The sequence below is a fragment of the Dendrobates tinctorius genome, unplaced genomic scaffold, assembly GCF_039654945.1.
Source record: "Dendrobates tinctorius isolate UK_male_01 unplaced genomic scaffold, ASM3965494v1 ptg000065l, whole genome shotgun sequence".
Taxonomy (NCBI): domain Eukaryota; kingdom Metazoa; phylum Chordata; class Amphibia; order Anura; family Dendrobatidae; genus Dendrobates; species Dendrobates tinctorius.
Window position 1 is genome coordinate 28123438 of NW_027361733.1, and position 72089 is coordinate 28195526.

At 45.5% G+C, this 72089-nt stretch overlaps 1 long non-coding RNA gene across 2 annotated transcripts; it reads left to right on the plus strand.

Moving 5' to 3' along the window:
• Positions 1 to 4933: 4933 nt before the first annotated feature.
• LOC141094860 (uncharacterized) lies at positions 4934 to 23823 on the plus strand. Of its 2 annotated transcripts, XR_012233182.1 has the most exons (4): positions 4934 to 5131; positions 7111 to 7200; positions 11394 to 11574; positions 23610 to 23823. It is a non-coding gene; the product is annotated as an uncharacterized lncRNA (long non-coding RNA). The 2 variants fall into 2 exon arrangements; XR_012233181.1 differs by lacking the exon at positions 11394 to 11574 and having other exon boundaries at positions 4950 to 5131.
• The last annotated feature ends 48266 nt before the right edge of the window (positions 23824 to 72089 follow it).

Consider the following 72089-nt stretch of genomic DNA (forward strand, 5'->3'; position numbering starts at 1 on the left):
TTGGACATTCCTTTAAGGTTCAGCTTTGCAATCATACTGCTCCCGGAAACCAAAAACTTTGCCTTCATGAACGCTGTTTGGAGGTTTGTGGGAATAACGCCGCCCGATCAGCAGTCGGCATATGGGTCGCCCTCCCAGGGCTGTGGGGTACTCGGTAGCGGGCCGATGTCAGTGGGATGTGTCACAGCAGCGGTGACCCGGACGGTGGCCCTGGGCGCCCATGTAAATGGCGTGGTATAATGGTAAAGAGTTTATATAGATAGTTTGACGCCACCTGTGGTGTTCGGCAACATAGATGTTAGGCCGACGCTGCATGCAGATCCTCTGGGACTGATGGTGTTGTGCAGCAAAGATGGTGAAGCTCCCCACAGGTGGAGCTGGAGTCCCAGGGAAGTGTAGATGTAGTGATGGGGGAAAGGCACAGGTGGTGTAGGTGCTGGTACCCAGATGTAGCGGTGCTGGAATAACTGTAGGACACCAGAGCGTGCAGTTCCAAAGCTTTACTCACAGTCTGCAGGTTACACAGATGCCTGCCTCCGTGCTGTGTCCTCCGGGTCAGGACCTCAGCCAACCTCCGGGACCAAAATGGAAAGCTCCCTTCCAACACTCCGTCAGCATGTACCTTCCTGAACGTCTCCTTTCTAGCGCTTGTGGGGGAAGCACTCACAGGATCGTGGTTCACTGAAGCGCCTCCTGTCTAACAGATGTTCCTCAGACTTTACTTGTATGGCAGACAGCTGTAGCCTTTTCCTTCTGGCTCCCACACGTCGATGCTGGGGCCTCCGAGCCTTAGTTGGGTACAGAGCATTTATAGCTGCTACTTCCCCCGGTTTCTGCTGCAGGAACGTCAGTGTCCCTACAAACTCGGAGACCGGAATCGGGACCATGCGCTCCAACTAGGAGTGAGCCTTAACTCTGCTCATCCTCCAGCTCCCCTTCTCACGTCCACACACTTCTCCTTCCCTGCACAGAGTGCCCTAACTTACCTCCTCCCGACCACAGAGAGCAGTTCCTCAGCAGTCAGGTTCAGAGGTCTCCCTGCTAGCCTGGAGTGGGAAATGTGTTGTGTGTTGGTTTCACTGCTAGAGAGATCCTTCGTTGCTCCCAAGCTTGACAACACACTCCCTGGGAGGAAGGTAATGCCACAGTGGCGACCGTACTCTTGGGGATGCCACAAGTGCACTGAGGCCCAGCCACTGCTGGATGATGCTGCTGGTACATTGACCCAGACCACTACATTCCCCTCGCACTCTACACTGCCAGAATCTGACCCAGAGGAAACTCAGGTTCCCCTTCCCACATACTATACCACCTTACACGGTGACAAAGAGGAAGGTTCAGATGAAAGTGCAGGTTCCTTGAGCAGGTGGGGGGGCATACTCATGGGCGATGGCCCTGGCACAGGGCACCGCATAGTACACAAAAGTGTCTCTGCCGGTGGGAGGGCCTAAACAACCAAGTGCAGTAAGATGGAAGATGGGGACGACAAGGAGTTCAGAGTAGTGCAGGGATTCCCTAGCAAGGAGACTTATGTAATTGTTTTCAATGTTGGGACAGCAATTGTTGGGGAGCACTATACTCTGGTGAATGATATATGGGTCCCACCATACACTGGAGCATTCCAAAGGTGGACATCAGACACTGGAGCAGCATTTACAGGGCCCAGTATACACTAGAGCAGTAGAAATGGGGCCCATTATATATGGAGCATTCTTTGGGCCCATAAGACAGTGGAGCTTCATCCATTGGGACCAACATATACTATAGCATTATGTGGAGCTCATCATATACGGTTTGAAACATTATATGGGATCAATGATTCCATATGGAGAAATATATGGGCCTCATTACTCTGTATACCGACTAAGCGCTGGCCATAATACTGTATGGAGTTATATACTGTCCGTTTTTGGAGGTATTGGAGAATTTAAAATGGATATCAGTCATGAGATGTAAGAAGTGAAGTATTTTTCATTGTACTATACCGCTATTTCTCTGCCGTATCGGAGCATCATGAGTTGTGGTATGTGTTAAAGGGGCGCTCTTTGGCCCTGGGCCCACGAAAACCTGGAGCCAGCCCTACCCCCCCACAACTGTAGCCAAATAACCTCCATTTTTCAGTGCGTAACTAGTATTATAAAGTAAATTAAGGTTGACAAGCTTAAGTAATAATAATTGATGCTTTTGGCATTCAAATGGGCACTGTAGGTGTGTTTCCTGTCCTCCTCTCACTGCCGACTTTAATTCCCCATTGACTTACATTGGGTTTCGTGTTTCGGTCGGACCCCCGACTTCTCCCTATAGTCGGCCGATTTTGCTCGACCTGACTTTTGGAAAAGTCGGGTTTCATGAAACGAAACTCGACCCTAAAAAACCAAAAGTCGCTCAACTCTACTCCCGACATCACTTCCTTCTGCTGCGTTTTTTCACCCAATTCCGCAGCAAAAACCGCAGATATTTTTATCACTGCGGTTTTGCTGCGGAATTGCATGACTCAATGGAAGTCAATGGGTGCAGAAACGCAGCAGAACCGCACAAAGAATTGACATGCTGCGGATTGTAAACCACAGCAAAACCGGGTGGAAAAATCTGCAGCATGTGCACAGGTTTTTTTTTCATAGTAAATAAAGGTACTGTACAATGCAGCAGAATCTGCTGCGCAACCGCAGAGCCAAAACCGCTGCGGATCCGCAGAAGAATCCACAACGTGTGCACATAGCCTTAGACTTGAACACACAGCACAGGAGCGCCTAGAACAGAGTTGATTTTTTGAGGGAATGATGTCGCCAGGAGGGGCGGGGCCTCCTGTCTAGTGAAGACCTGACAGCAGGAAGCAGTGTTGTGCTGAGGCTGCTGGAGAGGAGGGAAACGTGGAGCCATGTGAGGAGAGGACTGAGGGGCTGCACCATGGAGCCGTGTGATGAGAGGACTGAGGGGCTGTACCATGGATCCATGTACAGATGGGAATGAGGACACAGAACTCTGTGTGAGTACTCTGAGGATGTATTTTGGAAAGGGTTGATGTAACTTGAGTGGGCTGCATAGGGAAGCTGATGGTGAGGAGCTGTGTGGAGAAGGGAGATGATGATGAAGAGCTGTGTGGGGAATGGGGGTTGATGATGAGGGGTTGTGTGGAGAATGGGGATTGATGAGGGACTGTGTGGAGAATGGGGGTTGATGAGGGGCTGTGTGGAGAATGGTGGGGGATGATGAGGGGCTGTGGGGAGTGAGAAAAAGTCTCACAGTGCAGCGCTGAGCTCAGAGAGTTCACCAGGAGAAATTTTGCAAAGTGAACTGCTGTGAACTCTCTGAGCTTAGCGCTGCTCCATGAGACTTTTTTTCTCAGGATGCTAGTGGGGATCTCACCGAGGTCACTAGAGTTCATTGGCCTGACTGGGAACACAGCCTCACTGACCTTTGGTAACCTCAATGATGTCACTTCTGCTCACTGACGTTGCACTCGCAGCAGCTCATTCTCCCTGTTGTTCTCAGCCTGGACGATCGTATCTTGGCACAGTTCAGGTTGAAAACTGTATATCCCCAGACATGGGACAGAACGATGGACTGGTATGGTATATTGTTGTTTCTTTTTTTTTTTTTTTATTACAGGAGAACGAGGGCTTCGGTGGAATTAGGCGGTGGACAGCGTTGAAACTGCGGCCGATGGTAATGATTTTACCGCCAATCAGAAGCAGTATTTGCCGCGCTGTCATACATGTGACAGCACAGCAAACACTGGATGTTCAGGCCCTCCATTCAAATGAATTGGTTCTGGGTACTGTTCTGCTACGTGTACACGAACTTTCAGGGGTCTGCCCACCTCTAATCTTGTGTCTAGTGTGTGACTGGTTTGTATGCATCCTGCGTTTAGTGCATGACTGGTGTGTATGTGCCATGTACATAGTGAATGTATGTGGCAGATGTATAATACAATTTTTCTGTGCTAATAGAAAATCATTGTTCTCGGCAGCATTTGTCTTGTTTACACAAAATTATCTTCTTCCGATAAGGATGATTTTAAATCAAGTGTAAAAATCATTGTACCCAACAAATGAGCGTTTTGCTTGTTTGTCAGGTGATTGTTTGGACAGGTACAGTATATAGTTAGAAAAAATTCCCTGATTATCAGCTTGACTAGATGGAAGCTAAGGGAAGACCCTGCAGCTAGTACCCCTTAAGCATGGTGGGCCCCAAGAATGATTTTATCTGGTGGGCCGAAACTATTCCAGTCCGACGCTGACTATCACCATACTTTCGCTGGGCAATAAGGTTTTTTAGACCTATTCTGTGACTGCAGTGTTTATAAGTATCTATCACAATAACTGTAATAACTGCGGTTCATTTTTGGTGTTGGGTTACAACCGTTGTGTTTCACTCTCCGTTTCTGCTGCATAACTTGTTTACCACATTCATACATTCACATTTATTCATTCATTTCTGAATTTTGCCATTATAGACATACTGTATATCAAACACTCACTACGGTGATTTATCTTTGCAGATTTCTTTAGATATTTATATTTCTTTTGATCTTTCAGATCATTTCTATATCTAGCCTGGTTTGTGCCTGGGACTTTGATCTTTGGGCTTCTGTACCCACCCTGGGACCTTTTCTTTGTTATTCTCCATTGTGCTGTCTGGATGGACGTAACGGAAAAAGGGAAATAGACCTACAGGCAGGGCTGCCATCAAGGCATTTCTGCCCTTACTACTGTATGGGGCCCGGTGATTAGGAGCAAAAAGGGGGGCCCGAGCACACTAGCAGCCCGGTCTGTGCTCCGCTTGGGCCCCCTGACATTTTGTTCAGGCTTCCGATTCTGAACGCCTGATGCATAAAAACATTGTGGTGTTTTAAAGAGACACCTACAGTGTTGTAAATGCAGCCGGCGAACGGAAATGGGCACTGTAGCTTTAAGCTGTGGCCCGGTGCATCATGGTCCTGCCTGACGTGACGTCACACACTGCTCTGCTCCACTTCCTCATTCTGGAGCAGAGCAGCGTGCAGTGACGGTGTGCCACGTGGGGGCAGACGGTTAGGCAAACCAGAAGAGAAGAGGCGGCGGGCGGACCGGACGAGGCGATGGGCAGGCCACAGACCGGATGAGCAGGTGCAAGGAGGCTGGCGAGCAGGGTGAGTAGTCTATCTCCTGTGGTGCGGTGGCAGTGAGAAGAGGCTTGACAGGCTGAGGCTCAGTGTAGTGACTGACTGGGGGGCAGGGGGGGCCCGTGACAGCATCCAACAGGTCCCAGGCAGGGTTCCAGCATCCAACAGGGCCAGGGCCCGCATTCCAACAGGGCCCAGGGCAGGCAGGGGGCCCGCATTCCAACATTGCCCAGGGCAGGAATGGAGACAAGGGGGCAGAATGGAGATACGGACGGCAGAATGGAGACAGATGGGGTAAGAATATGGAGCGGGATGGAGGTGGATGGTGCAGGATCATGGGGCAGGATGGATACGATGGAGACAGATGGGGCAGGATCATAGGACAAATGGGGCAGGATGGGACATCACATGGGGGCAGGATAGGAGAACATATGGCTGGAGCCAGGAATGAGACACACGGGAGCAAGAACGGGGGTTATTATTACCATAGGGACTAATTAAGTGATATTACTGCAGTGATGTATTTATTTTATTTTTTGAGGATATTGTTTTAAAGGGGTGGGTGGTCCTGTTACTGTGCAGAGCAACACTATGTCGCCTTTTTTCTTCATCTGGTGTAGTTTAGAATTTCGGAAAAATATGTACCCTATATACTCGTGTATAAACCGAACTGAGTATAAGCTGACCCCCTAATTTTGCCATTAAAAACTGGGAAAAGTTATTGACTCGTGTATAAGCCTAGGGTGGAAAATGCAGCAACTACTGGTAAATTTCAAAAATAAAAATAGATACCAATAAAAGAAAAATTAATTGAGACATTAGTAGGTTAAATGTTTTTGAATATCCATATTAAATCAGGAGCCCCATATAATGCTCCATACAGTTCATGATGGGCCCCATAAGATGCTCTGTACAAAATACACCCCATATAATGCTGCACAAAGGTTAATAATGCCCCCATAAGATGCTCCATAGAATAATATGCCCCATATAATGCTCCATAAAGGTTATGGCCCCATAAGATGCTCCATAGATTATTCCGCCATAAGATGCTCCATAGATTATGCCTGATAAGATGCTCCATAGATTATTCCCCATAAAATGCTCCATAGATTATGCCCCCATAAGATGCTTCATAGATTATGCCCCAATAAGATGCTCCATAGATTATGCCCTCATATGCTGCTCCATAGACTATGCCCTCATATGCTGCTCCATAGATTATGCCCTCATATGCTGCTCCATAAATTATGCCCCCATATGCTGCCCCATAGACTATGCCCCATATGCTGCTCCATATAATATGCCCCCATATTCTGCCTCCATAAGATGCTCCATATATTATGCCCCCATATGCTGCTGCAAAAAATGCCATAATCACCTCTCCTGCTCAGGAGCTGGCACCTGAGATATTCACCTGTCCGGGGTCCATCACTGCTCACCGCTGTCTGCTGCTTCCTGTGTCAGTGACTGTTCAGCCAGCAGAGGGCGTGGTGCGCACTAACCACATCACTGCGCCACCTGCTGCCTAAACATCACTGACACAGGATGCAGCAGACAGCGGTGAGGAGCGATGGACCCCGGACAGGTGAATATTGAATATACTTGCCCCCTCCTGGCGCGGTCTCAGCAGCCCCACTTCTCCAATTCCCACGTTCTCCGGCAACTCTTCCTTTCTTCAGCGATTACGTGGTACCGCTCATTAAACTCATAAATATGCGCATATTTATGAGTTTAATGAGCGGTACCACGTGACCGCTGAAGGCAGGAAGGGAGACTGTGGGAGAAGCGGGGGGCTGCAGAGACCAAGCCAGGGGTGGTCAGTATGATTTCTGACACCCCCCACTCCCCCTCCCCTGCCAACCCCCAGTTATATGACTCATGTATAAGCCAAGAGGGGGACTTTCAGCCCAAAAAAATGGGCTGAAAATCTCGGCTTATACACAAGTATATACGGTAATGTGTTCTGCAAGCCGTGCTCTAGATAACTGTGTTATTTCCTGCAGAGACGAGCCCTGGCTGGAAGAAGTGACGGTGGTCTGGGCTGGATGAAGATTAAAAGCGAAGATGAAGGACTTTACCTAGAAATGTCACTGGTGAGTCAGTGTGTTACCTGTACAATGACACTATACACTGTATACTATTTACAGCGGTCCTGTATACAATGTCACCAGTGATCACTGTATTGCCTTTACATTATACAATATATACAGAGCTGCTGTGTATAATGTCACCGTGATCACTGTATTACCTGTACACAGACACTGCATACTAAGTACAGATCTCCTGTGTACAATGGCACTTATGGTGACATTAGTATTGTGTTGTTTTTTTTGTTACTGATCAGTATTGTAGTTGTCACGGCCCCCGTCGCACCCTCCACCGCACACTCACATACTTACCGGCCCGCTCCAGCGCTGCAGCCTCTCTCCTCCTCCCATCGACCGCGGCGTCCTCCTCTGACCGGCCCGCGGCCGGTGACGTCACTACAGGCCCTGCGCATGCACCATAGGCTGCGGCCGCGTCTCCTTATGCTCCGGCGGTGCCCTGACCCGGAAGCACCGCCAGACCAATGGGGGACGTTCCCTGGGTATTTCAGGCTGCCCTCCCATTAGTGAGGCACCTGACCGTCGTGTTAACTTCCGCATGCTAGTCTCCCTGTCTGTCTGCTTCTATCACCTTCCTGACCCTGTTGTCCGTACCTGCTTCCAGTTGTCCTACTCCGGTCCTGTGTCCTTGCTCCGTCCTGCTGTCCGTACCTGCTAGCAGTTTTCCTACTCTGGTCCTGTGTCCTTGCTCCGTCCAGATGTCTGTACCTGCTTCCAGTTGTCCTAGTCCAGTCCTGTGTCCTTGCTCTGTCCTGCTGTCCGTACCTGCTTCCAGTTGTCCTACTCCGGTCCTGTGCTCCTGCTCAGTCCTGCTGTCTGTACCGGCTTCTGGACGTCCTACTCTGGTCCTGTGCCTTACTTTGTCTTGTGCTCTTAGTACCATCACCAGTCCTTCTCCAGTCTCTCCGAGTCGCCCCTCTTGGTACTGGCTACCGTGGCATCCGAACCCCTGAGCCTGCTCCTAACGGTCCCTGTATAGGGGTCGGGTTCACCTGGCTGCTCACCCGGGGACCCCTTGGTGCCACGGTCCAGAGGGTCCACTCCTGGAGTTTTGCCTCGCCTATAGGACACGCTAACAGTAGCATGGTCAGTATGTGGTGGTAATATGTGGTCTGGTCATGGTGTGGTGGTATTTGTTCCTTGTATGTGGTATTATTCGGTCACTGTGGTGATAAAATGTGGTCTGGACATGGTGTGGCGGTATTTGTTCTTTGTATGTGGTATTATAGGTCACTATGTGGTGGTAATATGGTTTCTTGTCATGGTGTGCTGGTATTTGTCCCCTGTATGTGATATTATTGGTCCCAGCAAAGAGCAAACAGATGAACGGCAAACTAGGGCACACAAATCACCACATTAACAGACGGAGCTATTTATCTGAAGTATTGCGGTATATATTTCAGTCAAAAAACGGAGGTGCTTGCATGAAAAAACATGAATATTTCAATGTGAAATGAAAAAAGAAGAAATATGTAGAACTCACCAATAAAGCTGAAAAACTGTGCGTCTTTATTTCACATGAATTCCATCAACAGATCCTGGACTCGTAGAAGCGAGTAATCGCGAAACAGCCTTGTCTGGCACCTCCTTCCCCTAGCATTCCTCTAACGTCCTGCATGTCTACATATCTGTTGATGGAATTCATGTGAAATAAAGACGCGCAGTTTTTCAGCTTTATTTCTTGAGTGCTGCATATTTCTTCTTTTTTCATTTCACATGTGATATTATTGGTCATTTTAAAAATTGAAAAATAAATAAAAATTTACCTAAATTGTATTGGATATTTTAACAAATGTTTAATAGGTTAGAGTAGAGTAGGGCCCGGCCAAAAGAGTCTATCTTGTCATGGTGGCGGCTTAAAAAAATCTTTTGACTGTGGACAGTTCGAGAGGTGGAGCCTGGGCCAAGTCTCAAGGGGGAACCGAAAATTTTGCCAGTATGGAGCCCTGAAATTCCTAGTGGCAGCCCTGCATTCTGCCCTGGGCCCCCGGATTGCCGCTTTCAATAAAAAAGCAAAAAAAAAAAACACGTTCTTCTTACCTGGCTGCGTTCCTGCAGAGAAGCTCCCTCCACGCAGCTGAAGCGCGCACTCGCCGGCAACTGACAATGATGTCAGATGCCGGCGACGTGCACGCTGCAGCTGACGTCAGCAGCCTCCGATTGGCTGGCGGTTGTTAACTATTGACATCAATAGAGTTGAACTGCAGCAGCGCTGCTAGCCAGGGCCCAGTTTAGCCTGCCGGTAGGGCCTGGTAAGCAGATGAGACGGGGCCCAATGCGGGCCCCCTCTGCCCACTGGGCCCCATATGCCAGTAAGGGCAGTAATGCCCTGGTGACGGCCCTGGCAGAATGGACATGGGGCAGAATGAGACATGGCGCAGAATGGACATGGTGGCAGAATGTGAGACATGGAGCAGAATGGACATGGCAAAATGTGAGACATGGGGGCAGAATGGACATGAGGCAGAATGTGAGACACGGGGACAGAATGGACATGGGACAGAATGTGACACACGAGGGCAGAATGGACATGGGGCAGAATGGACACAGGGGCAGAATTTGAGACACGGGGGCGGGGGCAGAATGTGAGACATGGGAGCAGAATGTGAGACATGAGGACAGAATGTGACAGTGTGACACAGGAGGAGCAGAATGGACACGGGGGCAGAATGTGAGATATGGGGGCAGAATGTGACAGTGAGACACAGGAGGGGACAGAATAGATGTGGGGCAGAATGTGACAGTAAGACACAAGAGGGGGCAGAATGGACATGGAGCAGAATATGACCATAAGACACAGGAGGGGGCAGGATGCGAGACACAGGGGGCAGGATGGGAGACACATGGTGCAGGATGGATACGATGGAGATAGATGGGGAGATCATTTGGGGTAGAATGGATACTCATGAGGGCAGGATGAGAGAAAATATGGCTGAAGCCAGGAATGAGACACACGGGGGCCAGGATGGGGGATATTATTACCATAGGGGCTAATTAAGGGATATTATTACTGCAGTGATGTATTTATTTTATTTTTTTAGGATACTTTTTAAATGGGGGGAGGTCCTGTTACTGTGCAGAGTGACACTATGTCGCCTTTTTTTCTTCATCTGGTTTAGTGTAGAAGTTGGGAAAAAATTAAGTAATGTGTTCTGCAAGTGGAGCTCTAGATAACTGTTATTTCCTGCAGAGATGAGCCCTGGCTGGAAGACGTGATGGCGGTCTGTGCTGGATGAAAGATGAAAAGCAAGGATGAAGGACTTCACCTAGAGACGTCACTGGTGAGTTAGTGTGTTACCTGTACACTGACACCATACACTATATACAGAGTTCCTGTGTACAATGTCACCAGTGATCACTGTATTACCTGTACACTGGCACTATATACAGAGGTCCTGTGCATAATGTCACTGGTGATCACTGTATTACCTGTACACAGACACTGCATACTAAATACAGATCTCCTGTGTATAATGGCACTTATGGTGATAGTATTATGTTTTTTTATTAATGATCAGTATTTTAGTATTCAGCCATCATGTGGTGGTAATATATGGTATGGGCATGGTGCGGTGGTATTTGTCCCTTGTATGTGCTATTATTCTGTCACTGGTGGTAATATGTTGTCTGGTCATAGTGTGGCTGTTGTCATGCGTACCCCCCATTCCACGGCTCCTGCTCTCCCCACGGCCTCTGCTCTGGCCGCCTCTGCTGTGGCTCCCGCTGTCCCTGCTCCTGCGGCCGCTGCTCTGGCCGCTTCTGCCGCAGCTTCCCCTGTCTCCTGCAGCCTCCCGTGTCTCCGCCGCCCAGGGCTTCCCAACACTCTCGGCTCTCTCAGCCCGCCCACACTGCAGGCGCCTGTCAATCAGCCTCCTCCCTTCCTGTCTTGCGGCCGGTCTCTGCCCCCTGTCAGGTACGCAGGCGCACATCTAGGCACGCCTCTCCCAGACCGAGCCGTCCTATCCCTTGGCCTCCATGATGCTGGTGCACCCTGACCCGGAAGTCCTGCAGCGTGCCCTATATCAGGCAGTCTCACCCCATGCTCTGAGCCTGATTATCAATTGTGGTTCACGCTTGATCTCGGGTCCAAATTCTCCTGCGTTTCCTCTGTTCCTGCGCTTTATACCCCTTCCTGGCCTCCACTGATCCTGCACCTGTGACCTCTCTGTGTTCCCTTCTAGGTCCAGACCGTTCCAGCTTGTGTCCGTCTGTTCCAACGTCTTCCCCAGAGCCCATTCCTGCCTCCTCCCTTGCCGTCAACCTCCGTCCCCGCGGCTACAGCAGTCTCCCCTGTGGTCGTCGTCTTCTCCCTTCTGCCCGGCAGCACGTTCCCCGCCTGTGTTTACCTCCGGCTGTTCCCAGGTATCAGCTTCCGCGGCGATAGTCTCCCCTGGGCCTGCCCCTAACGCTCCCTGTATAGGGGGTGGTACACCTGGCCAGCTCGCCCGAGGGAGGTTCGTCATCACGGTCCTGAGGGTTCAACTCCTGGAGCACTCCAGTCTCACAGCTGTATTTCTTCCTTGTATGTGGTAATATGGTGTCTGGTCATGGTGCGGTGGTATTTGTCCCTTGTATGTGATATTATTGGTCATTTTAAAAATTGAAAAATTGAAAAATAAATAAATATACCTAAATTGTATTGGATATTTTAACAAATGTTTAATAGGTTAGAGTAGAGTAGGGCCTGGCCAAAAGAGTCTACCTTGTCATGGTGGCAGATTTAAAAAATCTTTTGGCCAAAACAAGAGCTGCTGGCTATGTGTGTGATCTGGAGATGGGAACTGTTAATATGTGTGCGCAGTTTAAATAGCCAGTCAAAAGATATGTAACACATTGTGTTGTCACAATGTATGAAATGCACATGTGCACCATGTTCCCAATCACAAAGCATGTGTCATAATGCAGCGAAAGAGCAACCATACTGCGCCTGTGCATCTACATATGACCAATGAGAAGATATGCAATGCGCATGTGCAGACATATAACCAATCACAAAGCTTGTATCATAAGACGAAATAATAAGTGTACTGCAAACGTGCACCTACAAATGACTAATCAAAATGTTTGAAACATAGACTGACATCAGATGATATATACTGCACATACACACCAATGTATCACAAGTTAAAAGACATAATATGACCAGCCAGAAAGGTCACCAGTAGTGTTGAGCATTCCGATACCGCAAGTATCGGGTATCGGCCGATACTTGCTGTATCGGAATTCCGATACCGACTTCCGATATTTTTTCAATATCGGAATTCGGCATCGGAATCGGAAGTTCAGTTGATTGACGGCCTGACGTCATCATGATGCGCGGTGTGTGCGCATCATGATGCGCCGTCATTTCGGGCCTTCCGGGGGTCTCTGCCGGCCTGCCGGGGGGCTGTGCCGGCCTGCCGGGGGGCTGTGTGGACTGCCCGGGGTCTGTACCGGCCTGCCGGGGGGCTGTGCCGGCCTGCCGGTGGTCTGTGCACCCTGTGGGGGTCTGTACCGGCCTGCCGGGGGGCTGTGCCGGCCTGCCGGGGGGCTGTGCTGATGTCCGGGGGTCTGTGCAAGCATCGTCCGATGGGACTACAAGTCCCATCGGGCGATGCCTGCTACCATGACAGTGATTGACACATTAGCCAATGATGGGACAGTAGTAGTCCCATCATCCGGCTAATGTGTTAAATGTTAAAAAAAAAAAAATACTACATACATACTACATGCATGCTACATACATACTACATGCTACATATATACTACATACATACTACATACATGCTACATACATACTACATGCATGCTACATACATACTACATGCTACATACATACTACATGCATGCTACATACATACTACATACATACTACATACATGCTACATACATACTGCATGCTACATACATACTACATACATACTACATACATATGTGTGGGAATTTCCCACACAGCAATGGCATAAAGTGAGACTAGGGACTTTTTTTTTTTTTTAAGTGGCGGAGGAATACAGTGCGGAAGGATACCTACCTTCCGTCATTGGATTCCTGCAGCCCGTAGAGAACGGCAGCAACAGCTGATGCTGCAGTTCTCTACCCAAGATCGTCGTGGGACACACTCGTGGACTGCTTCGGATCGTGGGTGAGTATTTTTGTGGTTTGTTATGTTAATATTTATTCCGGAAAAGACAATGGCTTCGGGGAACAATGTGACAAGTATTGGTAAGTATGTTACTCTATGTTATATGTACTGTATGTCTATGTATGTATTGTATGAATGTATTGTATGTATGTAGTATATATGTGGTATGTATGTAGCATGTAGTATGTATGTAGTATGTATGTAGCATGCATGTAGTATGTATGTAGCATGCATGTAGTATATATGTAGTATGTATGTAGCATGCATGTAGTATATATGTAGCATGTATGTAGTATGTATGTGGTATGTATGTAGCATGTAGTATGTATGTAGCATGTATGTAGTATATATGTAGTATGTATGTAGCATGTAGTATGTATGTAGTATGTATGTAGTATGTATGTGGTATGTATGTAGCATGTAGTATGTATGTAGCATGCATGTAGTATATATGTAGTATGTATGTAGCATGTAGTATGTATGTAGTATGTATGTAGTATGTATGTGGTATGTATGTAGCATGTAGTATGTATGTAGCATGCATGTAGTATATATGTAGTATGTAGTATGTATGTAGTATGTATGTGGTATGTATGTAGCATGTAGTATGTATGTAGCATGCATGTAGCATGCATGTAGTATGTATGTAGCATGCATGTAGTATGTATGTAGCATGCATGTAGTATGTATGTAGTATGTATGTAGTATGTATGTAGCATGCAGTATGTATGTAGCATGTATGTAGTATGTATGTAGTATATATGTAGTATGTATGTAGCATGTAGTATGTATGTAGCATGCATGTAGTATATATGTAGTATGTATGTAGCATGCATGTAGTATGTATGTAGTATGTATGTAGTATGTATGTAGCATGCAGTATGTATGTAGCATGTATGTAGTATATATGTAGTATGTATGTAGCATGTAGTATGTATGTAGCATGCATGTAGTATGTATGTAGTATTTTTTTTTTTTTTTTTTTTTTTTTTAACATTTAACACATTAGCCGGATGATGGGACTACTACTGTCCCATCATTGGCTAATGTGTCAATCACTGTCATGGTAGCAGGCATCGCCCGATGGGACTTGTAGGCCCATCGGACGATGCCTGCACAGACCCCCGGAGCCTGCACAGCCCCCCGGCAGGCCGGCACAGCCCCCCGGCAGGCCGGCACAGCCCCCCGGAGCCTGCACAGCCCCCCGGCAGGCCGGCACAGCCCCCCGGCAGGCCGGCACAGCCCCCCGGCAGGCCGGCACAGCCCCCCGGAGCCTGCACAGACCACCGGCAGGCCGGCACAGACCACCGGAGCCTGCACAGACCCCCTGGCAGGCCGGCACAGCCCCCCGAAAGGCCCGTACAGACCCCAGAGAGGCTGTACAAGGGCAGGAAAGGGTTTTTCTTATTCCGATACCGGAAGTCCCATAGACTTGAATGGGACTTCCGGTATCGGAATCGGCGATACCGATACTTTTTTTAAAGATCGGCCGATACCATCCGATACGATACTTTGAAGTATCGGACGGTATCGCTCAACTCTAGTCACCAGTGTCCGTGCACATTAACAAGCAAAGTCCAATTCCGTACTTATCTGATGCTAGTAAGTAAATTAGGGAAGGTTCGATTGCACATGCGTATAAAGCAATAAATAGAAAAGATTCAAATATAGTAAGTATGCATGCTGACGCTCAAAAACAACAAGCAATTGTATGGCTGGACGTACAACTGCAATAGTGCATGATGTTAATCAGTAAAAGAACATGAGTGAATATGAAAATCGGGTATAATTGACACAAAGTGTAAGTACTCGCCTGCTCGTATCAAAGATAAGTACCTAGGTTTGCAGGTACAAAATGTGAGTGTAACACACATATAGAATAACAACGACCAGTAAAATATATTTGGCTCTAACAGTAGAGACATGCAAATTGTAAAATATGTAAGAATATTAATCGGATGTGAAATTTAGCAGCAAATCAAATGTAAGATGTAAAATTTTGTTAATTGACTCATAAAAAATGAGATATAGGTCATATACACTAAAAAGATGAGAGAGTGATAACCGAAATGTAAAAATGTGCTACTTAATAGTCAATACCTAATTTTTACTTATAGTCAATAAAAATGGATACACTTAAACACTGTAGTCCTATAAGTTATATAAAAAAATATATATATATAAAACTGAGTGTATATCTGTGTGTATCAAGCCACGCCCACTCCACATAGCCCTGCCCACTCCGCATAGCCACACTCACTCCACATGCAAAGCCCCGTAAAATAAATATCTAATACATAATATATATAAATATATTATAATAAATACAGTGTATATATTATATATGGGAAATAGTATGGTTTCTCCAGCGATCAGTCCAATGGTAGGGTAAAATAGAACTTTTATTTTTCCATTAAAAAGTTCTATGTTTCTTCAGTAACATTCTGGCAAATAGTCAATCCCTTTTGGACGACATGTTTTGACACTACATGTGTCTTCGTCCAGGGATTCCGCAGACGAAAAATCCGCAGCATTAGCACAGCATTGCGGAATCCCATAGGATTGCATGGGATGCTTTTTTTTGCAGCAATTTCATGCATAAAAAAACGCCGTGAAAACGCGACATGTGAACGCAGCCTAACAGTGCCAACCTGACAATGTTGGCTCTGATGGGATGATGTGGGATATTAGGGGTAGTAGTCCAGTGGCTCTGGCTGGATGATGTTGGATATTAGGGGAGGTTGGCCGGTGGCTCTGGCTGACTGGATGACGTGAAATATTAGTGTGGCTATGCGGAGTGGGCGAGGCTATGTACTCAGCTTTATATTTGTGTGTGTGTATGTATGTGTGTAAACAACAGAATATAACTCCAAGTAAATCAAACTGTCCACTTAGGAAGCAACACTGACAATCAAATTTGCCTGCTGTTGTGCAAATGGAATAGACAACAGATGGAAATTATTGGCAATTATCAAGACACACTCAATTAAGGAGTGGTTCTGCCGGTGGGGACAACAGACCACATCTCAGTACCAATGCTTTCTGGCTGATGTTTTGATCACTCTTGAATGTTGGTTGTGCTTTCACACTCGTGGTAGCATGAGACGGACTCTACAACCCGCACAAGTGGCTCACGTAGTGCAGCTCATCCAGGATGGCGCATCAATGCGAGCTGTGGCAAGAAGGTTTGCTGTGTCTGTCAGCGTAGTGTCCAGAGGCAGGAGGTGCTACCAGGCCAGTTCACCAGGAGATGTGGAGGGGGTCGTAGGAGGGCAACAACCCAGCAGTAGGACCGCTACCTCAGTCTTAAGTGCAAGGGGGAACAGGAGGAGCACTGCCAGAGCCCTGCAAAATGACCTCCAGCAGGCCACAAATGTGCATGTGTCTGCACAAACGGTTAGAAACCGACTCCATGAGGAAGGTCTGAGTGCCCGACATCCACAAATGGTGGTTGTGCTCACAACCCAACACCGTGCATCCCTCCAAAGAAATGCCAACCCAAAACATTACTGACCCACTGCCAAACCGGTCATGCTGAAGGATACTGCAGCCAGCAAATAGCTCTCCACGGCATCTCCAGACTCTGTCACATCTGTCACATGTGCTCAGAGTGAACCTGCTTTCATCTGGGAAGAGCACAGGGCACCATTGGCGAATTTGCCAATCCTGGAGTTCTGTGGCAAATGCCAAGCATCCTGCATGGTGTTGGACTGTGAGCACAACCCCCATCTATGAACGCCGAGCCCTCAGACCGTCGTCATGGAGTCGGTTTTTAACTGTTTGTGCAGATACATGCACATTTGTGGCCTGCTGGAGGTCATTTTGCAGGGCTCTGGCAGTGTATATAGATATAATAATTATAATTTGTTATAACTAACCACAGTTAGTTACTATGCCCAGGCAACACTGGGCTCTTCAGCTAGTAGGAAATAAAAATCAATTGATCACCCATTTATTATAAAGAACATGCTTATGTGTGTTTGCCAAGTCCAACATGAACAAATGAAAAACGGGAAACGTCAGTCAATAAAAGTATTTACTGAAAAACAAACGGAAGGTAAGTTCAAAATCATATTTAGAGGTCCAGCGACACGATAAATGTATCCATAAATGTGCCGGGGTGCTGAGGAGGCAGAGAGGCCCACTCGCCATTGAGGAAAACTGGCACGCTATGGGAGCCTGGTGCCTGTGCCCGCTAGTGCCCTCCCCCGCTCAGGGCACCAGTACTTGCAATACTTGCCTCTCCCTGTACCTCCGCTGCGGCGTTTTCCACGTCCTCTGACTGTGACGTTTCAGGTCAGAGGACACGATGACGTGACTAGTGTGCGTCCTCTGCCTGAACAATCACAGTGCAAAGAGTCGGAAAACGCTGACACTGAAGAGTCCATAGCCGAGCAGCAGCCAGCAAGGAGAGGTGAGTATTTCTTTTTTTATGTTTGGAGCAATATGTAGGGCCCATCATATGGGGCCCATTATATATAGAGCTGTCACGATCCATGCTGGATGGTGACAGATAAAAGCACATGTGACCTTTTTTTTTCCTTTAAGCTGTTTGCTTAAAGTTAGTTTTGCCCCCGGTGGCCATTGGGGTCATTACACAGTGGTGTCATTAGTTCTAGTTTTGCCCCCGGTGGTGGCTAGTATTATTACACGGGAATCACTAGCAGGTGTGATTGCTCTGGCTCTTGCCTATAAATGAGTCAGGTGGTCTCACTCACTGTTGGTGATATTGGTTATTTCCAACTATCCTTGGTGGAGGAAGGAGCTAGAGAAGAGTTCCTTGCAGCTCAGTCAGAGTCCTGGTGTGGAAGGAGCTACAGTGAGGAGTTCCTTGCAGCTCTGACAAAGCTTTGGTGAAGTAGCAGCTATTCAGGAGGAAAGTTGCACGTAGGTGCTGGACTCTGTTGCTAGGAGCAATAGCAACAGAGCAAAGCTAAGTGGTTTTTCCCTGTTTGTAACTTTCCTTATGTGTGTTTTAGTGCAGTTGTGGGATTAGGTTCTGCACCGTCCAAACTCAATAGAAAGGGATAGGTGCAGGGCGAGCTAGGGTTTTTCGGTATCCTGCTCGTTGCCAGGTGCGGAACCTGCCTAGGGACTGTCAGGAGTGTAGAGGCACTGACTCAGGGGAATGCAGGAGGTCTCCACATCCCCGTTCCCTATTGCAGGGCCCTCCATTGTATCGGTTTCCCTGGTGTTTCCCTTATCTCTGTAAATTCGCCCTGCTGGAGGCGGTGTATCCAGATACACGTGTAACTATAGAAATTCGCCTGCTGGAGGCGGTGTATCCGGCTGCACGTTTCACTGTTTAAATTCGCCCTGCTGGAGGCGGTGTATCCAGGGTCATGGGTGTCATAGAAATTCGCCCTGCTGGAGGTGGAGTATCCAGTCATCTGTGACATTACAAGAGCATTATATGGGGCCCATTAAATATGGAGCATTAGATTGAGCCCGTCATACACTGGATGATCATATATAGGGTCCATCATATACTGGAGCATCATATGGGACCCATTATATGTGGAGCATATTATAGGGATGATTCTGTTTGGATCAATATATTGGGCCCATCATTTACTGGAGCATTATATTGTGCCCATCATATACTTTGTGGAGCATTATATGGGACTTATTATACTGTTTGGAGCATTGTATGGGGCTCATTATATTGTATGGAACAATATATGGGGCTCATTATTCTTTATGGAGCATTATATGGGGCCTATTATACTGTTTTGAGCATTATATGGGGCTAATTATACTGTTTGGAGCATTATAAGGGACTCCTTATACTGTGTGGAGCAATAAATGGGGCACATTATTCTTTATGAGCATTATATGGGGCTCATTATACTGTATGAAGCATTATATGGGGCCTAGTATACTGTTTTGAGCATTATATGGGGCTCATTATACTGTTTGGAGCATTATAAGTGGCTCATTATACTGTATGGAGCATTATATGGGGCTCATTGTTCTTTATGGAGCATTATATGAGGCTCATTATACTGTATGAAGCAATATATTTGTCCCATTATATACTGTATGGAGCAATATATGGGGATCATTATACTGTATAGAGCAATATATTTGGCTCATTATACTGAATGGTGCATTACATGGGGCTCTTTATACTGTTTGGAGTATTATATGGGGTTAATTCTGTATGGAGCAATATATGGGGTTCATTATTCTGTATGGAACACTATGTAGTGCCCATGCTATATGGGGCTCATTATTCTGTATGGAGCACTATGGGATGCCTATAATACTGTATGGAGGACTGTTGTGAATTCGCTTTCTGGCCTACCTCTGGTTACTAGTGAAGTTAGTGGAGCTGGTTATATTGACAGAGTTGTCACGAGTTCTCTTTCTGGGCTCCCTCTGGTAGTTACTGGAGGTAATGGAGCTGATCTGATTAACAGAGGCTTGCCACCTGATAATGAGGAGGACGATTGGAGATCTGGAGTTTCTGACTGGATTTAAGACAGCTGACTGCCTCTATCCCTGCTGGTGATTTTTTCCTGCCTCCTGAGGTCTTAGTTTCCAGCTCAGTCCCTGCATGCTCAGCTAAGTGTTCTTTTGCTATTGTTCACATTTGATCTGGTTTTGTCTATTTCCGTTTTGTGTGGTCAGCCAGCTCTGGCTGGAGCTTTACTGAATTTCCATCCATATGTTACTGCTTGTGCCAGTTTGTTTTTGTCCCTTATTAGATTGGCCTCTTTTTGATCTGCTTTCAGAATATACCAGAGTGCTGATATAGTGGGCGAAGTCGTGCGACTTCAGTATTTTTCTATCAGACGTGTTGGACATTTTTTGCAGGATTTTTTGCGTGATTGCAGACAGTGTCTTTCCTTTCTTGTCCTGTCTAGTTAGTGTGAGCCCCATCGTTTGCTCAGTCTATTTTCCTACTTGCGTTTGTGTTTTCATCTTGTCTCACCGACAATATATGTTTGGGGGCTATCTATTCCTTTGGGGTCTGCTCTGGGGCTGTTTAGATTTCCCCTTTCTTGCTTTAGGCTTATTTAGCTCTCCGGCTGTGTCAAGGCGTCTAGGATCATCGTAGGCACGCTCCACGGCTACTGCTAGTTGTGTGGATAGGATCAGGGGTCTGCAATCCGCTTAGGTACCAACCTTTCTGGTTTTCTGTGGCTTAGCTTGGTCTTTCTTTCCTCCTCGGTGACCCAATCATAACAGAGGACTATACTGTCTGGTTTCTGAACTATTGCAGAATTTGCTATAGATATCATTCATGTACTGTAATGTAAGAAGTAAGTGAAATCTTTGGAATTGTAATCTAATATATAAAGCTCAAGTGTGTGTATGTATGTATGTGTGTGTATGTCTGGGATTGGCATCCGCACCGTCACAGCTACAGCAACAAAATTTGGCACAGTCACACGTCTGGACCCCGACAGTGTCCTAGGCTATGTTGTGAGGTGAAATTTTAACCCCGCGCATTCCAATTCACCAAACAATTTTGCCCCTATCTACATAATGGGGAAAAAGTGTGTGTGCATCAAGCCCCGCCCCTCATTATGATGTCATAATGGTTGCCATGGCGACGCTGATGTCATCATAGGTTGCAAGCCCCGCCGCTCATTATGATGTCCTAATGGTTGACTACGGGAAGGAGGATGTGTGATGGGTATATGGGCACTGGACTATGGGATGGAGGATATGTATGATGGGTATATGGGCACGGGACTATGGGATGGCGGATATGTATGATGGGTATATGGGCACTCGACTATGGGATGGCGAATATGTATGATGGGCATATGGGCATGGGACTATGGGATGGAGGATGTGTGATGGGTATATGGGCATGGGACTATGGGATGGAGGATGTGTGATGGGTATATGGGCACTCGACTATGGGATGGTGGATATGTATGATGGGTATATGGGCACGGGACTATGGGATGGAGGATAATTATAATTTGCTATAACTAACCACAGTTAGTTACTATGCCCGGGCAGCGCCGGGCTCTTCAACTAGTCTAATATATAAAGCTCAAGTGTGTATGTACTGTATGTATGTGTGTATGTCTGGGATTGGCATCCGCACCGTCGCAGCTACAGCCATAAAATTTGGCACAGTCACACGTCTGGACCCCGAGAGTGTCCTATGCTATGTTGTGAGGCGAAATTTTAACCCTGCACGTTCCAATTCACCAAACAATTTTGCCCCTATCTACATAATGGGGAAAAAGTGTGTGTGCATCAAGCCCCACCCTTCATTATGATGTCACAATGGTTGCCATGGCGACGCTGATTCATCATAGGTTGCAATGGGGACGTTTATGTCATAACGGTTGCCATGGTGATGATGATGTCATAATGGGTATATGGGCATTCGACTAAGGGATCGAGGATATGTATGACGGGTATATGGGCACGGGACTATGGGATGGCGGATATGTATGATGGGTGTATGGGCATGGGACTATGGGATGGAGGATATGTATGATGGGTGTATGGGCATGGGACTATGGGATGGAGGATATGTATGATGGGTATATGGGCATGGGACTATGAGATGAAGGATGTGTGATGGGTATATGGGCACTCGACTATGGGATGGCGAATATGTATGATGGGTATATGGGCATGGGACTATGGGATGGAGAATATGTATGATGGGTATATGGGCATGGGACTATGGGATGGAGGATGTGTGATGGGTATATGGGCACTCGACTATGGGATGGAGGATATGTATGATGGGTATATGGGCACGGGACTATGGGATGGAGGATAATTATAATTTGCTATAACTAACCACAGTTAGTTACTATGCCCGGGCAGCGCTGGGCTCTTCAGCTAGTCTAATATATAAAGCTCAAGTGTGTATGTATGTATGTATGCATGTATGTGTGTATGTCTGGGATTGGCATCCGCACCGTCGCAGCTACAGCCACAAAATTTGGCACAGTCACATGTCTGGACCCCGAGAGTGTCCTAGGCTATGTTGTGAGGCGAAATTTTAACCCTGTGTGTTCCAATTCACCAAACAATTTTGCCCCTATCTACATAATGGGGAAAAAGTGTGTGTGCATCAAGCCCCAGCCCTCATTATGATGTCATAATGGTTGACTATGGGATGGAAGATGTGTGATGGGTATATGGGCACTGGACTATGGGATGGAGGATATGTATGATGGGTATATGGGCATGGGCTATTGGATGGCGGATATGTATGATGGGTATATGGGCACGGGACTATGGGATGGAGGATGCGTAATGGGTATATGGGCACTCGACTATGGGATGACGAATATGTATGATAGGTATATGGGCATGGGACTATGGGATGGAAGATGTGTGATGGGTATATGGGCACTGGACTATGGGATGGAGGATATGTATGATGGGTATATGGGCATGGGACTATGGGATGGAGGATTTGTGATGGGTATATGGGCACTCGACTATGGGATGGAGGATATGTATGATGGGTATATGGGCACGGGCCTATGGGATCGTGGATATGTATGATGGGTATATGGGCACGGGACTATGGGATGGAGGATAATTATAATTTGCTATAACTAACCACAGTTAGTTACTATGCCTGGGCAGCGCCGGGCTCTTCAGCTGGTATACCTATATTTCTCTGCCGTATCTGTGCATCATATATCATAGTATGTGTTAAAGGGGCCCACTGAGACTCTTTCTCCCCAGGCCCACAAAAACCTGGAGCTGGCCCTGAATATAGTAATACATAGATATGATATAAATGGAGATACATGTGTGTGGCAACACACATGTATCCCATAGAAGAGTACTATGCTAAAGATAGAATCATACACTGTCCTTTAAAGGATACCGAGGGTCCATATGATTGAGAATAGTACCATTAGGAAACAATTACACATCTGAGTAAAGACCAAGAGCCCAGTCAGGAAGGGCCATAAAATGATCTTGCGCTATTCTATAATGAGAGCAGGATAGGAAAAAAGTGGTCAGACAATCCGCTATGAACAATTATTATTACAGCTGTCTTTATTTGACGCATTTCGAAGTTTCACAGAACTCCTTTCTCAGGAAAAAACCACATGCAAGTATCATGAACAGGTTCTTAAATAGAAAAAACAGTACACTTGTCATTCAGGTGCTCGGCGTCTAACAGGTCACCTGATTCAAAAGGATGTCAAAGTTCATTGCTTGAACACATGATAGACACTTAATAGACAAAATATATATAAATTTCTGTTATAAAATTATTATAATACTTGCATTATAAAATGACTAATATATATTAATTTCTCAACAGTAACCAGCGAAAAAAAATATTAAAAGAAAGTTTAAAAAGAAAGGGATAAGAACCTCCAAAACCGGGGGAAAAAAAGAAGAAATGCCTTACAGGGAGAACATCCTCTCAAGAGAGCCACCATGAAACCACACAAACAAAGCCAAATCCAACAACATGTATAGAAAAACAAACCTATACCATGAAATTTCTGAATAAAATATTCTTTCAAAAGACATTTTTTTTGGTCTTATTGCTATATATATTTTTGCACAGTTCTTGCTGGAAGATAAAAATTGCATAAAAATTATTTATATAAAAAATATTATTTATATAAAAAAAATATCCATATTAAAATTATTAAAAATATATATTTAAAATTACTTATTATCCTTTTTTTTATTAAATTGGTTGTGCAGTAAAATTTGCGGTGTATAGGAATAGTGATGTTCACGATATTAAGTAGATTGTAAGATCTCACGGGCAGGGTCATCTTATTTCGTCTTATTTTGCTTTAATTATTGTATTGTTAACGTTGTTACTTATGACTTGTGTTTTGAAACTGTTAAACTGTAAAGCGCTGCGGAATATGTTGGAGCTATATAAATAAAGATTACTGTATTATTATATGATTATTATATTAAAATATAATTATCAATGAATTAGTTGCAGGGTATTGCATGTGCTCAAAAAAAGCCATATTAAAAATCAAGACAAAAAAACGAGAGGAGATAGAGAAAAAAAAGACTCCAGGGAAACACCAGATCGAGACACCGCTGTTAATTATAACAGGAATGTCTATCATTTCCTTTCCGGGACAGATAAAAATTATGTGAAAATATATATATACAAAAATATATATATTTTTGAAATCCTTTCCTTAGTTAAGCAACAAAAAATGCGGTATATAAAAATAATGTTATTCGTGATGTTGTACAACATTATTGTGATGTGTTAATTGTATCAATAAATTATTAGGGGTTATTAGCGCATAGTCAAGCGGAGCCCCACCAAAGGAACAAGAGAAAAACAAGAGGAGGCAGAAGAAAAAAAAGAAAAAAAAATCCAAAGAAGCGCTGGATTGAAATACCGCTGTTAATTTGTGACAAAAAAGATTTATCACTTTTTTTTAAAAGAAAAAGTGAAATATTAAATAAAGAAAAATATTTTAGAACAGAATATAATTACTTCAAAGAGACACCTCAGTGACTTCATTTAAACCATGCGGTTTTAGTGTACTCAGCCGGTAGATCCAGTATATTTCTTTGCGGTTGAGCTTTTGAGTCCTATTTGTGACATTGCTCAGTATATGTTCTATAGGACATATGTTGAGTTCATTATAATTTTTATTGTACGCTAACAAAAAATGTTTAGATAAACCGTGAAGTAAAAAAACCTTTTCAGGCTGTGTGCCCACGATGCGATTTTTAAGCGTTTTTGCCGCGATTTTCGGCACGAAAACGCTGCGAAAACGTTTAAAAATCGTGTACAGAACGCCCCCCATGCATTCCTATGGCATACCGCACATGCTGTGCTAATGCTGCGCTTTTTTCCGCGGCGGAATTGCATCGCGGAAAAAATCGCAGCATGCTCATTCTTTTGTGCGGAATCGCAAAGAATTGCCGCGATTCCGCACCCATAGGAATGCATGAGAATCGCTTACTTCCCGCATGTGGCTATGCCCACCATGCGCGAAGTTAAGCGTCTCATGTGCGGTTGGTACCCACGGTGTGGAGGAGAGGAGACTGTCCTCCAGGCCCTGGGTACCATACCCCTGTAAAAAAAAGAAGAAATAAAAAATCGGGGTATATTTACCTTCCGACGTCCCGCGCTGCCTTCCCGGGCCTCAGCGTTCCCAGTAATGCCTTGTGGCAAGGTCCTGTAATGACGTAGTCTCGCGTGACTCTAGCGGTCTCGTGAGATCGCTATAGCAACGCGAGACCAACGTCATCACAGGTCTCGTAAGGCATCGCTGGGAACGGGAGCGTCGCTGAGACTGAGCGGGACGTCGGAAGGTAAATAGACCCCGATTTTTTAATTTTTTAATTATTTTTTACATTCTTTCTTTTACTATTGAGGCCGCATAGGCGGCCTCAATAGTAAAAACCTGGTCACACTTGTCAAACACTATGTTTGACGAGTGTGACCAACCTGTCAATCACTTTCCAAGCGATGCTTCAAATCGCTTGGAAAGTGCTTGAATATCGCACGTGAAAATCGCGAACATAATCGCGGTAAAATCGCGCTGAAAAAAACGTGCGATTTCTGGGAAGGAGTCCGGTTTTCAGTGTCCGGATTTAAACGCAACGTGGGCACATAGCCTCAATGTTAAAGCGGTGTGAATTCAATCTGAGGTGGAGCGCCTGCGTGTTTCTCCCTACATACTGTTTCCCACATTTACAGGTTATCAGATAAATGACAAAATCTGTCATACAATTCATATGTTGCTTAATAGGAAAGGTTTCATTTGTTACAGAGGATACAAAATTAACCGCACGATGTTTGATAGCATGACAACACAGACAATTCTTAGAACTACATTTGAAGACACCATTAATTCCATTATTCACATGCATTACTCTGTCAGAGGGTTTTAACTGAGTAAAGACCAAGAGCCCAGTCAGGAAGGGCAGAAGACATCAATCCACCTATTGGACACTAACTTGAGACAACCAAGGAAATAATAAACTCAAAATGATAACAAGGATGTTATGTTGTGAAAGGTAAGTATGTGAGTCAACATAATTACTACAAAAGTAACATTTCATGAAGAAATTTTATATGGATATGATTATAAACACATATATATTCCATAAAGGAACATGATATAATAAATTTTCCAGTACCAGTATGCAGTGCCTAAATACAAAATAAATACCATCAAGAACATGGTGTTAGACTAGCAAAGCAAATTACTACATATGTTTAATTCAATCCTGACGACATATGCACATATAACCAGATTATTATATATAAATATTTTTAAATGTTTTTAAAGCATGTGTCATTGTTTGTTCGCCTTAATAAACATGTATTGTATTATATTTGATACAGGAAAGATGTATATCTTTGTACCGTGTTAGCCAGTAGATAGAAAAATATTCAGAATTGAGAGTCCTCAGTGGTTGATACCTTTTAATGGCTAACTGAAAAGATGGTAACACATTGCAAGCTTTCGAGACTACTCAGGTCTCTTCATCAGGCATAGACTAATACAAAATCTGAAGAGTCACATATTTATGCACAATACAGCACAGAAAAAATGCAATAGATGAGACAAGTGACGTGAAGCAGAATTATGATTATGGGAGAGGGAGAAGCATAAATAGTGGACCAGTTCATAGATAAGGAGTCCAGATGTTTTATTGTCCTCTGATTGGGGTTTCCTAATGTGTTGTGATGCCCCCACAAGGTCTTATGAGCAAATTCCTTAATTGATGTAAAAAGACATAAATCCATGTGACACATTCATTCCAGCATTGAGAGTGTCAAATGTCGTCATAAATTTATACTCACAGACTCTTCTCTCTCTCTCTGAGATGTGAAGTTACCTTTCAATACCAGGTTTTACATTTTTTCTGGTTGCAAAAAAAACATTTTTGTATGATGGACCACAACACCAGGGATATGAAATTACTGGTATTGAAAGGTAACTTCACATCTCAGAGAGAGAGAGAAGAGTCTGTTTTTTTTGCAACCAGAAAAAATGTAAAACCTGTCCATCAATAATGACCATGGACAAGATAAAGATCCCCAATTCACATCAGGACTACAAGATCCCAGGTACTTTCAGCTGCATTACATCTAATGTGGTATACTTAATTATTTGTACTAAAAGTTCAACTGGGGGTCTGTATGTGGGGGAGACAGAGCAAAAGCTTAGAACAAGGATGAATGCTCATCGTCACACAATAAGAGAAAAAAGAATGGATCTACCTGTGGCAAAACATTTTTGTATGATGGACCACAACACCAGGGATATGAAATTACTGGTTTTGAAAGGTAACTTCACATCTCAGAGAGAGAGAAGAGTCTGAGTATAAATTTATGACGACCTTTGACACTCTCAATGCTGGAATGAATGTGTCACATGGATTTATGTCTTTTTACATCAATTAAGGAATTTGCTCATAAGACCTTGTGGGGGCATCACAACACATTAGGAGACCCCAATCAGAGGACAATAAATCATCCAGACTCCTTATCTATGAACTGGTCCAATATTTATGCTTCTCTCTCTCCCATAATCATAATTCTGCTTCACGTCACTTGTCTCATCTATTGCATTTTTTCTGTTCTGTATTGTGCATAAATATGTGACTTCAGATTTTGTATTAGTCTATGCCTGATGAAGAGACCTGAGTAGTCTCGAAAGCTTGCAATGTATTACCATCTTTTCAGTTAGCCATTAAAAGTATCAACCACTGAGGACTCTCAATTCTGAATATTTTAGTATTATATTTGGTGATCCTGATTTTCTTAGCACACTTCTTTCTCTTTTTCCAAATGGAGGCAAAAACGCTGAAAGAATTTACATGCTGCAGATTTGAAACTGCACCAAATCTACAAGTCACAAATGTGCATGAGACGTCAGGAGTCTCATTCACTTAGCTAACACAAGAAATCCTTACAAGTTTTGTGACAAATCCGTGTGGCAAAAACACAATGTGTGCACACAGCCTAAAGGATAGATGTTGAATTTTAGAATTGCTATCCCCAATAGGAGGCACTAGAATTCCTGTCCTTTTTGAAGAGGATATTTGCATTTTTGTATGCCTTCTCAATTACTTTCATAGGTTGACTGTCACCGCTCATCTGTCTCTCAGCTAGGACCCTCTTTGAATGCAGGAAACGCAGCTCTGGGTTTTTACTCTAAGTGCCATAAAATGATCTAGCGCTATTCTATAATGAGAGCAATCACTCTGTACACATGACAAAACAATACGACAGGTGTGTCCTCATTGAGACAAACAGACCAATTATCCGCAATGGCACCAAAGTCTATTAACTCCTTCACTAAGTGCAAAGCATTGCTCTGAGTTATACAGAAATAAAGTATGAAATGTTTCTCACAGCAGGTAGGGAAAGAGCGACACAGTGGATCATCACTGCAGGTCGGACTCAAATAAGCACCATTATTGGATATGAAAGTATATTATACAGCAGAGCATAGCTCCCTGCTATCACACGTAATGGATGGCAGCTGTTGCATTGATTTCACTTGAATATCAATTTTATATTGCATGGACTTGGCAGGTTGCTCTCTGTTCTTACACTTTGGCAAAGGTCACAGTACATGAGTATAGCTGTGAGTCGATATTACTTTTTATGCATATTCTGCACTGAAAAGCCACACCAAAGATTACACATTCTTGACCATGAAGCAGTATTGTCTTTTATACATGGGGTAGTATTATAATAAATATATATATCCATACACATACAGTGGGGAAAAAAGTATTTAGTCAGTCACCAATTGTGCAAGTTCTCCCTCTTAAAAAGACGAGAGAGGCCTGTAATTGACATCATAGGTAGACCACAACTAGGAGAGTCAAAATGAGAAAACAAATCCAGAAAATCACCTTGTCTGGTTTGGCAAGATTTTATTTTGCAAATTATGGTGGAAAATAAGTATTTGGTCATTAACAAAAGTTCATCTCAATATTTTGTTATACGCCACAAATGCCGACTCCCTCAATATTATATATGCCACGATATATATCCTTTGTTGGCAATGACAAAGGTCAAATGTTTTCTGTAAGTCTTCACTAGATTGGCACATACTGTTGGTAGTCTGTTGGCCCATTCCTCCATGCAGATCTCCTCCAGAGCAGTGATGTTTTGGGCCTGTTGCTGGGCAACACAGACTTTCAAATCCCTCCAAAGGTTTTCTATAGGGTTGAGATCTGGAGACTGGCTAGGCCACTCCAGAACCTTCATATGCTTCTTATGAAGCCACTTTTTCAAGGGCCCTGGCAGTGTGCTTGTTATCATTATCAGGCTGAAAGACCCATCCACGTTTCATCTTCAATGCCCTTGCTGATGGAAGGAGGTTTGCACTCAAAATCTCATGATATATGGCCCCAGTCATTTTTTCAAGTACACGAGCAGTCGTCCTGGTCTCTTTGCAGAGAAACGGCCCCAAAGCATGATGTTGCCAACCCCACAGTAGGTATGGTGTTCTTTGGATGCAACTCAGCATTCTGTCTCCTCCAAACACAATGAGTTTTGTTTCTACCAAACAGTTCTACTTTGGTTTCATATGACCATATGACATTCACCCAATACTCTTCTGGATAATCGAAATGCTCTCTGGCAAACTTCAGACTGGCCCAAACAAGTACTGGCTTAAGCAGGGGGACACGTCTGGCACTGCAGGATCTGAGTCCCTGGCGGTGTAGTATGTTACTGATGGTAGCCTTTGTTATGGTGGTCCCAGTTCTATTCAGGTCATTCACTAGGTCCCCCCATGTGGTTCTGGGATTTCTGCTCACCGTTCTTGTGATCATTTTGACCTCATGGGGTGAGATCTTGTGTGGAGACCCAGATCGAGGGAGATTATCAGTGGTCTTGTATCGCTTCCATTTTTTTATTATTGCTCCCACAGTTGATTTCATCACACCAAGCTGATTGCCTATTGTAGATTCAGTCTTCCCAGCCTGGTGCAGGGCTATAATTTGGTTTCTGGTGTCCTTTCGACAGCCCTTTGGTCTTCACCATAGTGGTGTTTGGAGTGTGACTATTTGAGGTTGTGGACAGGTGTCTTTTATACTGATAACAAGTTCAAACAGATGCCATTACTACAGGTAATGAGTGAAGGACAGAGGAGCCTCTTAAAGAAGAAGTTACAGGTCTGTGAGAGACAGAAATCTTTCATGTTTTTAGGTGACCAAACACTTATTTTCTACCATAATTTGCAAAATATATCTTGCCAAATCAGGCAAGGTGATTTTCTGGATTCGTTCTCTCATTTTAACTCATAGTTGTGGTCTACCTATGATGTCAATGACAGGCCCCTCTCATTTTTTTAAGTGGGAGAACTTGCACAATTGGTGGCTGACTAAATATTTTTTCCCCACCGGGTAGTCCTCCCCGTACTATGCTGGTCAGGATACTAAATTGCAGGGACAGAGAGACTATCCTCCGGGAAGCCAGGAGGCTGCAGGACCTCACGTTTAATGGAAGCCGTATTGAAATATATCCGGACTATTCAGCAGAGGTCCAGAAAATGCGGATGAAATTTGGCGAGGTCAAGAGAGGAATGAGAGCGCTGGGAGTGAAGTATTCTATGATGTATCCTGCCAAACTGAGAGTAGCAGCGTTGGGATCTGTTCAGTTCTTCCCGACCCCAGAGGAAGCCGTCAAATGGATGGAGAACAATCGTTCCAAGTTGGGAGCAGAGAGAGACGGAGACGGATGAAGTAGTGACTCTCGGACATATATCCTTTTTTCTTTTTGATGTGGTGCCCTGAGGTACCTGGTTTTTTCAGAACTATTTTTAGGGGTATTGATCCCCGGGCGTTTTTGATGATTCTTGCAATATCCTTGTTAGAAAATGTTATGCGGCCTGATTAGTATTGATGAGCATTCTTGTTTTTGATGGTGGGAGTGATGGACGCCAGAGGAAGGAGACTCAGTGGCTTTATATGGGTCTGCAATAACTGGGGGCTGGCTGTATCCTCTCTCGTTGGAAAGAGAGAATCAGCTAGATTGGGACAGAGGGGAGGGGGGGAGTGGAGGGAGGCAGGGGGGGCCTTGTTATGGGGTAGTTCATATACTGCAATACAATATAGTGACCACAGGAGCTCGGCTATATTTTATATTTTTAGGACATAATGAGTGGTGATGCAAAAATTCTAAGTTGGAACATACGGGGAGTGTCTGATCCAAATAAAAGAGCGGCAGTTATGGCAGAAATTAGGAGGCATAGTCCAGCTATTACATGTTTATTGGAAACCCATTTGATTAAAGGAAAGGAAAACTGGTTGGAGGGGAAAAAATGGATCACTCGGGCCTATCACTCTATGTATTCAGCTTATGCAAGGGGAGTATCTGTACTGATACACTCTCATACTCATTATGAAGAAATTGATTCTTGCGTAGATAAGGACGGACAGTTTGTGTCTCTGCACTGTCGAATTTCTGGAATATGCATGATTGTGGTGGCCCTCTATATTCCACCCCCATATTCGAAAAAGAAACTGCAGGAGATTTTTGAGTGGATTGGAGGGAGAGGGGATTATCCAGTGCTAATATTAGGAGACGTTAATAATGTTATGAATGAGTTTTGGGACCGGGCGGGTAATGGGGGTAATTGCCCTAGGAAAAACAAGATGACTCCATTTGGGATATATGTTAGCGAAATGGATATGATAGACTTATGGAGAGTACGCAATGAGGGGAAGAAATGCTTTTCGTGTTATTCGACTTCGTATCACACTTTATCACGAATAGACTTAGCATTGGGTAATAGAGGCATGGACAGAATGGTTGGGACGGTGGAATACTTACAGAGACTTATCTCCGATCACAGGGCAGTTGTGGTTAGTCTGAGAGTGGGAATGGGGAAAGGGAAGAGAGCAGGGGGGACAATTCACCCAGAATGGCTCAAATGTTTAAACATGGGAACTATTAAAAATGATATTGGTGAGTTTTTTCAGTTAAACGAAGGTACTGCGGATCCACTTATTGTATGGGATACCATGAAAGCTTACTTGCGGGGATTATTCATACGAGATATCTCGAGACAGAAGACACGAACGAGGCAAGTGAATCAGGAGGCAGCAGATAGGCTTAGCAGGGCAGAGGAAGAAATGATAGTTAGACCCAATGCCGACACCCAAAACGCATTAAAAGAAGCACAAGAGGAAGTAAATAAGTTATACCTACAAGGGATAGATAAGAAAAGGGCATTCCAAAAAGCATTGTTCTATGAAGAGGGGGAAAAGGTGGGACATTTATTATCAGTGATTACTGCAGCACAGAAAAAACCCTCACAAATATATGAAATTGTCACTAAAGATGGGGCAGTCCATAAGGATACCACCGGGATATTGGAGTGTTTTAAGGAATATTATGTTGAACTGTATACCTCGGAATTGAGGGCCTCGGATCTGGAGATGGATAGATATTTACAAGAGATAGAGCTACCTAAGTTAGATGATATTGATAAACAAAACTTGGAAGAATTATTTACTGTGGAAGAGGTAGAGAAGGCTATCCTATCATTAACAAATGACAGGTCACCTGGATCTGATGGGATCCCAGGAGAAGTGTACAAAGAATTAATAGAAATTGTAGCACCCAAACTTAAGCACGTACTTGAGGTGGCAGTAGAGAAAGGGGTATTGCCAGGATCTATGAGGGAGGCTGTAATCGTGGTGATTCCTAAGGAAGGGAAGGATGCCTCATCCGTAGAATCCTATAGACCAATCTCGTTATTGACATCAGACGTTAAAATACTAGCCAAAATGTTGGCGATAAGAATGTCTAGAGTTGTCCCCAAATTGATACATCCAGACCAATCAGGGTTCTTACAAAATAGATCCACCGCCATTAATCTGCGAAGACTTTTTTTAAATATTCAAATTCCAGCAGATAATAGGGGGGAAAGGGTGGTGGTCTCACTGGATGCACGAAAGGCATTTGATAGGGTAGAGTGGAAGTATTTATGGGCAGTACTGAAATGTATGGGATTTGGGCATAGATTTATCTCCTTGGTTAAGTTACTGTATGTAGACCCGAAAGGATATATTAGGATTAATGGGGAGACTTCGGAGGCATTTGGGTTGTTCAGAGGAACTCGTCAGGGATGTCCATTGTCACCGTTATTGTTTGCTGTAGCGATGGAACCGTTAGTGATAAAAATTCGTAATTCCAAAGAAATACAAGGCTTTAGATATGGGGAATTGGAGGAAAAGATCGCCCTATACGCGGATGATATACTCCTTTTCTTAAAAGACGGCGGAGAAGCACTGACTGAGGTCATGGGCCTTATAGGGAAATTTGGATACTTTTCCGGATTGAGAATTAATTGGGACAAGTCATGTATCATGGGGATTGATAGAGAGCTGGGAGATCAAGATGTGGGGGGGGTAGTTAGACACTTGAAAGTAGTTAAGGAATTTAAATACCTCGGAATATGGGTATCTATGCCTATATCTAGATTTCTCGAACTAAACTTGGACCCATTACTAGTTAAATTTAAAGTTAAGATGACAGCGTGGTGTAAGCTAGTACTATCAATAGTGGGGAGGACAAATCTAATTAAAATGATTCTGATGCCTCAGTTGATGTACGTCCTCCATAATGCCCCGGTTTGTATTCCCAAGAAAAAATTTTACAAAATTAATACCATTTTTAGAGAATTGATTTGGGGGAAAAAACAAGCAAAAATTAAATTGGAAATACTGCAAAGGGGGAAGGAAGAGGGTGGGTTGGCGGCGCCAAATCCATGGATATACTTTGTGGCAACGCAGGGGCAGCACTTTAGGGGTTGGCGAGAGGAGGGGAACTTGAGCGTTATGGGGAGAGTTTTGGCCCAACTGACCAACAAGAGAACATTGGTACAGAGTCTAGAAGCAGGAAACTTTGGGAGATTAGGGAAGGACATGCCCACATTTGGACTAATGCACAAAATATGGCAACATATCAAAATTCTTAGAAGAGTTGAGGAATTGACGACATACACACCTATCTGGGATAATGTGAACCTTTCTGAACTATACAAACTGAAGGACTTTATTGATTGGGAGAGGAGAGGTTTGCAATATGTTTGGCAACTATTGGAGGGGTCTGAGATCAAGTCTTTTACTGTTTTGAAAGAAGAGTTTGGACTCCCATGTAGTGGGGAATTTCGATATTTTGGTCTCAGGCATGCATTTCAAGCGCAGAAACAGATAATGAATATGACGGTGCAGAGGGATGTGGTATTGGACTATGTGTGTGCGTCCGGGGGTACGAGAGGTGTTATATCTACCATCTATAGAGATTTATTATATTCTTACTTGACTGGGTTTCCTCTAACAGTAAAATCTAAATGGGAGAGAGAAGTGGGGGAAATAGTAGATGACACATGGGAGTCTATTTTAGAGTATATACCTAAACTCTCTTTGAGTGAGCCAGGTAGGATATCGCAAATATATATTGTACATAGAACATATAAGACTCCAGAACTTATGAGGAAAATGGGCTTGAGGGATAATGCTGAGTGTCCAAGATGTGGGTATGAACCTGCGGGAATGCTCCATATGCTTTGGTCTTGTCCAAGACTTTCATTATACTGGGAGGAGGTTATAGGGCTTGTTGAGAAGATATACCGATGTGATATAGGAAGGGACCCAGTAACGTGTGTGTTGGGGTATGTGGAGGAGGTGTCGGTGGGGAATGCCTATAAGTCCATCATAGCAAAACTCTTATATATTGCCCGTAAGCTGATAGCTCAAAAATGGATCGATGCTGAACCCCCAACGACTGGGGAGTTTGTTATCCATGTGAATAACGTAATCCGATTGGAGGAGAGAATTTATAGAAGGCGACATACGGAAGCTCACTTTGAAAAACTCTGGGCCATGTGGTTACAGTGGAGACAATCACATTGAGAAAGTCTGTATTGCAGTTGGGAAGGGGGGGAGGGAGGAGGTCGGGTTAGGTTATCTTCTTTTTTATGACGGGGAGGAAATTGAATGTCGTGTATTCTTCTATATGCAATGGAGATGATTTGAAAGCTTTGCTTGAATGTAATTATAACGACATTTGAATATAATAAAAATCTTTGGTTTAAAAAAATATTTTTTCCCCTGTTTATATATATATATATATATATATATATATATATATATATATATACACTGTATATGTGTGTGTATATATATATATATATATATATATACACACACTCATTTGGAGGATAGGATATTGGAAACATTGGAAGTCAACTCAAGACAACTAGCATAAGTGACCATCAAATGTGGCATATACCAAGGTGATGCACTGTCCCCATTGCTGTTCTGCATAGGCTTCAACCCCCTCAGCCAGATAATTACAGAATCATCAATTCACTGATCTACCTGACAAGGATCTACAGCGAAGACATCGGGATGTCCTTCGGACTGGAGAAGTGCAGCCGGTTGGAAATAAAGAGAGGCAAGGTAGTCAAGACTGATAGAGTGGAATTATCAGCAGGCCACATAGCAGATGTACAGGCATGCTACAAGTACCTCAGCATCCAACAGGGATACGGTAACCTTGATGAGGAGGCAAGGAAAGCAGCAACATGCAAATACTATCAAAGGGTAAGACAGCTCCTGAAGAGCCAGCTCAATGGAAAGAATAAAATCCGCGCCATCAATACATAAGCCCTGCCAGTTATCAGATACCCTGCTGGCACAGTGTGCTGTCCAAAAGAAGAGATGGAAGCTGCAGATGAGAAGACACGAAAGCTCCTCACAATGCATGGAGGTATCCACCCTAAGTCTAGCACCCAAAGATTGTATTCCAACAGAAAAGAGGGTGGTTGAGGCTTGATAAGCATCCAAGCTATCATCACGCATGAAACAATGAGTATCCAGGAATATATCATAAAAATGGCACCAAAAGATGAGATGCTGAGAGAATGTCTAAGGCAGCAGCAACAGATCTGGAAGGAAGAAGAGGAACATGAAGCACCATGGCAAGACAAGCCACTGCATGGGATGTACCATTGACAGATAATGGTGGTGGCTGACATGGAGAAACCCTACCAATGGCTGGAGAAAGCTGGACTTGAAGACAGCACAGAGGCACTAATCATAGCGGCATAAGAGAAAGCACTAAGTATCAGATCCATAGAAGCAGGAATCTACCACACAAGACAAGACCCAAGGTGCAGACTACGCAAAGAAACCTCAGAAACTGTCCAACACAGTAGCAGGATGCAAAATGCAAGCAGGAACAGCGTATATAGAACACCACAACCAAATAGTGGGTCTTGTATACAGTAACATCTGCACAACATATGGGCTATGTCCTCTTAAGTCAAGGTGTGACACCCCAGAAAAAATGGTGGAGAATGAAAAGGCTAAAATCCTGTAGGACTTCAAGATCCAGACGGATAAGGAGGTGTTGGCTAACCAACCAGACATTGTGATAGTAGACAAGGATCAGAAGACAGCAATGAGAATAGATGTGGCAGTGCCAAGTGACAGCAACATCAGAAAGAAGGAATATGAAATGCTGGAGAAATACCAACGCCTCAAAGGAGTACTGGAGAAGATGTGGAAGGTAAGGCAACAGTGATTCCAGTGGTGATATGAACACTTGGAACAGTGACCTCCAAGTTGGAAAAATGGCTGCAACAGATCCCAGGAGCAACTGAAATCTCTGTCCAGAAAAAGAGCAATGCTCAGAAGAACTAAGACAAGGATTCCAGTGGTGACAGGAACACCTGGAACAGTGACCCCTAAGTTGGAAGAATGGCTGCAACAGATCCCAGGAACAACTGAAATTTCTGTCCAGAAAAGAGCCACATAAGAGCAATGCTCAGAACAACTAAGATCCTGCGCAGAACCCTTAAACTCCCAGGTCTCTGGTAGAGGACCCGATAATGAGGAAGCAGAAAAATAAAAAGACCACCCCTATTGGCACAGAGGCGTATGGAGGCAATGGGAGTGCATTGCAGTCACATGCGTAGCTGTGGTTGCAATACAGAATAAAAGTGAGTATAGCTCTTGGACATGCTGGTTGTCCAAGCCAGATTTAGGGAAAACATGCTCTGGGCTTTTGGTGTTTTGAAATGGACTACAGGATGGTAGTGGTGCAGTCCATTTCCTCTCTTTCCCCGACTCGGGTTTTCTATGTGGCCCATGGCCACAGATTCCAGTTAAAAAACCCTGCAGTAAAGGGTTTGGGTGTGTCAGGGTCAGTGTCAGTCTTGTCTTGCAAGCGTGCAGAGCAGGAGGCTCTGCAGTGCTCCACTTGTGTGAGGCAACACAGGCAAACGGAGCCAAACAGCCAAAGGAGCTGAAAGGCCTGGTACCCACAGCGTACATGGTGGTGCAGTCACCCACGGCAACCGGTCTCTGAGGTAGACTGTCCTGTTTCCCGGCTGTGATCCGGAGGATATCGTGTGCTGTGTTTTGCTGTGAGTTGGATATTAACCCCTTAACGACTGTCGATACGCCTTTTAATGGCGGTAGTTAAGGGTACTTAAACCATAGTGCTGTTAATTAACGGCGCTGTTGAAAGTGTATCGCGCCCCCCAGAGTCGGATTTTCTCCGGGGTCTTGGCTACCAGGTGTAGCCGAGACCCTAGAGAACATGTTTCGGGTTGTTTTTTACCGACTCTGCTTTTGCAATCGCCGTTATTAACTGTATAACGGCGACCGCAAAAAAAAAGAAAAGCCGTGATTTTGCATTTACTTTTTCCTCTGATGTGATCGCACATCAGAGGAGAGAGAAATAGGGTCCCCTATCCCCCCAGTACCTCCCGGTGGTCTTCGGGCCCTCCTGCATCCTCCAGTGGGTGCCGCCATTTTTCCATTAGGGTTAGAATTAGGGTTAGATTTGGAATTAGGGTTAGGGTTGGGATTATGGTTAGGGGTTAGGGTTAGGAATTAGGGTTAGGGTTGAGATTAGGATTAGGGGTGTGTTGGGGTTAGGGTTGGAGCTAGAATTGAGTGGTTTCTACTATTTAGGCACATCAAGGGGTTTCCAAACGCAACATGGAGCCACCATTGATTCCATCCAATTTTGTGTTCAGAAAGTCAAATAGTGCTCCCTCCCTTCCGAGCCCAGACGTGTGCCCAAACAGTGGTTTACCCCAACATATGGGGCATCAGCGTACTCAAAACCAATTGCACACCAACTTGGGGTCTAATTTCTCCTGTTACCCTTGGGAAAATAAAAAAATTGTGGGCTAAAAAAATCACTTGTGGAAAAAAAAATGATTTTTTATTTTCACGGCTCTGCGTTATAAACTTCTGTGAAGCACTTGGAGGTTCAAGGTGCTCACCATACATCTATATAAGCTCCTTCGGGGGTATAGTTTCCAACATGGGCTCACTTGTTATGGAGTTTCTACTGTTTAGGCACATCAGGGGCTCTGCAAACGCAACATGACACCCGCAGAACATTCCATCAAAGTCTGCATTCCAATATGGTGCTCCTTCCCTTCCGAGCTCTCATGCGCCCAAAGAGTGGTATGCGCCCAAAGAGTAGTTCCTCCCCACATATGGGATATCAGTGTACTCAGGACGAATTGCACAACAACTTTTGTGGTCCAATTTCTCCTGTTAGCCTTGTGAAAATAAAAAATAGCAGGCTAAAAAAATCATTTTTGAGGGAAAAAAATTATTTTTTATTTTCACGGCTCTGCGTTATAAACTTCTGTGAAGCACATGGGGGTTCAAAGTGCTCACCACACATCTACATAAGTTCATTGGGAGGTCTAGTTTCCAAAATGGTGTCACTTGTGTTTTTTTTCACTGTTTAGGTACATCAGGGGCTCTTCAAACGCAACATGGCGTCCAATCTCAATTCCAGCCAGTTCTGCTTTGAAAAAGTCAAACGGTGCTCCTTCCCTTCTGAGCTCTGCCGTGCACCCAAACAGTGGTTTACCCCCACATATGGGATATGGGCGTACTCAGGGCAAATTGCACAACAACTTTGGGGGTCTAATTTCTCCTGTTATCCTTGTAAAAATAAAAATTTGGGGACGAAAAGATCATTTTTGTGGAAAAAAAAGATTTTTATTTTCACAGCTCTACGTTATAAACTTCTGTGAAGCACTTGGAGGTACAAAGTGTTCACCACACATCTAGATAAGTTCCTTAAGGGGTCTAGTATCCAAAATGGGGTCATTTGTGAGGGGTTTCCACTGTTTAGGCACATCAGGGGATCCTTCCGTTCCAAGCCCTGTTGTGCACCCAAACAGTGGTTTATCCCGACATATGGGGTATTGGCATGTTCAGGAGAAATTGCACAACAAATTTTGTGGTTCATTTTTTCTTTTTGCTCTTGGGAACATGAAAAAGTTGGTTCTGAAGTAAAATGTTTGTAACAAGAAGTTAAATGTTAATTTTTTCCTTCCACATTGCATCTGTTCCTGTGAAGCATGTAAAGGGTTAATAAACTTCTTGAATGTGGTTTTGAGCACCTTGAGGGGTGCAGTTTTTAGAATGGTGTCACTTTTGGGTATTTTCTGTCATATTGACCTCTCAAAGTGACTCTAAAATGTGATGTGGTCCCTAACAAAATGGTTTTGTAAATTTTGTAAAAATAAGAAATCGCTGGTCAACTTTTAACCCTTATAACTTCCTAACGAAAAAAATTTTGGTTCCAAAATTGTGCTGATGTAAAGAAGACGTGGGAAATGTTATTTATTAAGTATTTTTTGTGACATATCTCTCTGATTTAGGGGCATAAAAATTCAAAGTTTGAAAATGGCAAAATTTTAATTTTATATTTTGTTTTCCTGCATATAGGGGGCGATATTATAGTAGTTATATTCTTGAATATAGGAGCAGAATTATAGTAGTTATATTCTTGTACGTAGGGGCAATATTATAGTAGTTATATTCTTGTACATAGGGGTCAGTATAATAGTAGTTATATTCTTCTTCATAGAAGGCAGTATTATAGTTGTTATATTCTTGTACTTAGGGGCAGTATTATAGTAGTTATATTCTTCTACATAGGGACAGTATTATAGTAGTTATATTCTTGTACATAGGCAGTATTATAGTAGTTATATTCTTGTATATATGAGCAGTATTATAGTAGTTATATTCTTGTACATAGGAGGTAGTATTACAGCAAGTATATTCTTGTACATAGGGGGCAGTATTATAGTAGTTATATTCTTGTACATAGGCAGTATTGTAGTAGTTATATTCTTGTATATATGAGCAGTATTATAGTAGTTATATTCTTGTACATAGGGGGTAGTATTACAGTAATTATATTCTTGTATATTGTGGCCAAAATATAGTAGTTATATTCTTGCACATAGAAGCAGTATTATAGTAGTTATATTCTTGTACATAGGGGTCAGTATAATACTAATTATATTCTTGTACATAGGCAGTATTATAGATATGTTCTTGTATATAGGAGCAGTATTCTAGTAGTTATATTCTTGTTTATGGGGCAGTATTATAGTAGTTATATTCTCAAAATGTGTCAGAGAAATTTTTTATATATAGATTGCCCTGTATTTTATTAGACGTATAAATCTAAACTTGAAATGAACAAAATAAAGAAAAATAACCTCAAAGCACATTTTTATTCATGCTGTGCAAGTGCACAAAGGTAACCCATATAAATATAAAGACGTAGAGGCGACTCACAAAGGCTGAGAAAAGAGAGGAAATGAGTCCAAAGCTACATTCAGATAACAACTTTTATTATAAAAGACAAACTTGAAATGAATTGGACTTTGTTTGCTGCATGGGATGTCTGTCCATTCACCTGATTCATAGGTGAACTGGGATTTTCCAGTTATGTGCAGCTTTAGAGTTGTAATATTCTTGTAAATAGGGGGCAGTATTATACTAGTTATAGTGTGTTATCAGTTAATCTGTTACATTAAGGGCAGCATTATAGTTGTTATATTTTTGTACCTAGGAAGCAGTATTTTAGCAGTTATCTATAATATAACCGGCTAAGCGTCACTATGTCCGAAGCCTTTAAAGACTGCGCAAGCGCGATGCACCTGTGTAGTCTTCCTCCAGACAGAATGAGGCAGCGTGGTGAGGAGTGTGTATGGCGTCGGAGATGGCGGTACGCATGCACACTGCATACCGCTATGTCCGGTGCCATACTTACATACTTACCTGACCGGGAGGAGCGTTGCCGCGGCGCTTCTCTTCAGCCGGAGACCGGGGCAGGAGTACAGCCGGAATCGCACATGCACATAGCACGATCCAGCACCATTTTGCTGAAGACACATTTGCAGTGTGTCTTCAGCAATATGGCGCCGGACAGCGCTATGGGCATGCACGTACTCCGGCGCCAGACTACTCCCCTGGCCTCCAGCAGAACCTGACAGGCAGCGCTGGAGCACAGGGAAAAAGGGTGAGTATAAATGTTTTTTTTTTTGTATGTGTGTAGTTTAATAGGGGTAAGGGGGACCATACATATCAGGATAGGGGGTGAGGGGACCACGCATACCACGAAAGAAGGGTGAGGGGACAACGCATGCCACGAAAGGAGGGTGAGGGGACCATGCATACCAGGATTGGGGGTGAAGGGACAATGCATACCACAAAAGGGGGGTGAGGGGACCATGCATACCATGAAAGAGGGGTGAGGGGACCATGTATACCACGAAAGGGGGGTGAGGGGACCATGCATACCATGAAAGAGGGGTGAGGGGACCATGTATACCCTGAAAGAGGGGTGAGGGGACCATGTATACCATGAAAGGGGGATGAGGGGACCATGCATACCATGAAAGGGGGGTGAGGGGACCACGCATACCAGGAAAGGGGGGGTGAGGGGACCACGCATACCACAAAAGGGGGGTGATGGGGCCACGCATACCACCTAAAGGGGGGTGAGGGGACCACGCATACCACAAAAGGGGGATGAGGGGACCATGTATACAAGGATTGGGGGGCGAGAGGAACATGCATACCAGGATTGGGGGGTGAGGGGTAGCATGCATACCAGGATTGAGGGGTGAGGGGACCATGCATACCAGGATAGGGGGGGTGAGAGGACCATGCATACCAGGATGGGGGGGTGAGAGGACCATGCATACCAGATAGGGGGGTGAGAGGATCATGCATACCAGGATGGGGGGGTGAGAGGACCATGCATACCAGGATAGGGGGGTGAGAGGATCATGAATACCAGGATAGGGGGGTGAGAGGACCATGCATACCAGGATAGGGGGGGTGAGAGGACCATGCATACCAGGATAGGGGGGGTGAGAGGACCATGCATACCAGGATTGGGGGTGAGGGGACAATGCATGCCACAAAAGGGGGGTGAGGGGACCAAGCATACCACGAAAGGGCTGTGAGGGGACCACGCATACCACGAAAGGGGGGTGAGGGGACCACGCCTACCACAAAAAGAGGGTGAGGGGACCATGCATACCAGGACTGGGGAGTGAGGGGACCACGCATACCACAAAAGGGGGTGAAGGGGCCACACATACCACAAAAGGGGGGTGAGGGGACCACACATGCCACGAAAGGGGGATGAGGGGGCCACGCATACCATGAAAGGAGGGTGAGGGAACCACGCCTACCACAAAAAGAGGGTGAGGGGACCATGCATACCAGGATTGGGGGTGAGGGGACCATGCATACCAGGATGGGGGGGTGAGAGGACCATACATACCAGGATAGGGGGGGTGAGAGGACCCATCTGGAATATTGTGTCCAGTTTTGGGCACCACATTTTAAAAAAGACATCAACAAACTGGAGCAAGTTCAGAAAAGAGCGACCAGAATGGTGACCGGTCTGCAAACCCTGTCTTATGAGGAAAGGTTGCAGGATTTGGGAATGTTTAGTTTGCAAAAGAGAAGACTGAGAAGAGACTTAATAGCTGTCTACAAATATCTAAAGGGCTGTCACATTGTAGAAGGATCAACTTTATTCTCATTTGCACAAGGAAAGACTAGAAGCAATGGGATGAAACTGAATAGGAGGAGACACAGATTAGATATTAGAAAAAACTTTTTGACAGTTAGAGTGATCAATGAGTGGAACAGGCTGCCACGAGAAGTGGTGAGTTCTCCTTCAATGGAAGTCTTCAAACAGAGGCTGGACAGACATCTGACTGGGATGATTTAGCGAATCCTGCTTTGAGCAGGGGGTTGGACCAGATGGCCCAGGAGGTCCCTTCCAACTCTACGATTCTATGATTCTATGCTTACAAGGATTGGGGGGCGAGAGGAACATGCATACCAGGATTGGGGGGTGAGGGGTAGCATGCATACCAGGATTGAGGGGTGAGGGGACCATGCATACCAGGATAGGGGGGTGAGAGGACCATGCATACCAGGTTGGGGGGGTGAGAGGACCATGCATACCAGGATATGGGGGGGGTGAAAGGACCATGCATACCAGGATATGGGGGGGTGAGAGGACCATGCATACCAGGATGGGGTGGTCAGTGGACCATACATACCAGGATAGCGGGGGTGAGAGGACCATGCATACCAGGATAGGGGGGTGAGGGGACCATGCATACCACGAAAGGGGGTGAGGGGATCATGCATACCACAAAAAGGGGGGTGAGGGGACCATGTATACCAGGATTGGGGGGCGAGGGGACCATGCATACCAGGGTAGGGGGGTGAGGACCATGCATACCAGGATAGGGGGGTGAGGGGACCATGAATACCAGGATTGGGAGGTGAGAGGACCATGCATACGAGGATTGGGGGATGAGGGGGCCATGCAAACCAGGATAGGGGGGGTGAGGGGACCATGCATAGGATAGGGATGAGGGGTGCCATGCACACCAGGATAGGAGGGGTGCAGCACATACCAGGATGGGAGACCATACACCAGTAAAAATGCCCGCCACCCGGGCGTAGAACGGGTTCATAGCTAGTTTTTATATAAATGGGAGGGGTTAGCATTAGTTACCACAGCTGTCAGTAGGAATATCAGGGCCCTATACTGGCAACATTTTCGGGGCCCCCTTGAAACTCCACCCAGGCTCCACTCCAGCCCCACTTCCACCCCTCGAACTGTCCACCGCTCTGTCTTGTAAAAACTCCAGTTCTCACCAATCACACATCAACAGTTCCCATCACCAGATTACACATATAGCCAGCAGCACTTGTTTTGGCCAAAATATTTTTTTTAATCTGCCACCACGACAAGGTAGGCTCCTCTGGCCAAGCTGTATTCTACTCTAGCCTATAAAAATTAGTTAAAAGATCCAATACAATTTAAGTATATTTTTATTGATTTTTCAATTTTTAAAATGACCAACAATATCACATCCAAAGGGAAAAATACCACCGCACCATGACCAGACACAATATTACCACATACAAGGAACAAATACAATCACACCATGTCCAGGCCACATATTACCACCATAGTGACCGAATAATAGCACATACAAAGGACAAATACCCCCAACCATGACCTGACCACATATTACCACCACATTGTGACTGAATACTACAATACTGATCATTAATAAAGAAAAACAGAATACTATCACCATAAGTGCGACTATACACAGGAGATCTGTACTTTGTATGCAGTGTCTGTGTACAGGTAATACAGTGATCACAGGTGACATTATTCACAAAAGCTCTGTATATAGTGTCAGTGTACAGGTAATACAGTGATCATCAGTGACAATATACACAGGCGCTCTGTATATAGTGTCAGTGTAAAGGTAGTACAGTGATCACTGATGACATTGTACACAGGAACTCTGTATATAGTGTATAGTGTCAGCATACAGGTAACCCACTGACTCACCAGTGATGTCTCTAGGTGAAGTGCTTCATCTTCGCTTTTCATCTTCATCCAGCACTGACCGCCATCACGTCTTCCAGCCAGGGCTCGTCTCTGCAGGAAATAACACAGTTATCTAGAGCTCCGTTTGCATAACACATTAGTTCATTTTTTCCCAACTTCTACACTACACCAGATGAAGAAAAAAGCCAACATAGTGCCACTCTGCACAGTAACAGGACCGCCCCCCATTTAAAACCATATACTCAAAAAAATAAAATAACTACAACACTGCATTAATAATATCCCTTAATTACCCCCTATGGTAATAATATCCCCCATCCTGGCCCCGTGTATCTCATTCCTGACTCCAGCCATATGTTCTCCCATCCTGCCCTCATGAGTATCCATTCTGGCCCATATGATCTCCCCATCCTGCTTCATCTGTCTCATGATCCTGGCCCATCTGTCCCAAGATCCTGCCCCATCTGTCTCCATCGTATCCATCCTGCCTCATGATCCTGCACCATGTGTCTCCATCCTGACCCATATTCCTGCCCCATGTCTTCATCCTGCCCATATTCCTGCCCTATTTGTCTCCATCCTGCCCCCGTGTCTCCATCCTGCCCCGTGTCATTTCTTCACCATATGTTTACAACCTGCTCCCTTCTCCCATCCTGCCCCTATGTCTCCATTCTGCCCCGGGCTTGCCGCTTTCAATAAAAAAACAAAAACAAACACTTTCTCCTTACGTGGCCGCATTCCAATGCCAACGTCCACCCCATTCGCCGGCGAATGACAATAACATCATATGGGTCGCCCTCCCAGGGCTGTGGGGTACTCGGTACCGGGCCGGTGTCAGCTGGATGTGTCACAGCAGCGGTGACCCGGTCTGTGGCCCTGGGCGCCCAAGCAAGGGGGGGGATTGAATGGTGGTTTGTAGTTAATGGAATAGTTTGTGACGCCACCTGTGGTGTTTGGCAAGTGGGATGTTGGGCCAACGCTGCATGCAGATCCTCTGGGGCTGGTGGTGTATTGCAGCCAAGATGGTGAAGCTCCCACAGGTGGAGCTGTAGCCCCAGGGCAGTGTAGATGTAGGGGCAGAGGAGAGGTGCAGGCGGTGTAGAAGCTGATACCCAGATGTAGTGGTACAGGGTGTGTTGGTGCAGGAATAATTGGAGGACACCAGGGCGTGCAGTTCCAAAGCTTTACTCACAGTCTGTAGCACACACAGATGCCTGCCTCTGTGCTGTGACCTCCGGGTCAGGGACTCAGTCAACCTCCAGATCAGATTGAATGCTCCCTTCCAACACTCTGCCAACATGTGCCTTTCTGAACGTCTCCTCTTATAGCGCCTTTAAGTGTGAAGTACTCCTAGTACTGAGTTACACTGGAGTGCCTCCTGACAGATGTTCCCAAGAACTCTACTTGTACGGCAGACAGCTGTAGCCTGCTTCGGGGACTCCTCTCTCCTGAGTCCCGGCTCACTATTCACGTTGCTGTTGTGCCCCCAAGTCTTAGATGGGAGTAGTGCATTTACAGCCCACTACTCCACCGGTGTCTGCTGCAGGACCTTCAGTATCCATACAACCTCGGGGACCGGGCCCCGGCCTTGCACTTAGAACTTCTAGGCAGGGTTCTCCTCTAACCCACGTCCTCTCTGTTCCCTGTTACTCCTTCGTTCCGTACTAATCTCTCTCTCTCATAGAAGATCAGGTTTCAGTCCAATGTCTTTCTCCTTCTTTCCTTTACTGTGCCAGCTGGCTCAGATCACTGAGGCAGCTGCAGCACTCCTTCCTCCATCCCTCTTCCAGGGATCCTCACTCCTCTCTGAGTGACTCTCTCTCCCTGACTGACTGACTGAAAACATAAACCTTCCCGCTCTTTATGTATTCTAAACTCCACCCGCCTCCCAGCACGTTTCATGTTCCAAGCAGGGAGCCACCAAAGGTGCTCTGCTACACTCCAAGCAGGGAGCCGCAATGTGGCTTTGCTGAACTACCATGTTGTGTGGGATGCAAGTGTTGGAGCATTGTTAGGAGCCTCCAACTCACCTGGATGGTGGGGTACCACACCTCAGGAGGAGGTGCAGTACCTCTGTGGCAACTGAATCCTCAGGGGCACCACACATACGCTGGTGATGTCCACACTAATGTCATCTGCCAGCCTCCGTTTGGCTGGTGGCTTTTAACTATTGCTGTGTGGGTCCGTGCGGCAATAGAATTTAACTGTCTAAATCTTAAATTATGCTACCAAATTTAAAGTGCTATATAAGCAAACTAAATATCAATTCACATCTGCTAGCAACACATCTCCTTTTCACTATCTTTCACATTTTCCTCCTTCTACTGTCTCTTCTAGACGTAGGATGACAACTGTGGATACCTGGTTCGTCACCTGTACTTTTTTAATTCTATATTCACATCCTCAACATCTTTATTCAAAGTTCTGTAAACATTCACTATATTTCTTCTCTCAGTTATACTCTATAAAATCTGTCATTAAAACATTATCAGCTTCTATCTTTCTGTTTCAAAAAATATGTTAACCATTATCAATAAGTGCTAAAGGTAGACACGAGTGTTATGAATGGGTCACCGAGGAGAAAAAAGCAAAACAAGCTAAGTCACAGAAAACCAGAGAGGCTGGCAACCATGCAGATTGCAGATCCCTGATCCCACCACAAAACCATCAGCAGCCGTGGAGCGTACCTACGATGTTCCTAGACGCCTCATCACAGCCGAAGGACTAAACAAGCCTGAAGCATGAAAAGGGGAAAACTAACTGCCCCAGAGCAGACCCCAAAGGAATAGACAGCCCCCACACATGCATCGACGGTGAAACAAGATGAAGGCACAAACACAGGCAGGAAAATAGGCCGAACAAACGATGGGGCCCAAACCAACCAGAAAGGAAAGGAAAGAAAAGACACCATCTGCAAACCCTGCAAAAATAATGTCCAACACTTCCGACAGCAAAATTAACTCTGAAGTCACTAGACTTCTCCCACTATATCAGCACTCTGAAATATTCTGAGACAGAGCAAAAAGAGACCAAACTAGTAAGGGACAAAAAGCAAATTGGCAAAATACTGATAAATAAGAGTGGAAAAAACTGAATAGACCAGCAAAATCAAAGATGAACATTAGCAGAAAAACTAAGCGGACGCAGGTTCAGTTATTGCACCAGCAGAAGTCAAAATAAAAATAATAGTCTATACCTCCTGGCCTACTGAAAATAGACATATGCATCATTGACACTAAATGTTGTGTTGTTACATATGCTATATAGCTCTGGCAAAAATTAAGCGACCACTGCAAAATTTTCAGTTTGTATGGATTTTCTCTTTATAGGTATATTTTTGAGTAAAATGTAAATTGCTCTTTTATTCTGTAAACTACTGACAACATGTATTCGAATTTCCAAGCACTAAATTTTGTATCAATTTTCAGAAAATGAGAAATGGTCAAAATAACAAAAAATGCAGTGATTGCAGACCTCAACTAATATTAACAGTATAAACTTATTACCCTCACCCACAAAGCCCTCCATGGCTCAGCACCACCCTACATCTCCTCCCTTGTTTCAGTATACCACCCTACCCGCGCCCTCCTTCTGCTGATGACCTGAGGTTAGTATCCTCAATAGTCAGAACCTCCCACTCCCGTCTCCAAGACTTTACACGTGCCGCGCCAATTCTTTGGAATGCACTTCCCAGGTCAATACGATTAGTCCCCAATCCCCACAATTTTAAGCGTGCCCTGAAAACACATTTATTCAGACTGGCCTATCGCCTCAACACATCAACCTAATCTATCCCTGTGTGGCACAGCCAAAAGTTTTACCATAACCAGATTTCCCGCATCATGTTCCCACATGCTTTATGCATCCATTAGCCCTCTGTGTCCGTACTGTCACACACCTAACATTATGGCTGGTCCATACAATCAGGGCAACTGTTAACACCCACCTTTCTACCTCTTTCCTCATAGACTGTAAGCTTGCGAGCAGGGCCCTCATTCCTCTTGGTATTTGTTATTATCTACTGTATGTGATTATTGTTATGCTGTAATGTCTATTGTCTGTACAAATCCCCTCTGAAATGTAAAGTGCTGCGGAATATGTCGGCGCTATAAAAATAAAATTTATTATTATTATTATTATTATAATATTAAGAAAACAAGTTCATAATCATTTAGAAACAAAAATTCTAATGTTCTAACTCAGGAAGAGTTCAGAAATAGTGTTGAGCATTCCGATACTGCAATATCGGGTATCAGCCGATATTCGCTGTATCGGAGTTCCGATACTGAGTTCCGATACTTTTAGAATATCGAATACCGGAATTGGAAGTTCCCATAATGCAATGAGCCAGTTTGATTTTATTCAGCCAATGAGGAGTCCTAAGAAGTGTGGGCACATCCTGTTATGCATGTTAGGCATGTTAACTAATGGCATGGCTGTGATTGGCTGCTGCAATGATGTCATGATGTACTATAAAAGCCGCCACCGCCATTTTGGGTTCACTCTGCTGTGAACTTACTCAGGGACAGGATGCTGCTGTTCTGACTCTGAGGGACAGTTTGAGCTAGCGATTTGCTTTATTGTGCTTTACCCAGGCTAGTTTAGCAACCGCTGTGTGAGAAGCTTTCTTTTGCCTTGCACGCTGTTCACGGCTGTCTGCGAGGTCTCTGTGTGTGAGTGCAGCTCACGCTGTAGTGTGTTCTGCACCACCTCCGGTTGTAGTCCGCTCAGCGTGGTGGTGGTGGGAGCAGCTCTGAGGAAGAGATTCCCCAAACGGCCAAAAAAGGAGGGAGAGGGAGGGGGCAGACTCGGTTGCCTGTAGCCTCCACTTTGGCACCCATTAGGAGCATGCCTCTTCCAAAACCCAAAACGGGCGCTACCAAGACTTGCAGTGCCTGGTCCTTTTTTGACACAGTTGCAGATGACATTTGCTTTGTCAAATGCAAGCTGTGTAATCAGAAAGTGAAAAGAGGGAAAAGTGTCAGCAACATCAATACCACAAATATGTGGAAACATGTGCGGACCAAGCACGTGGTGGAGTTACAAAGACACACTGAAGACCTAGGCCAACCTACAGTGCCACCTACCACCTCTTCAGCTCGTGTTGTAGCCTCTTCCTCCAGCTCACACACAGCTGGTTCGGCTTCCTCACAGGATCGCCATGGAAGAACCTCTGGCACTGTTGTACAGAGACACAGTGTCATTCCACCCACAGCATCACGTTCCCTGTCATCCTCACACTCCCAGGCCAGTCTACAGCCATCGGTAGCACAGGCATGGGAGAAAAGGCACCCATACTCAGCAAACCACCCCCAAGCACAGGTACTGAATGCTGGCATTGCAAAACTACTGTCCTTTGAAATGCTCTCATTCAGGCTGGTGGAGACTGACACCTTCCATAACTTCATGGCATTGGCAGTCCCACAATACAACGTGCCCAGCTGCTTTTATTTCAGCAGGCAAGCCGTCCCTACCCTGCAAAAGCATGTGAAGGGAAAAATTAAACGCCGTCAGTAGCAAGGTCCACCTGACCACTGATGCGTGGACCAGTAACCATGGACAGGTACGATATCTTTCCCTCACTGCCCATTGGGTAAATGTTGTGGAGCTGGCTACAGATCTTGAGAGTGGCGCTGTACATGTTCTGCCACCTCCAAGGATTGCAGGAATCCAGTCTGTACACATTGACTCCTCCTCATACTCCAGTTCCTCTGAATCAGCGCTGCAGGAGCTGTCACAGTCTACCTCCACATGGACCCGTGAACGCTTACCTGTTACGACCGATATGAGCACAGCCATGGCCAAACATCAACAGGCTGTATTGAAATTAATTTCTTTGGGGAATCAAAGCCACACAGCGCAGGAGCTCTGGAATGCCATCAAGCAGGAGAGCGACGTGTGGTTTGTGCCAGCGAATCTCCAGCCAGGCATGGTAGTGTGTGACAATGGCCGAAATCTGGTGGCAGCTCTGGGCCTAGGCAACCTCACTCACATCCCATGCCTGGCACATGTGCTCAACTTGGTCGTGCAGAGTTTTTTGAGGGATTATCCGGATCTTGATGCACTGCTGCAAAGGTCCACATAGAGTGCGCTCACTTGCGGCGTTCCAGCATGGCAAGATCGCGCATTGCAGCTCTGCAGCGCCGACTCCGCCTTCCAGAACATCGCATCATATGTGACCTACCCACCAGGTGGAATTCAACGTTACATATGTTGGAGAGGTTGTGTGAGCAGCAGGCAGCAGTAATGGAGTACCAGCTGCATCAGGCGCAAACAAGTGGCACTGCGCGCCGTTCACACTTCACCACCACTGAGTGGGCCTCTATGAAGGACATCTGCCATGTTTTGCATGCCTTCGATGATTCCACGCGGAAGGCGAGTGCAGATGATGCACTAGTCAGCATGACTATCCCTCTTATCTGCCTGCTTGAAAAAACACTGCAAGCACGAAGGGAGGAGGTTGTGGAAGAGGTGGAGGATGAGGAGTCAAAAATGCCATCTGCTTCTGGACAGTCTGCGCAACATGGTTCCTCACAAAAGCCTAGGCAGGGGACACTTTGTGAGGAGGATGAGGAGGAGTCAATGGAGGAGGAAGACATCTGTCCAGAGGAGGGAGGTACACAATGCTCTAGTAGTCAGTATGTAGAGCGAGGGTGTGGTGATGCAGAGCAGGCAGAGATGATGCCTCAAGCAGGGGACAGCGTTTCTTGGGCAGTTGGCAGTCTGCAGCACATGGTTGATTTCATGCTGCAGTGCCTGAGAAATGACCGCCGCATCGCCCACATTCTCAACACGGCTGATTATTGGGTGTACATCCTCCTAGATCCTCGCTACCGGGACAACTTACAAAGCCTCATAACACTGTTGAACTGGGAGCGTAAAATGCGGGAGTACCAAGACACACTGGTGCATTCCATCATGTTCTCCATTCCACCCGAGAGCAGTGCTGTTAGTGCTTTACAAAGCAGCTCAGTGTGTTGAGGCAGTGGAGGAAGCTCTGCACAAAGAGGGAGCAGAAGCAGCGCCTCAGCACAAGGCAAGACCAGTATGGCCCAAATGTGGCAAAGTTTTGTGTCCCCGCCACAAATGTCTACACCATCACAGACGGCTCCAGTCAGCAGGAGGCAACGTTTCTGTCAGATGGTGACAGACTACATGTCTTGCCCTCTCAGTGTTCTCCCACACGGCTCTTCCCCCTTCAAATTTTAGGTCTCTAATCTGGATACATGGCCAGAGCTTAGCCAGTATGCATTTGAGGTGCTGGCTTACCCTGCTGCTAGTGTATTATCGGAAGGCGTCTTTAGTGCCGCAGGTGGTGTACCAACAGACCGTCGCATGCGACTATCCTCTGATAACGTTGACCTGTTTACTTTTCTGAAAATGAACAAGGCCTGGATCTCGCAGGAATTTACCTGTCCTCTTCCAGATTAAATAATTGGTTGGCAACAGTATCCAGGTCTCCTATTGTGTTCATGTTTCTACCACCTGAACTGTAATCCCTGGGCTCCAACACCGCCAGTTGCTGCTCAGAAGTGCCGTCTGTCTGCACAGTCAACACTTGCTCCTGTGTTATTGGGGTTCAGTAACGTCAGCTGATCCCCTGCTGTGGGTCTGGCAATTTTGCCTGCTCTGTCCACATTCACACTACTACAGATATTAAACTTGCTCCAATTAGGCCTCTGGCTGCACTCTGATTCTACTTTAATCCCTGGGATCCAACACCGCCAGTTGCTGCTCAGAAGTGTCTTTGGCACGGGTACTACCTCCAGCCCAGCCTGGTTCCAGCATGCCAGCTGTTTCTGGGTAGTGTCAACGTCACTTTGCCTCCAATACGTTGTCCTGTCGTGTTGCGGTCGGGTTAGCTGACTCTATGGTGCCTGCAGTTTAGGTGCTTCCTATGTGGGCTGCGGGATCTGGCAATGAAGGCTGGTTCCGTAGTGCCAATAGAACAAGCTCTCCCTGTAGGACTGTGGGTTTCGGTAACTCTGGCCGGCTCGCGGCCTTTTACATCTTTTTTTCATGTGTACCTTCTGCTGCCTGAGTTCCAGTACCATTAGCTGGTTCTTTGGAAGTCAATCTTGAATATGTCCCCCTGGGTTCCAGTAACGTCAGCTGGTTCCAGGCAGAGCCTTTGGCTTAGGTGCCTCCTTCTCGGTATCCGAGTTCCACCAACGTCTGCTGGTCTTTGGTAGTGCTTTCTGGCACAGGTACCTCCTGCTTAGTAACTGGGCTCCAGTACCATCAGCTGGTCCTGGGTAGTTCCATTGGCTCTTGTACCTTCGGCTACCCATCCAGGTTCCAGTACTGTCAGCTGATTCTCAGCAGTTCCTCAGCCTTCTTGTACCTTCTGCTACATTTCCAAGTTCAAGCTTTTTGAAATGGTTTTTGGTAATCACTCTGTATCTCCCTGACGACGACCCTAAAGACGACGACCCTGAAGACCACCCCGAAGAAGACGACCCCGAAAACAACGACCCTGGAGACGACGACCCTGAAGACCACCCCGAAGAATTAAAAAATGTAAAAAAAAAATTAATTCCTGCTATTCCATTTGATTGGGCTAAACCTCTATGCCTTTAATGTCTCCTCCACCTCCCCCAATACATTCTACATTATTCTTAGTTGTTTTCCTTCATGTAGAATTAACCTACAAGGAAAGTAAGGGTTTTTTTTCATTCCGATATTTGTGTCCCATTGACTTGCATTGGTTTCCGGTATCGGAATCGGCGATATCCGATATTTTTGGGGTATCGGTCCGATCCAATCCGATCCGATATTTCCCTATATCGGAAGGTATCGCTCAACACTATTCAGAAATCAATATTTTGTGGAATAACCATGATTTTTAATCACAGCTTTCACGCGTCTTGGCATGCTTTCCACCAGTCTTTCACACTGCTTTTGGGTGACCATATGCCACTCCTGCTACAAAAATTTAAGCAGTTCTTCTTTGATGGCTTGTGACTATCCATATTCCTCTTTATTACATTCCAGAGGTTTTCAATGGGGTTCAGGTCTGGAGATTGGGCTGGCCATGACAGGGATTTGATGTGGTGGTCCTTCATCCACACATCGATTGACCTAGCTGTGTGGCATGGCGCATTGTCCTGCTGGAAAAATCAGTCCTCAGAATTGAGGAACATTACCTGAGCAGAAGGAATCAACTGTTTTTCCAGGATAACCTTGTATGTAGCTTGATTTATACGTCCTTCACAAAGATTAACCTGCCCAATTCCAGCCTTGCTGAAGCATCCCAGATCACCGATCCTCCACTGAATTTCACAGTGGGTGCAAGACACTGTGCCTCATACGCCTCTCCAGGTCTCCATCAAACTATTACACAACCAGGTGTTGGGCAAAGCTGAAAATTAGGCTAATCTGAGATTACCTTACTCCAGTCCTCTATGGTCCAATCCATATGGTCTTTGGCAAACTTCAGCCTGGCTCTCCTTTGCTTCTCATTGCTGAAAGGCTTTTTTTCCAGCTTTACATGACTTGAGCCCTGCCTCTAGGAGCCTGTTATGAACTGTTCTTGCTGTGCACTTCACGCCAGCTGTCATTTGCCATCCCTTTTGTAGGTCACTTGATGTCATCCTGCGGTTGCTGAGTGACATTCGACTAAGATGACGGTCATCCCAGTCAGTGGAGAGACGTTTTCGCCCTCTGCCGGTCTGTAGCTTCGTTGTCCCCAATGTCTGCTGTTTGACCTTGTTGTAATGGACAGCCGTCTTAGAAATTTTAAGGAGGCAATATGACGCTCACTGTATTTCTCTGCTGGTGAAGCCAGAATTAAAAGTAATTTTTTAATTCCTATTACTTTTGGGATATTATCAGCACTTGTTTTGCCATCCAACTTGTCCTATTGCAAGAGGATTGTGAACATCACAGCAGGGTTTTTTATACTTTCCTTCGTTAAATAAGATTTGGTTCAGGTGATCACCTAATCAAAAGCACATTAAGTAGAATGAAGGGCACTCTGGTTGGAATACAACTGACACTGGAATGGAATGGCTGTCAAACATGTAAAGAAGCAGATTTTTATAAAACTGTACAGTGGTCTCTTAATTTTTGCCAGAGCTGTATATTCTTAAAATATTAATTATTTATTATAAATTCATATAAAATTTGAAAAATTAAAAACAAGCAAGAATTACCCATTTGTAGCCTACAGATATCATGCAGAGATTTGAATATGAGTCTACACAAAGTAAATGACTGAAATAATGCATAAATGTGAATCTCAACGTAGAGGTAACAATGGTGATGAAAGTAAAGTACTCAATACGGAGCTATACATGGTAATAAAATAAAGTGCAAGTGCTCATATACCCAAAAGGTTCTGCTGTTTAGAGTCAATTTTTATCAGCAAATCACATTGAGGTAGATAGTCTATTTAAAATGCCATGTGTTTCTACTTATAGCTATACAATGTGAAATCTGCATGCAACAAGGCTACCACCCCGATGATGCTGTTTCGCCACGCTTCTTCCAGGGGACTTTAACCAAAATGTCGGTAGGTGCTCTTTAAATATCAGTCCTGGCCGATTAAAGAAAGTAAACATCCAGGAAATGAGGGAAGCGTTGGCACATGTAGCGTATGCTGGCCTCTCGTTGGTGGTAAAGAGACTTCTGGTTTCCGCGCGCTGGAACGCTTGACGCTCCTAATGCACATGACTGGAAGTCAGCTAGAGTCGCGATTTGCACCTGCACTCAAACCTGGATAGCGGTGTTGTGAATCAGAGTATATGTGTTGCACTGGGGGGAACGATGTACGGAAAGGGGGGAGCTGTGCATGCTATTTATTAAAGGAGCAAAATCACAAATAGAAGTGAATGTATCTCATAAAATATATAGCGGTGTGTTAAGGGGACAAATCCTCTTTATTATTTTACTGCTACACTGATGTAATTAAAATAAAATTAATACACTGTGAAATGTTGAATGTGATTGAAGGGATGTCATTGAGGTGGGATACTATGTTGTGCTAAAGTTTGTGGGAATGATAATGATGTCACATGTTACTGTGTGAACTGCACATAATGGCACATAGAGTAAATTAGTGTAAAAAAGGGGCGGGACGTATTTGTAATTTGACTGTGGGAGGTGTACTAGTGATGTGACGGGATTGTTATATACAATCTGTGTATTTTCAAGCACATAAGGTGGTGGATTATAGTAGGTAGAACGTAAAAGAGATAGTGTCCAGTGTTTTAACAAAACATATACCCTGTCACTGCCATGAAACACCACAGGTACATTTAAGGTATAGCAACAGATGAATATGCTAACTGCCATACTAGGTTAAAACAGTACTATTAGGATATGTGCACATATTAAGTATTTGTTGTAGACATTTCTGCATCAAAAATGTGTCTTCTAGCCGGAAAGACACTGCATAAAAAAGTGCATTTATGAGAGTGTTTGCTGCGTTTTTTTCCTAGTCATCAGAATGAGTGACAAATGGTGAAATATGATATCATGTGTGATTTGTTCTGATGAAGAAGTCAGATGACTTTGAAACGCGTTGACAAATAGACCTCCTTGAATATTCTTTGGTCTCCTGAATCCTTTACTATTCATCAGCAGTTCAGTTAATCCACATTTTTCCTGCTCCATTTTAGAGAAAGAAGGAGGACAGAATGGGAGTAGAGAGTTCTGATAGTTGCCATGAGGGTTTTAGTAAGTGATGATGTCACCCCGTAGTTCACAGAAATTCAGAGACTGACTTCCTATCTACAGTTCAAAGAAAAGACAGCGGGAAACCACCAGCGATTGCAAGTGTATTGCTGTGACAAAGGGATCTGCTCAGATTCAAAATGTGTTGCCAAGCCACCAATACAGGATACTTTTCAAAAATCCAAGGTTTTTATCGCATAATAGAGCAGAGCAGCACAACACACTTGATTTTACTAGTGTAAGGAGGAAGACTGAGCTGCAGGTACCTGTGCTGCACCGGGTCCGGAACTGTCGAAGCTGCGTCCCCTGTTTCTCGGGGGAAGTAATAGGGGACTGGACAGGTCCCATGACCCAGGAAGACGGGGCATGTTTGGTCAGAAAACCAGGCCATAAGCTCAGGGATAAGGCTCATGTAGCTGCAGAGAGGCCCCTGCTGTCAGCACGCGAGCAGCAAGGCAGGCAGCGCGCTCCACACCCAAACCCCCGGTGCTGCGATGGACTGCAGAAGACACACCCGGATGACTACCAGAGAGCAAGGCACCGTACACTCCGTATCCATGAGTACAGCACACGTGGCACATAAGAGAAATCGGGTACGGGACAGACACTTGCGACCTGATTTGCCAGTTTATACTTGCCAGTCTATGTTGGACCCGAACAGTGCTGCGGCCTTAATTGTCTCAGCCACATCAACTTATGGCCTAGGGGTTCAGCGGAAGGTGCCAGAGACCGACCACTGCGCCAGAAGACGGACCACCGTTACCCACAGAATTCACACTCTGAGGAACTTCGGACACATTAAGTGATTCACAGGAACTGCCGTTACCTGGTTTATTGTTCCTTAATTCTGCATATCCTATGCAAATTGAACTGTTTATTCCCTCATTTAACAGTTTAACTCCCTGTGTGGAGTATCCCATTGTTAACTAAAATTGTTAACCCTTGCTCTGCTTCCTGTCCTTCACTGCATCCAGCAACCTGCTTACACTAGCACCTCAATACTGGTGAGTAGACTACAAAAGGATGGAGTGACACCCAAATATTCCCATGTATCAAATTGACCAATTGTTTAAATAGCTGAGTTGTCCTATGAAAGTGCTTTTTTTTCCTCAAAACAGAAGAAAGTGAGTTCCTATCTCCATATTAGAGCAATGTAGTGGACTGGTAGTCTGACTGGGGTTCACATGTCACATCTGTCCATAATGAAAGGTTCACAATTCATGGAACTGAGCTGTGATGAACCAAATTACACAGAATATTGATGCCTTAGCATTAATAATAATAATAGTAATAATTTTATTTCTATAGAGCCAACATATTCCGCAGCACTTTACATTGTAGAGGGGACTTCTACAGACGATAGACATTACAGCATAGCAATTAACACATAGATCAAAACTGATACCAAGAGGAATGAGGGCCCTGCTCGTAAGCTTCTGTTAAGAAGCATCTGAACACAATACTGATGTAAATTTGAACTGAAATGTTGAAATTTAGTCTGTATTTATATCCATGTTATATTGAAGTGTAAGATCTTATGTATGTTTACTAAGATTTCCAACCAAACAACAATAATAAAAAAAAGATAAATACAGTTGTGGCCAAAAGTATTGACACCCCTGCAATTCTGTCAGATAATACTCAGTTTCTTCCTGAAAATTATTGCGAACACAAATTCTTTGGTATTATTATCTTCATTTAATTTGCCTTAAATGAAAAAACACAAAAAGAATTGTCCTAAAGCCAAATTGGATATAATTCCACACGAAACATAAAAAAGAGGGTTTGAAAAATCATGTGATGCTTCTCTAATTTGTGTAATTAACAGCATCTGTAACAGCATCTGTAACTTACCTGTGGCACCTAACAGGAGTTGGCAATAGCTAAATCACACTTGCAGCCAGTTGACAAGGATTAAAGTTGACTCAACCTCTGTCCTGTGTCCTTGTGTGTACCACATTGAGCATGGAGAAAAGAAAGAAGACCAAAGAACTGTCTGAGGACTTGAGAAACCAAATTGAGAGGAAGCATGAGCAATCTCAAGGCTACAAGTCCATCTCCATAGACCTGAATGTTCCTGTGTCTACCGTGCGCAGTGTCATCAAGAAGTTTAAAGCCCATGGCACTGTGGCTAACCTCCCTAGATGTGGACGGAAAAGAAAAATTGACAAGAGATTTCAACGCAAGATTGTGCGGATGTTGGATAAAGAACCTCGACTAACATCCAAACAAGTTCAAGCTGCCCTGCAGTCCGAGGGTACAACAGTGTCAACCCGTACTATCCGTCGGCGTCTGAATGAAAAGGGACTGTATGGTAGGAGACCCAGGAAGACCCCATGACATAAAAAAGCCAGGCTGGAGTTTGCCAAAACTTACCTAAAAAAGCCTAAAACGTTTTGGAAGAATGTTCTCTGGTGAGACAAAAGTAGAGCTTTTTGGGCAAAGGCATCAACATAGAGTTTACAGGAGAAAAAAGAGGCATTCAAAGAAAAGACCACGGTCCCTACAGTCAAACATGGCGGAGGTTCCCTGATGTTTTGGGGTTGCTTTGCTGCCTCTGGCAATGGACTGCTTGACCGTGTGCATGGCATTATGAAGTCTGAAGACTACCAACAAATTTTGCAGCATAATGTAGGGCCCAGTGTGAGACAGCTGGGTCTCCCTCAGAGGTCATGGGTCTTCCAGCAGGACAATGACCCAAAACACACTTCAAAAAGCACTAGAAAATGGTTTGAGAGAAAGCACTGGAGACTTCTAAGGTGGCCAGCAATGAGTCCAGACCTGAATCCGACAGAACACCTGTGGAGAGATCTAAAAATGGCAGTTTGAAGAAGGCACCCTTCAAATATCAGGGACCTGGAGCAGTTTGCCAAAGAACAATGGTCTAAAATTCCAGCAGAGCATTGTAAGAAACTCATTGATGGTTACCGGAAGCGGTTGGTCGCAGTTATTTTGGCTAAAGGTTGTGCAACCAAGTTTTGGAGTTTTGTGTGAAATGATCAATGTTTTGCTTTTTGCTTCATTCTCTTTTGTGTTTTTTCATTTAAGACAAATTAAATGAAGATAATACCAAAGAATTTGTGTTTGCAATCATTTTCAGGAAGAAACTGAGTATTATCTGACAGAATTGCAGGGGTGTCAATACTTTTGGCCACAACTGTATACTTATTTTTTTGCTGTCGGCAAAACAAAATATAAATCGTAAATTTCAATCCAACTGAGGATTGAGAAACGTCACACAAAGTGGTTTTTAAGGTGCCATAAGAAATATGAAACATTATTGTCCTCCCCCTCTTTGCTCTGTACTTAGGCATCCAGATGATAATTGCTAGACAGTGGGCAGTATCTCCTTCACTAGACATTAAGGCTTTTTAGCTATAAAGACATTACAAACCATAAAGGCTATTTATTCCTTGACCACAATAACAGAAAAAAGAACTATCAAAAGTACTTTTTATTTAACCATTTAAGTTTTGTCAACCTTGGCATTCTCACATTTATGGAGAACTGCAACCAGAATACTGTATCTATGTATCTAAACTGTTAGATGAAAAACTATTTATCCCTAATTTACTACAAACACGCAGGCTCAATTGTGTATCAATGCATATTTAACCGATTACAAGGGGAATAAGCCACTGCCAAGACTCCTTTGGTTTAAGTTTATCCCCCCTCAAGACAAAGAATCAGGCATCTTGACATCTAATATTATTGATTAGTGATGAGCGAACATGCTTAGTGATATTTGGATATCACATGTGTATCTGTGTGCTTGAAGGTGCTTGGCGCTCACCGAGCACTGGTTTCTGCTTGAACTTATCGCTCGGATACCCACCCTGCATGTTTAGCGCCTCTTACACAGCCAATAAACATGCAGGGATTGCCTGCCAGTCTGTCACAGGTTTACTGCGAAAGAGAGGAGCCAGAAAACCGCAGTGTCTGATTTTTCCTACTCCTGCACTGGTTAGAAACACTTCACCTTCGTATTAAATGGTGTACATTTCTATAGGCTGTGCAGGGGTTAATCTGCTCAGTTGAGAGCTCCTGGAGAGTTTAGGCTCTCAGCTGTGCACTGTTAGCCACTCCCATATCCTATATAATTTGGGGCCTAGCTAGCTCTCATTGTCAGAGATAGCTTTTGCTGCATGGATGGAGGTTGTTGGTGGTCATTAGAGTAGGCAGTTGGTAGATTTATCTGTGACTGTTGCTAGGTTTTGTGTTTTTTATCCTACTTTGGCTTAACCCCATCCTCCACTCCCTGGTGCATTACTCTATTGTCTGTATGAGTATATTTGCATGTTTGGTATTTTTCGTTATCCCTGTGTGTATTACCTTGTTAGTCTGGTTGGTGTATTATGGTACGCTACTACTCCCCCCTTCCCTGGGTGGGGAAGGGTACAGATTGAGGGCTGATTCACAATCTATGGAAAGGTACAAGGCCCTGGCATCTTCACCATCAGAAGTAATGAGGGGAACAGGGAGAGATAGGGTGCCCCTAGCATTAGGGATAGGGAAGGAACCACTGGTCCCGGGAAACAGTTTTAGGAATCAGAGTCCTTTAGTTGTGATACTTTGCTGAACCATCATACTAAAAGTCCTTTTAAGAGCTAATCTTGTGCTTTGCTGTTTCTATGTGATACATTCTGAATTTAGCCTGAAGACAGCTGCTGGAGCAAAGGACAGTGGCTGAATACACTGTTGCTAAATATATAGCTGCTTCAAGTCACCATTTTTTTAGGGGGGGGTCTGTCTATATTGTTATCCATACAGTTTAATGTGCTTTGTGTTAAATTACCGTGGTATTAAACTCCCAAAAAATGTTCCAAAAAAATTTACTGGATTGAATTTGTCATGCATACAGTTTAACGTGGTTTGTGTTACATTACTATGGTTTAAAAAAAAAAAAAAGTTTGCCTGCTGCAGGTGAACAATTATTTTTTTCTTATTAAACCCCCTCTTGGTTTCCAAAAGGTGTGCTGTAAGGGACGGGGATGTGGAAGTGCTGATGATGGTACACGCAGATGCCGTGGATGTGGGGCAGGTGCGATTGTGCCTGTTGCTGGAGCACAAGAAACATACAGTGGGGCAAAAAAGTATTTAGTCAGTCAGCAATAGTGCAAGTTCCACCACTTAAAAAGATGAGAGGCGTCTGTAATTTACATCATAGGTAGACCTCAACTATGGGAGACAAACTAAGAAAAAAAAATCCAGAAAATTACATTGTCTGTTTTTTTTTCATTTTATTTGCATATTATGGTGGAAAATAAGTATTTGGTCAGAAACAAAATTTCATCTCAATACTTTGTGATATATCCTTTGTTGGCAATGATAGAGGTCAAACGTTTTCTGTAAGTCTTCACAAGGTTGCCACACACTGTTGTTGGTATGTTGGCCCATTCCTCCATGCAGATCTCCTCTAGAGCAGTGATGTTTTTGGCTTTTCGCTTGGCAACACGGACTTTCAACTCCCTCCAAAGGTTTTCTATAGGGTTGAGATCTGAAGACTGGCTAGGCCACTCCAGGACCTTGAAATGCTTCTTACGAAGCCACTCCTTCATTGCCCTGGCAGTGTGCTTTGGATCATTGTCATGTTGAAAGACCCAGCCACGTTTCATATTCAATGCCCTCGCTGATGGAAGGAGGTTTGCACTCAAAATCTCACGATACATGGCCCCATTCATTCTTTCATGTACCCGGATCAGTCGTCCTGGCCCCTTTGCAGAGAAACAGCCCCAAAGCATGATGTTTCCACCACCATGCTTTACAGTAGGTATGGTGTTTGATGGATGCAACTCAGTATTCTTTTTCCTCCAAACACGACAAGTTGTGTTTCTACCAAACAGTTCCAGTTTGGTTTCATCAGACCATAGGACATTCTCCCAAAACTCCTCTGGATCATCCAAATGCTCTCTAGCAAACTTCAGACGGGCCCGGACATGTACAGGCTTAAGCAGTGGGACACGTCTGGCACTGCAGGATCTGAGTCCATGGTGGCGTAGTGTGTTACTTATGGTAGGCCTTGTTACATTGGTCCCAGCTCTCTGCAGTTCATTCACTAGGTCCCCCCGCGTGGTTCTGGGATTTTTGCTCACCGTTCTTGTGATCATTCTGACCCCACGGGGTGGGATTTTGCGTGGAGCACCAGATCGAGGGAGATTATCAGTGGTCTTGTATGTCTTCCATTTTCTAATTATTGCTCCCACAGTTGATTTCTTCACTCCAAGCTGGTTGGCTATTGCAGATTCAGTCTTCCCAGCCTGGTGCAGGGCTACAATTTTGTTTCTGGTGTCCTTTGACAGCTCTTTGGTCTTCAGCATAGTGGAGTTTGGAGTCAGACTGTTTGAGGGTGTGCACAGGTGTCTTTTTATACTGATAACAAGTTTAAACAGGTGCCATTACTACAGGTAATGAGTGGAGGAAAGAGGAGACTCTTAAAGAAGAAGTTACAGGTCTGTGAGAGCCAGAAATCTTGATTGCTTGTTTCTGACCAAATACTTATTTTCCACCATAATATGCAAATAAAATGAAAAAAAAACAGACAATGTGATTTTCTGGATTTTTTTTTCTCAGTTTGTCTCCCATAGTTGAGGTCTACCTATGATGTAAATTACAGACGCCTCTCATCTTTTTAAGTGGTGGAACTTGCACTATTGCTGACTGACTAAATACTTTTTTGCCCCACTGTACATACTGTAGCTTCTTGTCCCTTTTGCATTGAAGCACGGGACACAACTTCTGAAGCCACACCAGTGCAAACAGGTGGTTGGTTGGATAGCAGATTATGTTTCCAGCATGCTTGTCAGTGTAATAACGTGCAGGTGCTGAGTATGTCACCACAGAACAGACGGACCAACAGTTAAAGGGAGGTTTATTTACAGGGATGCAAACTTGTAAAATAACAGTGTGAGTATTGGAAAAGTGAAACAGGTTATCAGATAGGCAAACGGTATGAACAGTCATAAACGGTATCTCTTGGAAAGAACTTATCAGTCTGAAGGGGACTTGCTTGCAGGGTCGTCTTCTCCAACGTAGGCGCCGAACAACAGCGGCACTTGTCGTCTATAGTCTCTGTGAACTCTGTGGTCTTAACAATCCTCCGCTGGGGTCTCAAGGGTTACTGCAGGAGGCAGAGGGGGTACTGGGCTAACGGGGTCCCCTCTGCTTTGAGTCTTTTGTTTAAGCACAACAGCCTCTCCCAGAAGAAACAACACTCTGTCCCTTGTTAGGTCTCAGCAGGAATCAGGGGCTCTGCACTATCACCGCAGGTAGCGGGGCTACGTGCGGAGGTCACGGTCCCTGCACGGGTTACTGTCTCTGCATGGGCCACTATCTCTGCACAGGCCGCTGTCACTGCACGGGCCACACTCTTTGCACATGGCACAGTCTGCATGGGGGTCAGGACACAACTCAACTGTCACTGCAGACTCCAGCTTCACGTAGTAACGGGCTACAATCTCTGTGCGATCCCCCGGCCTTTGCCTTCTGAACGGGAACTCTCTCTCTCCCCCAGTCTGTGGCTGCGCCTTGTCCTGACGGCTGCCCAGGCTGCTCTGAGGTCTGCGTGCGTGCTTTTCCCACTCTCTGCCTGGCTTCCCTCCTGTGCAGCACCACTTCCTCCTCCCCACTGCTACTGACAGGCCCATGATGCAGTCAGTCCAGATCCAAAAGTCTTCCCCCTGGCAACCCTACTGCGCAGCTAATTGGTTTCAGCCATGGAGCAGAGGAGGTAAACCCTTTGTCCTTCTTGTGCTTCACCCCCTTACATTCTCCCTCTCTTAAATCTCACCATTCCATGGGTGAGGGGTCGTCATACTCCGCTATGTTCTGCCAAGAACAGACAACTGCCCACATCCTTCGCAACTCCTCTTTTTCTTCTGGCTGTAAATTCTTCAAGTGAAGCTGGTTGAAGATATCCCCGTTTTCATCCTCATCTTCATCAGCCACAGAGGAAAATACTTCGGAAGAACTGAGCTTAGTCTTCCTCTTTTTCCTCTTCCTTTTTGCCTTGCTGCTGGCAGCCGCTTGAGTAGATGATTTGTCCCTTCTTCTGTCATTATTAACAACCTCAGGGGTTCATGGGTCGGGTCCCTCGGTCTGGAAACTTACTACAAGTGACTTCTACACAGCTCATCCTTCTTTGACAGGGGCACTCTCATCCAAACTAGGACCGGATGGATTTTGACCATGGAAGGGGGAACCTTCACCATCCGCGCCAGACTCCACGGGCGTCACTTCCCAGGGCTTCTCAGCTACACTCCCTGTCTCACTCAGCTGTTCCATCTCCTCTGTCCAGCCCGGATCTTGTGAGCTGTCAGCTGACACATTCTTCACCTTAAAGGACATTACTAGCAGCTCCTTCTTCTCATTGACCAGAACTGTAGGAGCGTGTGTCTCAGAAGCTCTTTTCACCTCTTCTCCTTTGTCAGTAGCTTGTGGCGAGTCTATTAGTAACTCACTTTGATGGGCTACACGGGCAATAGTCTCTTCCTCCTCTTCAGGTCGAACCTCACCGTCGCGACCTCTAGACCCAGGTTGGGGTTCTACTAATCCGGTCTCCAGGTGTCGGGACAGTATAGACATTTGTTCGTGATCAGTCAACATCCTCTCTACTACTTCTCGGCATCTGACACCATAACACTACCTTGCTCTGAGTGGAGCTTTCCTTCTCCCGCCGTACCATTCTCTCCAGGGGCAACGCTCCCTCCAATTATCAGGACCCTCAGAGGGGTGAACGGATCTCTGCCACCGTCTTTCTCGGGTAGGACAATTTCTGGACAGGTGTCCCACTCTTCTGCATGCCCAGCACTCACGTCTGCATCCGTCTGGCGGGCGCTTTGGTCTGGATCGTCGACCTCGGTGGGAAGCATCTCTCATCATTGGTTGCTCTTCAATCCAGGATATGTGGTTACGATCTGGAACCACCACTGAAGTCTTCCTCATGCTCCACACCTCTCCTCTGTCTTACTCTTCCTGCTTCCACACCTTACCTCGGGGCATGTCACTGATCCCCAAGACAGCAGTAAGGGCTTCCCCCAGACTCTCAATCTTCTCCCAGATTCTTATCTTCAGCCGGGAATTCCGGGTCCCTGCCGTCTCTTCTTCATTCAGGCTGAGTACTCCGCAGTTGTAGCATGTGGTCGGTCTCTGTCGCCGAGCGGCACTAGTCTCACGTTGGGGGGCAGTCTCTACAGCAGGGGCCCTCTTATATTCGGCCATTTCCTCACGGACCCGCTTAATCTCTTCTTTCAAGTCTTCTACCCATTGAGGGGTAGCTACCTCCTCACTTCATGCCTTCCCCACCGGTGCTATCACTCCCTGTTCCTGCTCGCCCATGCGCGCCTCACTCCCAACCTGAGAGTGTTGAGGAGAGCCTTAAGTTCTAATACTTAATTAACCTCAAGTGTATTATTTCACCGTACATAAGCTTTTTCAGATCAAAGAGTGACACTAAAGATGGCTGCCATCTCTTGCTTGCCTCATGCCTTGTGCTATTGGAACTTGAATTTCCAGTTCGGCCAAACCACCATGTGCTCAAAGGATCCACACACGACGACGCCCACTGTGATGACCTCATGGACCAATGCAGACTGATGACCTCATGGATCCGCCTGGACTTGCTCACTGCGCAACCCACTAACCAATGGAATACATCCGTACACTCCCATTTTAGAGTTAACAGAGCCCCATCACAAGGGACATAAAAACCTGTTTGAAACAATAAAGCTCTCGCTCTTGCTCTGTCTTGGAGCTATGCCATAGATTGATCAAAGAGATTACATCCAACTGTGTGTGGTGTGATTCTTTTAGTGCGCACTGATCAATACCCATTGGGCCAGGGGCAGGCAACTATTGAACATTATTTATTGTTCAATCTAACAAGAGAATGCCATGTCTGTTTTTTTCCGCATGCGCTCTCGCAGGGCCTGCTTCATCAACACGTCTCCCAAGCCCGTCACCAATTGATCTTGTACCACAACGTCAATTGGTCCTACACCTATGCCGTCCTTCTGTACGATGGCAGTATGGAGTTCCTGCAGGGCATTCATAAACTGCGTCATGGTCTACCCCTCTCTTTGTACTCGGCGAAACAGTTGCATGCGCAGTTCCCCTATGTCAGTGGGGTCCCATGCGTCTCTTCAAGTATCCGTAATACTTTGTCCAGTGTATCTCTTTCCCAGGGGGACCTATGCATGACAGAATCCTGTGCCTCCCCCTCCAGGGCCATCAATGCAATCTCTGCCTCCAGGGCTGGGGTCATGGGATGCATCCACATCATTCCCCGGATACTCTCCGTCCAACCCCACAACATCACATTGCTCCCAGTAAACCTCGGCAAATTATTCAACATGGCTCCTAGTGGAATGCTAGTCCTGGGGCCTTCACTGTTTGGTCCGCCCCTTCTGCGCCACCATGTGACATCCTGCTGACTACGCCAAATGTAATAACATGCAGGTGCTGAGTACGTCACCATGGAACAGAAGGACCAACAGTTAAAGGGAGGTGTCACGGGCATGGTCCCTCCCGCTGTCTATTCTGTTGCGCGCTCCTCCCGGCACGCTCCTGCTCCCAGGTGCGTCTCCGCACCCGGCTTTCGGGTGTCTCGGCGTCGGGCGCCTGCGCACTGTGTGAATCCTGACGCTCAGGCTCCTGGGAATGGTGATGCGGTGGCTCCGCCCCCGACATGGCGGCGCCCATCGACTACTTATGTTTGGCGTCAGGCCAGGTAAGATGCCTGACTATCGATTGCAGTGACGCTGTCTTCTTTTCAGCGCTCTCTGTGTCCAGGAATTCCTCGTTCCTCTGCCTCTAGTTGTGCTACCTCTGGTAGCTCTCTTCCTGCACCTCCAGCCTTTCCTTGTCCTCCTTAAAGCTCCAGTGTCTTCCCTGTCCTGCCCCTTCCGTCTACCTGTCTGGTACTCCTACTGTCCCTGTTCACCTGTCGTCTGCCTTGCTTCCCTCTCAGTGTGTTACCTGTGCCTTCTCTCTATTGCAGTCTCCAGCCAGTGCCACCCTCTGTGCTCTTGTCCTGTGCGCTGCCCATTCTCCATGGTCTCTGTGTCCCTCTATGCCTAACAGCTCGGATTCTTCATTGCCTCCTTTCCAGGCTATAGCCCCAGTCGTCCCTTTGGTTCCGGCTGTCGTGGTTCTATCCTCCGTGGGCCTGCCCCTAACACTCCCTGTATAGGGGGTGGCCTCACCTGGGCCACTCGCCCTCGGGGGCTCTGGAGCCGTGACCCAGAGGGTCCACTTCCGGTTGCCCCTACGTCTCCACTCTGTAACAGCAACCGTAACAGCATAGTCAGGCCATGGACACCGCTGGAGCCACGGCTGCTCAAAAAGAGTTAGTTTTCCTTCGGGAGAATCAAACGCGCATTATGTCCTTTATGAAAACTATGGACTCGCGCCTCTCTGCTCTCCAATCCTCTGACCCTAGTAACGCTGCCCAGTTGGCTTACAACAAGAATTGGCTCAGCAGCGTGACACTCAGACACATATCCTGAGTTACATGGCTTCGGTGGACGGTCGATTGCTTTCCTTGCAGTCGGCCGCCTCAGCTCCTCCTCCTGCTGCGGTTTCTCACCCGCCTCCGCGGTTGGCCAAACCACCCCGGTATAACGGTGATGCCAAATTGTGCCGGGGTTTTCTAAACCAGTGCCGCCTTCATTTTGAGCTGCTGCCCCAGCAATACCCCACAGACCGAGCCAAGGTGGCCTTCATCATCTCCAATCTGGAGGAGGACGCTTTGGCTTGGGTCAATCCCCTCTGGGAGCGTGATGGCCCTGCGGTTACCCAGTTATCCGTTTTTTTGGACACTTTTCGTCGAGTATTTGACGAACCGGGTCGTTTAGCCTCCACCACTGAGGCTTTGTTTAACCTTTGCCAAGGTTATCTAACCATGGGCCAGTACACCATCCAGTTTAGGACCTTGTCCTCCGATTTAGGTTGGAATAACGAGGCGTTGGTGGGCGCCTTTTGGCGAGGTCTCTCGAGCCGTATAAAGGATGAGCTTGCCGGTCATGACACCCCCACAGCTCTGGAAGATTTGATTTCCCTGGCCACCCGGATAGATCTCCGGTTCCAGGAACGGGCCCGGGAGAGAAGGGTTTCTCGTCCGTTGTCTTCAGTTCATAGACCACCCAGTCCCCGACCCAGGATCCTCACTCCTGCCTCTGCGCCTGAACCTATGCAGGTGGACCGCCTTAAGCTCTCTGAGCAGTGTCGTGGGGAAAGAAGCCTCCAGGGTCTTTGTTTCTGCTGCAGCAGCAGTTCCCATTTGCTCCGAACTTGTCCTGATCGTCCGGAAAACTTCTCCACCTAGGCCAGGTAAGAGAGGCCTGCCTAGGCGTATGTCATACCTCTCAACCCCTCACTTTGTCTGTCCTCTTGCATGTTGGTGGGAGGCGGGCTTCTCTAGTGGCCTATGTGGACTCGGGCGCCACCGGAAATTTTATTAGGCTTGAGGAGGTTAACAAATTTTCTGTTCCCATGAGGACCTTGGAAAATCACCAGGTTCTCGCATCCGTGGATGGTCGACCCCTGCAAGAGACCGTTACTTTTGTCACCCAAGAAGTGGAGTTGTAAGTAGGGGCCTTGCACAAGGAGAAAGTAACATTTTATGTCTTAGCAGGTATCTCCCATCCTATACTACTCGGCCTTCCTTGGCTGCGGCTCCACGAGCCCACCTTGGATTGGTATAACGGCAACATCTTGCGCTGGGGGGAGTCCTGTCAGGCTCGGTGTCTGCTGTCAGTGCATCCCGTAGGTATCCCCCGTCCTTCCCCTGTTCCCTCCGGATTGCCATCGGCTTACAGTGCTTTTGTGGATGTCTTTGACAAGAGAGAGCCTGAGACTCTTCCTCCGCACCGACCCTACGACTGCCCCATCGAGCTCGTTCCGGGCACCACTCCTCCTCGTGGAAGGATTTATCCTCTCTCCTTGGCAGAGACCCAAGCCATGTCAGAATACATCCAAGACAACCTGGCCAGAGGCTTCATTCGGAAGCCTTCATCCCCTGCAGGAGCAGGCTTCTTTTTGTAAAGAAGGATGGGTCTCTGCGCCTGTGCATTGACTATCATGGCCTGAATCGCATCACGGTAAAGAACAAATACCCACTGCCACTCATCTCTGAGCTCTTTGATCGCCTGAAGGGAGCACGTGTGTTTACCAAGCTTGACCTACGAGGAGCCTATAATCTCGTTCGCATACGCTCTGGGGATGAGTGGAAGACTGCGTTCAACATGCGAGATGGTCACTATGAGTATTTGGTTATGCCGTTTGGTCTCTGCAACGCACCTGCAGTATTCCAGGAACTCGTTAATGACGTCTTTTGAGATCTCCTCTATTCCTGTGTCGTGGTCGACCTTAACGACATCTTAGTCTTCTCCCCGATCTAGCCACACATCGCCGAGATGTCCGCCAAGTCCTCCAACGTCTCATAGAGAACCACCTTTTTGCCAAGTTGGAGAAATGCATCTTTGAGCAAACTTCGTTGCCTTTTCTTGGTTACATTGTCTCGAGCTCGGGGTTAGAGATGGACCCTGAGAAAGTCTCAGCAGTTCTCAATTGGCCACGTCCCCTCGGAGTTAAGGCAATTCAGCGTTTTTTGGGTTTTGCCAATTATTATAGGCAATTTATCCCCCACTTCTCTTCTTTGACTAAGCCTATTTCGGCTCTCGTTCGCAAAGGAGCCGATCCCAACCAGTGGCCCTCTGATGCGGACGCTGCCTTTGAAGCCCTGAAGCAAGAATTTGCAAATTCTCCTGTACTCCATCGCCCGGATCCCAATAGGCCATTCATTCTCGAGGTTGACGCATCCTCGGTGGGAGCAGGAGCAGTTCTTCTGCAAAAATCCCCCTCTGGCTGTGCTCTCACCTGCGGATTCTTTTCTAAGACCTTCTCCGCTCCTGAACGTAACTGTGCCATTGGAGATAGAGAACTCTTGGCCATAAAAATGGCTCTCGAAGAATGGCGTCATCTTCTCGAGGGAGCCGTCCATCCGTTCATTATTTTCACGGATCATAAGAATTTGGCCTACATTCAGTCCGCTCAAAGGCTCAACCCACGGCAGGCCAGATGGTCATTGTTTTTCGGATGTTTTGACTTCGAACTCCACTTCCTACCCGGGGATAAGAACATCAAGGCTGATGCCCTATCACGGTCATTCTTGTCAGTGGATAAGGCAGAGGGTCCGGCACATCTCATCGACCCTGCCAAAATCCTTATCGTTGCCCCACTAAGCCTGGTTTCCCCACCTTCTGGCAAAACCTTTGTTCGAAGTGGAGACAGACTGAAGGTTCTACGTTGGAGCCACTCATCTAAGTTTTCTGGACATGCAGGAGTTAAAAAGACTCTCTCTCCTGCCTCCCGCCATTATTGATGGCCTTCGCTTCACAGAGATGTCCAGGATTTCATCGCCTCCTGTCCTTCTTGTGCCCGGAGCAAAGTCCCTCGACACCTTCCTTCGGGACTCCTACATCCGCTACCTGTGCCTGCAAATCCATGGACTCATGTTGCTATGGACTTCGTCACCAATTTGCCTCCTTCTTCAAGATGTACGGTTATATTGGTGGTCGTGGATCGATTTTCCAAAATGGCCCACTTCATTCCACTGCCTAGCCTGCCTACTGTTCCCGAGTTGGCGAAGATCTTCCTACTTCATGTCTTCCGCCTCCATGGTTTTCCTCAGCATATTGTCTCGGATCGAGGGGTCCAGTTTACCTCCCGTTTTTGGCAAGCTCTCTGTGGATTGTTGAAGATAACTTTGGATTTTTCCTCAGCCTATCACCCCCAGTCTAATGGTCAAGTCGAGCTAGTCAACCAGGCTACCTTCGGCACTTTTCCAATGCTCACCAAGATGACTGGGTCTCTCTTCTTCCTTGGGCAGAATTCGCCTATAACAATCATTCAAGCGAAGCTTCCTCTAAGTCTCCCTTTTTTGTGGTTTTCGGTCAACACCCCGGCATTCCCCTTCCTGTTTCCCTACCGCAGATGTATCGGCAGCAGACTCCTTGTCTGTGGACTTCTCTCAGATTTGGAGGGAGACCAAAGAAGCCCTTGAAAGAGCCAGCCTCAGGATGAAGAGGTATGTCGACAAAAAACGGTTAGACACTCCTCTGTATCGCCCAGGAGATAGGGTTTGGTTATCCTCTCAGTATATCAGATTAAAGATTCCCTCCTATAAGTTAGGTCCACGTTACATTGGTCCCTTTGAGGTCTTGAGACGCATCAACGACGTGGCCTACAAGTTGAGATTGCCCGCCTCACTGAAAATTCCCAATACCTTTCATGTATCTCTCCTCAAACCTGCAGTATTTAACAACTTTCACTCGGCGTCTTCTCAGACTTACCAACCTTGTAGCTCGGATAATATCTTTGAGGTGCGTGATATAT